General features: G+C 32.7%; 1 protein-coding gene and 2 long non-coding RNA genes across 3 annotated transcripts; 1 reads left to right on the forward strand and 2 right to left on the reverse strand.

Annotated features, from left to right (window-relative positions):
* Positions 1 to 29,552: 29,552 nt before the first annotated feature.
* LOC128132704 (uncharacterized) lies at positions 29,553 to 30,388 on the reverse strand. Its single transcript, XR_008231143.1, has 3 exons — positions 30,309 to 30,388; positions 29,954 to 30,107; positions 29,553 to 29,769 (listed from the first exon to the last, which is right to left on the reverse strand). It is a non-coding gene; the product is annotated as an uncharacterized LOC128132704 (long non-coding RNA).
* Positions 30,389 to 30,473: 85 nt separating this feature from the next.
* On the reverse strand, positions 30,474 to 37,303 carry LOC111893278 (uncharacterized). Its single transcript, XR_008231144.1, has 13 exons — positions 36,924 to 37,303; positions 36,701 to 36,850; positions 35,684 to 36,494; positions 35,552 to 35,590; positions 34,914 to 35,051; positions 34,574 to 34,833; positions 32,822 to 32,909; positions 32,584 to 32,615; positions 32,420 to 32,483; positions 32,119 to 32,281; positions 31,560 to 31,631; positions 30,611 to 31,091; positions 30,474 to 30,525 (listed from the first exon to the last, which is right to left on the reverse strand). It is a non-coding gene; the product is annotated as an uncharacterized LOC111893278 (long non-coding RNA).
* A 21,090-nt stretch (positions 37,304 to 58,393) lies between these two features.
* Positions 58,394 to 59,301, forward strand: LOC111893283 (ethylene-responsive transcription factor 1). Its single transcript, XM_023889342.3, has one exon. It carries the CDS (start codon positions 58,610 to 58,612, stop codon positions 59,201 to 59,203), a length of 594 nt encoding a protein of 197 aa, XP_023745110.1. The 5' UTR covers positions 58,394 to 58,609; the 3' UTR covers positions 59,204 to 59,301.
* The last annotated feature ends 12,788 nt before the right edge of the window (positions 59,302 to 72,089 follow it).

Below are 72,089 nucleotides of genomic sequence, written 5' to 3' on the forward strand. Positions count from 1 at the left end.
AACTTATGTGTTTTAAGTGTGTGTTAAAGAAAAGTGACCTTTGGAAATCCATAACTTGAGGAAAAATTATGGACTCCATTAAAACACATAAATGATCAAGAATTAATTCTAAACAATTCAGCAAATAATTCCTATCATTTTTCTAAATTCATAAGAACATGAACATGATCATCAAAAATTTCAAGAATTATATGAACACATAAAATCATGGAATTTTTGATATATGCTATTGTAAATGGATTAGAACAACCATTACACCAACTAAAAGAAGTTTTAAAACACCAAAACAGTTTAGGGTAATGTTTCTAGTCCATTTCCAGCAGCAAAAGTCGAAAATCTGCATTCTGATCATTCTACTCGCCGAGTGCACGAACGTACTCGGCAAGTAGGATGAATTTTGCCTTGTACTCGGCGAGTCCCCCCATGGACTCGGCGAGTCCATCAGCCAGACAGCAACAATTTCAACTTTTTTTTTCACTATTTTGCATCAAGTATCAAACAAGCAAGCCTAGGCTCTGATACCACTGTTGGGTTTTGAGCAATCTAACACTTCCTAAGTGTGCATGCAACCCTAATAAACCTTGGATCTATTTTTGTCTAAATACATGCAAAATAATAATTTTCCAAGGTTCATAACCTATCTAAATGGCATGGGGTACTTTTAAACATAAAAGAATTAGATGAGATTACATACCTTTTGATGATGAGTTTGATTCCTAAGGAGTTTGAGGGCCAAGCACCAATAGTGTGAATGCCTCAAATGGAATCACAAATCACCACAAACTCTTGGAATACTTTGAGAGAGTACAAACACTTGTAATTTTCGGCCACACACAAGCACACACACTAGTGGCTATTTCATGCAACATAAGCATGCTTATATAGTGTACATGGTTAGGGTGAAACCCTAATAACCCATGACCTTTCCTTTTCCAAGGATCCATGGGTTAAAAGCTCCATGGATCATCCATGGACTTCCATCCAAGCCTAGCCCATTAACAAATGAGTGTTAGCCCACACCATATAAAACCAATAGCCCATAATCTAATTAGTCTTCCTTTTAATCTCTAAATTAATTCATAATTAATTTAAGACTAAGACTAATTAAATAACATAACTTCATATTAATATATTATAACTTATAATATATTAATAAACATATGTGTATAACTCTCATAAAATTATCCATAAATAGTTCGGGTGAAGTGCAACCCAAATGGACCATGACGGGTCGAGTCAAGTATATACCAAATAAGTTATGGACTTAGACACCTTATCCAACAGGAGGGTCGTTAGTCGAACGGGTAGGATAGGACTCTAATTCTCCCTTCATTAAAAGTATAATGATAAATATAAAGTAACTAAACTTTTATTAAATTTCCAATCTTAGTTACATTAGTAAAATGTGAATTTAGTGCTAACCCATGAAATGGCACTTTGCACCTTGTTAAGTCGTTAGTGGAGCGTGTGTGGTTAACCATCACATGCATATTGGACTGGCAACGTGTGGCAAAGGGTAGCTTGATGTAGGAGTGACAATTTATGACACAACACAACAAAAATACACAAAACAAAACGAAATCGGGACGAAATCAAAATTCGAATTCGTGTTGTGTTCGTGTCAAGATTAAAAAACACAATGTCGTGTGGTGTCGTGTTCGTGTTCATAAATCGACACGAAATTGACACGATTAAGCATGTGGTTGTCGGATTTTTCATGTTTGTCATTTTTATCATGTTATATATCTTTAAGTAGGAATGAAATACAATAATGGTTATGTAATATTATCTTTGTCGTGTCGTGTCGTGTTGCCGTGTTTTAATTGGTTCGTTTTCGTGTTAATGAAAAAAAACATGACATCGTGTCGTGTTGTATTCGTGTTGTACAAAACATTATCGTGTTAGACAAAAACACGACATGCCTACCCGATTTGACAGCCCTAGCTTGATGTTACTCATAGATCAATGGAGCGTGGTTGGTTAACTGGCACATTGATTAGGTGGTTGTAACATTTGGTGTACCAAGCTAATTTGCATGGTTATTCACACCTTGTTTGTGATCCTTGGCATCCCAGTCACAAACTTGAAGGACACAATCTAGATTTAAACATGTCATTGAATTGTTCAATGAATCTCAAAGGATCTAGGAGTTTCAATACACTTAAGACCTAAAATTCTTTTTCGTTTTTCATGGTGGAAATTGGTAAATCGTCAATTATCTACCTTCAAATATTTTGTAGTTTGGATTACGGCATCCCTCTTCCAAATTGTAAAATATTGTGTGGGTCCTAGCCTTAATATTTCATTTGGGTGTTATATTAAGGACTAAAATCAACTAAACTTGAATTTCTCCCATTTTTTGATGTCTAGTATAGAAAACTATGGTCTTCCCAAATCTTTTAAGAACAAGCTTTCCTCTTAAAGATGATTTTACACAAGGAGATTAAGGTGAAAGATTAATCCCTTCTTGGAGATGAAGTTACATACTAACAAGCTAGGAGAGTTGGGTGTTTTGTTTCCAAGGAAGTTGGTTGGGTTCTTCAATCACTTCCCGAGTCATAGAGTGAGTTCATTAAGGACTACTATGTAACAGACTAGGACATGGCCCTTATTTATCTTACCTATTTGCTTGTTGTTACTGAATCAATAATGATTTGGCACACTGGAAAAGCAAATTTTATTGGAAGATCTGCACCTCAATCTTCCATGGATATTGGCAATGGCAACATTGGAAGTCCAGAAAAGCTTTCTCTTCCCAATGGAAAAGGATCGGCCATTGTCAACCCGGGTTAACCAAATGGTAAAGAGAAGGGCTAAGTCTAAAATTGTCCCATGTGCCATTCCCAACGAGTCCATGTGTTTCTGTTGCCAAGAGAAGAGGCATTGGTTGCGAATCTGCCATATTAACCTGAGAGACCACAAGGATGGTAAAGTCAAAGCTTGACTCTACTTCAGGTAAGTCTATTGTCTAACTCTATTAAGTTCTTATTTGGAGATTCTTAATACATGATGTGACTAGGTCGCATCTTGATGTTTTGAATCGAAAAATAGAGAGGGAGCTTAAGAGTAAGAGCATGTTGAGTCTGATTGCGAAGAAATGGATTTCGATCGCATGATTCGATGTGACATCCCCATTTTCACGACCAGAAAAGACCGATTTTGTTTATGCTTTATAAAAATCAGAGTACCTTTTTTAATAAAAATGTTGCGGAATTTGTTCCTAGTAAAACCTGATAAATACGTTATCAAAGAATTTCCGAAGAAAAGTATTTTTATTCATTTTAAAACATTTGGGACGTCATAGTCAATACATAAACATAAGCATAAACAGAACTTACATTCATTATCACTAGTGATTTATATCTCCTTAATCTCTCAGTGTAATGTGACTTCATATCAACACCTGTGATATAAATAAACTGAGTTGGTCAGGTTGGGAAACCTGGTAAGTACATAGGGTTTTCAACCCTCAATAAATAAGTTAATTAACTTTATCAAACCAAACAAACCCGATTACCCGTTCCCGTTATCCTTAATTTACGTACCTAAAACATCTAACACAAGGGACCTAGTCTAAGGACTTTCATCGGGGTGACAAGACATGCTTCGAGGGTTCCTCAGTAATTCATGTCAAATAAGGCAACCATGTGGGGGGTGGAGTACTACTGGTGAGCACACAGTTCAAATTAACACACAGTTCAAATAAACACCTACATGTTGCGAACCTGCTAGCGTTCCACTGGACTGTCTAGAATAGTCTGTGGTTGTCATCTATACTCCGCTAGATGACTAGATCATCAATAACATCTATATCGAGGCCTCTCATTATTTTTTTTGGTCACACAGCAACTATTACATCTACGCATGTTTTACCCAACACATTTTTTAGATATAAAATACATATACAGTTTAAATCATTTAAAACATGTATAAAATCGTTCATCCAGCATAGATAGCAAGTATACAGATAATATGCACGCACAGCATGTAATTTATATAAAATACTTCATATCTATGTGTAAGATGAAAGTAATTATGCACTCACCTGATAAGGTGGCGACTCTGAATTCAGACATCGCTTCGTTACTCTTAAAACAAGTTCCCTCGACAAAACCTAGTATCATTACCACTAGGGTTTAGTTTAATATTCACCTAGACTAATTAATAGTCTAGCTATTATTACTATTATATAAGCGTTAAACAATACTTATATAACCCTAATAATAGCCCAAGTATTTATCATAAGTTCCTAATAACGTTCCTATAATTTAATAAAAGCTATATTAAAAATAGTGTAGGCGTAGCTCACTTACAGCGGGTTTTTCTCAAAATCGGGCGCTGATGGAGCAGTTTTCCCGAGCCGAAACGCTCTTCTTCTCGGAGCCGTCGGGCACTCCGGGGCTTCCTCCTCGTGCTAGGGAGGTACCCTAGGTCTTTCGAGGGGTTTCGGGGATAAAGAGAAGTTCTAAAGAGAGGGGGAAGTGAGGGGAGATGTGAGGAATGAAGAGGGCTTCACCTCTTATTTATAGTAGGCTGGAGGGTCACTCACGTCGTCAGCCAGGCTAGCTACAGCCAGGCACAGCCTGGTTCTGACACGTGGCATTGCACATAGGGTGGAAATCAACCGATTTTCAAAAATTCATAACTTTCGCATACGAACTCCGTTTTTGACGTTCTTTATATCCACGCGTAGGTAAAAACAAGATCTACAACTTTCATTTAGACTCCGTCGGCTCATTCTCAACCGATCTTAAATTTAACAGTAAGAGGACTTTAAGCTGTTAAATGACCGTGAAGAATTCGTAACTCCTTCACACAGACTTCGTTTTCATCTTTCTGTTTACTGTTGAGTTCCTATTGATGAGATCTTCAACTCTCATTTAGGTCACGTAGGCCAAAAACCACTCAAACTAAAATTCGAGTTTTGGGCCGTACACCGCTAAGCTGAAACTTCGAAAAATCATAACTTCCACATACGAAGTCAGATTTGGGCGTTCCTTTTATGGATGCTCTCAGGTTAACATATTCTACGACTTTCATTTATATTACTAAGGCTAAAATTCGCTCTATCGTAAATTCACTTTTTACGTCTTCTCGGTGCCGTGTCGGTTCCGTCGCGAAACTTCGACGGGTCATAACTTCTTTGTTATAACTCGGATTTCGGCGTTCTTTATATGTATGGAACCCTTGAGACATATTATAATACTTTGTTAAGATTATTTATTCTAAATAATCTTTTGTCAAAAAGTCATTTTCGACCCCTATTATATCTAAATTGACTAGTCTGTATCTACGGGCGTTACAATTATTTCCCCCTTAGGATGATTACGTCCCAAAATCATCAATGAAATAGGACTCACATGATGACTCCATACGTTATCTCTTCATCCTAAGTAATAACCGTAACTTTCATGTTTCTTCGAACGAGTATCTAACTCTAAGACTTCCTGACTGCAGGCGATGTCTGATCTTGGACCCACTCTCTATCTCATGTTAGATTTCCAAATCATTATCTTCATGTCGCGATCTCGATCTTTATTGGAGACTCCTTCTTTAACAAACTTGAGATAAGTTTCTTCCTTCGATTATCATAATAGACCGATGGGTCATGTTCTAATGACCTCTCATCGTATGATGCACCGCTTGGACTCAGGTCTTTTAGAGTCAAATTCCAGAACAAACTATACCTTCCTTCATGTTCTAACCACATCTTAAAAGGTAGCATTTCTAGCTACAGGCAACTATCGCGATACCTCTACCGATCGCTTTGATTATCTTTTATTTCAATCTTCTGGCTTAAGTCAGATGCTACATCAAACTTGGTTCTCTGAACCATGTAACATACTCATCGTAGTCGGACTCAATTCGATATGACCACTAGGTTCGGAATAATAATCATATTCTTAGTCATTAACGAAATGATGGTAACTACATATTTGAATAAAAAGGTATCAATAACTAGCTTCTTTGTAACCTTGTGACTTTCCCTGATCCAAGTGTGAGTCCTGTGCTTCCGGTAGTATAGGCCTCTACTACCATTCACACCTACTCATACTTGTCCCAAGTATTGTCTCGTAGTTTTACAAGTCATTATTACATAAACAATTTTAACACATAAAAATGTGTCCGAACAATCATATAATTTTCCCTAGACTCTACTAGGACTTCTTCCATGCATGTCTTCAATCATCAATTCTACTACACTCGGTTGGTGATGAAACTGTCAGATGATGGGATAACTCCATGGATTATACCAAAATTCTTTCTTTCCGCCAATTAAAAGTGTACTTCATCCGTACCATACATATTACCTATTTAGATGCATTCTAAAGGCAAGATAGCACTCTTACGATATCTTCTGATAGGTATCATTCACTATCGTAAGCCTTCTCATTTCCTCCATTCAATAAATTCACTATGAGTCTTCACCATGATGTTCTTGCACACCAAAGCAGGCGTTGTTCAGTGTATCGAGACGAGAATATAGATAAAGGAAGATTTAGACGCGTATTCCTCTTTATTACTCTGAAAAGTTACATGCCTGTTCTAACACCGTAATTAAACATTTAGAAATTTGAACACATAAAATTTCCAGATCTGATCGGCAACGGACCATAGATTCGATCAAAAAATAACATAAAACATCACAAATCATTTAGCACATAAAAGCATGTTAGGTATTTTCCCTAAATAAGCTAGTGCTTCTGTCTATTCAGGTGTACTTCCTAAAATATATTAGACACACTCCTCACAATCATCGCTTAGCATTCTAAGTTTAAGTCTAGAAATAAATCCTTACTCCTAGTTCGCTTAAACTAATGCTCTCATACCAACTGTGACATCCCCATTTTCACGGCCAGAAAAGACCGATTTTGTTTATGCTTTATAAAAATTAGAGTACCTTTTTTAATAAAAATGTTGCGGAATTGTTCCTAGTAAAACCTGATAAATACGTTATCAAAGAATTTCCGAAGAAAAGTATTTTTATTCATTTAAAAACATTTGGGACGTCATCGTCAATACAGAAACATAAGCATAAACAGAACTTACATTCATTATCACTAGCATATCTCCTTAATCTCTCAGTGTAATGTGACTTCATATCAACACTTGTCATATAAATAAACTGAGTGGGTCAGGTTGGGAAACCTGGTAAGTACATAGGGTTTTCAACCCACAATAAATAAGTTTATTAACTTTATCAAACCAAACAAACCCGATTACCCGTTCCCGTTATCCTCACTTTACGTCCCTAAAACATCTAGCACAAGGGACCTAGTCTAAGGACTTTCATCGGGGTGACAAGACATGCTTTGAGGGTTCCTCAGCAATTCATGTCAAATAAGGCAACCATGTGGGGGATGGAGTACTGCTGGTGAGCACACAATTCAAATAAACACACAGTTCTAATAAACACCTACAAGTTGCGAACCAGCTAGCGTTCCACTGAACTGTCTAGAGTAGTCTGTGGTTGTGATCTATACTCCGCTAGATGACTGGATCATCAATAACATGTATATCGAGGCCTCTCATTATTTTATTTGGTCACACAGCAACTATTACATCTACCCATGTTTTACCCAACACATTTTGTAGATATAAAATGCATATATAGTTTAAAACATTTAAAACATGTATAAAATCATTCATCCAGCATAGATACCAAGTATACAGATAATATGCACATACAGCACGTAATTTATATAAAATACTTCATATCTATGTCTAAGATGAAAGTAACTATGCACTCACCTGATAAGGTGATGACTCTGAATTCAGACAGCGCTTCATTACTCTTAAAACAATTTCCTTCAACAAAACCTAGTATCATTACCACTAAGTTTTAGTTTAATATTCACCGAGACTAATTAATAGTCTGGATATTGTTACTATTATATAAGCGTTAAACGATATTTATATAACCCATAATAATAGCCCAAGTATTTATAATAAGTTCTTTATAACGTTACTATAATTAAATAAAAGCTATATTAAAAATAGCGTAGGCGTAGCTCACTTACAACGAGTTTTTCTCAAAAACAGGCGCTGTTGTAGCATCCTTCCCGAGCCGAAAGACTCTTCTTCTTGGATCCGTCGGGCACTCCGGGGCTTCCGCCTCGTGCTAGGGAGGTTCCCTAAGCTTTTCAGGGGGGGGGGGGGGGGGGTGTTTCGGGGGCTTGAGAGAAGTTCTAGAGAGAGGGGGAAGTGAGGGGAAGTGTGAAGAATGAAGAGAGTTTCACCTCTTAATTATAGGAGGCTGGAGGGTCACCCACGTCATGAGTTTTAAGGTGCTCACGTCGTGAGTCAAGCTAGCTACAGCCAGGCGCAACCTGGTGCTGACACGTGACATCGCACACAGGGTGGAGATTAGCCGATTTTCAAAAATTCATAACTTTCGCAAACGAACTCCATTTTCAACGTTCTTTATATCCACGTGTAGGTAAAAACAAGATCTACAACTTTCATTTAGACTCTGTCAGCTAATTCTCGACCGATCTTTAGGATGTTAAATGACTGCAAAAAATTTGTAACTCCTTCACACAGACTCCGTTTTCATCTGTCTTTTTACCGTTGAGATCCTATTAATGAGATCTTCAACTCTTATTTAGGTCACGGAGGCCAAAAACCACTCGAACTAAACTTCGAGTTTCGGGTCGTACACTGCTAAGCTGAAACTTCAAAAAATCATAACTTCCTCATACGAAGTCAGATTTGGGCGTTCTTTTTATGGATGCTCTCAGGTTAACATATTCTACGACTTTCATTTAGATTACTAAGGCTAAAATTTGCTCTATCATAAATTCACTATTTACGTCTTCCCGGTGTCGTGTTGGTTCCGTCGCGAAACTTCGACGTGTCATAACTTCTTCGTTATAACTCGGATTTCGACATTCTTTATATGTATGGAACCCTTGAGACATATTCTACAACTTGATTAAGATTATTTATTCTAAATAATATTTTGTCAAAAAGTCATTTTCGACCCTTATTATCTCTAAATTGATTAGCCCGGATCTACGGGCGTTACATTCGATGATCAGATTCTTGAGTTGTTGCTTAAGAGTTATGATAGATTGCTTAGGAATGGATAACAACATTTTTCCACTTGTATTTTCATTTTAAGGATAAGTTTTCCACAATTTTACAAATAAAGAAAATTTTTGAATTTATCTTATTTTAAATTTCCTTACAATGACATTTGTGAAAAAATGTTGCTTGTATATTTCCATTGATAGCAATATTGGAAACATGAATTTGATTCTTTCGTTTGTGGTAGTGTCAAATTTTACCAAATAAGGAAAGATTCTCAACTCCCAAGTTTCAATTGGACAGAAACTTGGAATCATGCAAGTTGTATTATATGATGGATGAGAATTTTCATCTTTGGTGAATTAAGACTAATTCCTTGTTCACATGTATATGTATTCAAGTGAAGGATTTGAGGATCAGGCACACTAGGTGTGCGTTGGTCAATATCCACCACAAATATCAATAAAACTATTCGTCATGATTTACTAAAGTCTAGTAAACATGGTTATGCTTACAAATTTAATTATAATTCTGAAACATTGGAAAAAGGTTTAATGTATGGCGGAGCGAATGAGAAGAATCAAATTAGGCAGAAAGATAAAAGAATCTCCAATTTGAAGAGACAGGAGAGTACTTTAGTATCGTGTTTTATGACCATCTTAATGATTATGAAATAACCATGTCACAATTGATCCTCTAAGGATATCTTAGTGCATTTGTATGGCTAAGAAAAGGAATCATGAATTGTTGATACGGTTAAATCAAGAAGTTGAGTCATACTTTGTTTCCAAAACAAGTCTTAGATTCATACTCCAAGATTGTGCCTTGAGTCACATTAAATTAAGAAAGGTTTAAAACACTTATCAAATGTAGAGTAAAAGTTTTCAACTCTTCTACATATGAAATTGGTATGTTGTGATTTTTTGGATAAAACAAAGACCAACTAAGGCCATTTGTGTGAAGTGTTTGTCTTGATAAGAATCTGCACTAACTCTTGAATATTTGATTTGTCAAAGAATGGTTCATGACAAGAGAATCTTATATGTCAAGAGGTCAGTGGGAGTCTTAAAGATCTTGAAAGTTTCAAGAACTAATCAAGAGTGAACTTATTGTTAAACACTAGCACACGACTTGAGGTTTGTAACCTATCGTGTTGACTTATTCTTGTTTCTGCGCCTATTCCAGTTAAAGTTGACTATTCATATGAGTTATGAGAGTTCTCAATTGGTTACATAACAACTTGGAAGAAATGGTAGGCCCTTGCGTTGCCAGGTGGCGAGAAATTAAGAATAAACAAGTTCAGTCCATATGACTTTGGATTTGTCACTAACCTTATCTTATGATTATAGTTATGACAAATTCACATGGATAGGAACACATACATCATAAAATCTAAGTGTCATAAGGTTTCTCTCCGATTCATGAAAATGATTGTGAGGAAATGCTTTCACTAAGTAGATTTTAAGGAGATAGGATTGTGATATTTGCATTCTCAAATTCAATTATGATTACGGAATCCCTCTTCATAATTCGAATTGTGAGAAATGGCAAAAAGGTCTAAACATTGGAGCCTTATTGTTGTAAGTTCTTAAATAGTTTAGACACATATGTGAGCTATCTAAGGAAAGGTGTATGCGTTTAAGAAACCTAGATAAAGTCTTATCAAATCATCTCATATCATAAATCTGAACTTCGATAAGGAAGTCAACAAAGTGTTGATTTCTAGAAATCCAGTTGATTTCTGAGTACATGTCAAAGCTAGTGGAAGCATAGTTATTATGGGAAGAGTTACAATTTAGCAATGTTAATTATAGAAAACAGAAGTTTCAATTTGCAAAGATGCATGGTTTGAAAAGTTGTTTTGCTATAATTAAGTGAGAGGAATTCATACTTCATTTCAAATCTAAAAGCTTAGATTGAGACTTTGATGAAATTTAGTCAAATATATATGAATGTTATGTTGGAATGGTGCAACATAAGGAAATTCTATATATGGAAAAGGTTAATTGCGTTCTCAAAATTTGGTTATGATTACAGCATCCCTCTTCATAATCTAAATTTTGAGAACATGGCAAATAGAAACATTAAAGCAAAAGAATGGTTAAGTATCACGTCTTTATGTTAGACATTATGATCATGTCTTTATGTTAGACATTATGAATCGTATCCCATATGCTTCAGGTATAGGATCGATTGCATATGCTATAATATTATTGTGTTCTAATTTTCAAAATGCCTAGGGCATTAAGAGGGAAAAAGGAATAGAATCGGATTTGACTAAAGTGGTTAAACAACTGTTAAGGACAATCTAAGATTCGCTAAAGATTGGTCGCTTAAGGACAGTTGGTAATATAAAAATGGTTGGACCATGTTGGCATATTTTGAAGAGAGGCAACTCTTGTTCAGAAGTGATAGTCAAAATGGGAATAAGGAATGTTTCCAAATTGGGAGTTGAAGAATAGATGAGAAAGTTAGAAACTTTTATGCAAGAAGAATGTTCAAAGGAATGTACTTTGAATTTGAGACTTCATTTCCATGGTATTGTCTTGTAACAATATCCAAAGTAATAATTTTGTAATATCATTGGCCAAGTCTCTGTGAATTTTGACACCTGGACATTACAATAGAATCATTGCATGATAGTTTAGTATCTAACACATTCTGGCAATGACAAGAATTTGGAATTCTTAAACTTGCAATAAGGATTTGAAATTTTGAAATAAGCATCATTGAAATGTTTTTCAATTGATCTATTTCACAAATTAAGGACCATAGACAAACATAGTGTGCATGCTTGGTGCATGACATAACTATTGTTTAGACAAACATAGTGTGCATGCTTGGAGCATGGCATAACTATTGTTTTAAGTCAAGTATTAAGTTGATTATTCGAAACATTATATAATGAATGATGAGTAATCAATATGGCTCAAAAGTTTTAGGGCCATATAGGATTAGTATTATTCTTGTGTTTCACTTTGCATGTTTTGACTTCCCAAATAACTAGGTTATTCAAACCATCCACATTCGATCATACTTTAGAAATAGGTATTGAGGCAAGACTGTCATGAATGGGTTTGTAGTTTGTCTAGGACAAAGTGGTTACAGTGTTCATGAGTGCTCCTGGAATAAGATTCAAGTATTGGATTCAACTCACGCTCATTTGAATCACTTCATGGATTTTATCACGAGTGATCATGAGATGATAATATATTATATTCTTCAAATGGAGACATGTGAGTTGTAGTTGCGAGTCGGTTGCACATTGACATATGTAAACGCACTAATAACTTGGTTGTTATAAAACATATCATTGTGTGTAATTCGATGAGTAAGTACAAGCAAGCATTTGGGTCGAAGTTTATCTGTTCATTTTACCCCTCGTGGATGGAAGCGATATCTATGGGCCCCTCGATGCTTTAGTGATGACACTCCTAAGTGCTTGGGTAAGCCTAGACTAATTTGATTTGTTTAATTAGTCAGTCATCATAAATCGGAAATTGAGAAACAACAGATGGACAGGGAGAATGATTATAATCCATGTCTCAGTCCATATGATATCTAGAGTGGAGGAATATATGATTCCTTATCTAATGGACACGTCATTGACTAGATCAAAGTTCGACAGCGACTTTTAAGAGCTACGATTGCTAGTCGGGTTGGAGTCATTCTTGCAATAATAGTTATTAGACTTATCCAAGTGAGAGAATATCGAATTAGGTGTCTAAGCCCATAGCTATTATTGGTATGTACTTAACCCGAGAGTAGCATGGTCCATTTGGGTTGCAAGGCATCGAAACAATTTGGATAAACTTCTGTGAGAAGAAAATATTTATGATTTATTAATATATTATAAGTTCTAATATATTAATATGAAATCATATTATTTAATTAGTATTGATCAAGAATTAGTTTTGAATTAATTTTGTGATCAATAGAGACGAATCAAATAAATGGGGATTGATGTGGTAAATCATTCATGCTTATATAATGGGCTTATGATCCATAGTTTTTCATGTTGGGATAAATCCATTTGGTGACCCATGGATACTCCATGGAGGTTAAAACCCATGGATCATGAGGAATATGGAAATTCATGAGTTACATGGTGTAACCCTAATGTGCACACTATATAAGAAGCCTCAGAGATCATGAACTTGGAACTAAGGGGTAACTAGTGTTAGATACATGAGGGCTAGCCGATTTTGAGTGTATATAATCTTCTCTCAAGTTATTCCAATTGGTGGTGGTGTTGTGTGAACCATTTGAGGTGCAACACTTAGGGCACTAAGCTCTTTAAGGTCAAAGGAATCAAACTACAACAAAAGGTATGTCATTCAACTATATTTCATATTATATATACTCCATAATATGCTAGTTAGGATGATAGCTTGGAAAATTGATATTTGCATGTATAATAGAGAAATCATAGATCCAAGGTATATAGGGTTGCATGTATACCATATGAGTGTTAGAATGCTCAAAACCCAACAATTGTCTCCCATGTAACAAAGCTATAATCCTCCCTATATCCATGTAACTTTCACGTCAAATATTACAAAAGTCAACTTCTTTCTCCCTACTCTCTCTTAGGATCGACCGACCCCCCCTTCCAACACACCTCAAAAACTTCATTTTCCCTCACTTAGTCTCAAGAACTCCTCCCACTTCTTCCTCTCAAAAACTCAAACTTCTCTCATTCTTCCTCTAAAATTTCGTGGGTGTGTGGGTGCCATCTTCAAAATAGTCTTCCTCAAAGGTTCATAAATTTGGTAAGACTTTCATGTAACTCTTGTAGCTCTAAACATTTTTATGATAACAACTCCTTGTTTACACACTTTTGTTGTGTGTTAAGCTCTTAGAAACACCACCGTTTTCGAGATCTCTCCAAGACACAAGGCTAGGCCCAAAAATTTCCTTCTTCTTCTTCCTAACACACGAAAATCCTCAAGGTGAGCTTCATACCCCCATATTTTTCATATTTTCATGTTTTCGGGGGAAGGATACAAGTCAAATCTCGTTTAACCGTTGGATAATTGCATGGGCCAATGTGTTATGTGTTTAACCTTTGGGAAATTGCATGAACATGGATTTCACCTTATACATCATCATAAAAATCATGAGAAATGTGTTTGTTAGTATATAAGTTGCATGAAATCTTGTGACTATGGGTTGTACATTTAAAAATGACAAAACTATGAGTTTTGTGCTCAAACATATAACTTTTGGACGTATATATTTTTAGACACTTATACTTACACAAATATTGGAATATAATAAATTTCAAGGTTTCTATATGCATTTTTGTGAAAACTGTGACATGTTAGAGTCACGAAAAAAATAGTATATTTGGTGTTACGAAACTCTTAAACTAAATTTTGGTGTATTCAACAAACTACAAAACTTGATTTTATTTATTTAAAAATGATTTTTACTAGTAAAATATTTGTAATATGATGTCACCATTTGAATGGTTTAAAATTTTAGAGTATTATGCTATTTACACAAGATATATAACAAATAGACGAGTGCATTAATGATTATTTATAAAAGGTGTTATAAATAATTTAACCTAAACGGTATACAAAATAGAATTATATGACGGAAAATTTTGTGTGTCATAACCTGTCCATCATAAAGCTTTTAAAAGTACAAGTTATAAGTTGTATGTCATAAAGCTGTAAAACGTGTGTTATAAACTTCAGTCATAAATTTACACTAGTAATGTCGTTTTCATTATTCAATGAGTGGAGTCAAAGTTCGCGTAAATTAGTTAATGCTCTTGTGATACTTTTTCTTTGTCGTACCTACCTAGCATACACTATAAGTCCTGCGTTATAACCAGAGTCTCCTGGAGGGAAAACGAGAGCGTTGTGTATAGATCTATACGGGATTGACAACCCCACACCTCAATTGTTCGCTACAGTTAGACCGTCGTGTCTAGGGTGACAAAGGTACCCCATCTCCGATGCTTGAAGAACGTTGTGGTCAGGCATATCAGTCACATTAGTATGGTTATAAGAACTCACACAGGGATTAACATACTATTTCGGTTTACAGGAAGCTTACACTTCATTAGTTTTATTAAACTATAAAACAGCAAATCAGTTACTTTTCAAGTATTCAATATCTTACACTTCTAGTCTTAGGGTTTAAGAATACAGTTTTTCATGCATCTGAAAATATGGGATTTTTTGGGATTGACAACCCCACACCTCAATTGTTTGCTACAGTTAGACCGGTGTGTCTAGGTTGACAAAGGTCCCCCCCGTCTTCGACGCTTGAAGAACGTCGTGGTTAGGCATATCAGTCACATTAGTATGGTTATAAGAACTCACACAAGGATTAACATACTATTTCGGTTTACGGGAAGCTTACACTTCATTAGTTTTATTAAACTATAAAGTAGCAAATCATTTTTTTTCAAGTATTCAGTATCTTACCAAATATACCGTTGTTCTATATTTTTCGTCCTCTTTCCATAGAGATCAATGTTGACATATAAAAAACGAACTTTTTTTCCAAAAAAAACCCACTTCATTTTGTTAGTTTTTTTCAATATTTAAGTTTATTTAAAAAAAACAATTATACCAAAAATATTAATTTTTTGTACTTTATTAATAAACATCAACACCGACTAAAAAAACCTCAATCAGTGTAGATTCACACTATGAATCTAAACTGTAAATATTTCAATTTTTAACATTCAAAATGTGAAAATGCTCGATCAGTTCATATTCACATTGTGAATCTGACTTACTATTATGCATATTGTGAATTTGATAAGGTTCACAATGTGAATCTGAACTGAAATATCGATTATTTTTAGCATCAATAAAAATCTATGTTTAAAGAGTACCAAAAACTATGAATCTTGATATATTTATTAACTTTTTATAATAAAAAATAGATCTACTTTTCAACAAACAAAGAAAATGAAGTGGGGTTTTGAAAAAAAAATCATTTTTTATATATCTGTATGGATCTCTATGGAAACAAGACGAAAAATCACAAATAATGATATATTCAGGTTTTTTTATAAACAACATGGTCTAAAAAAATTAAAGTAAAAAAAGGAAGTATGTTTTGTTATAAACCGGTGCATGTGTGTACATTGTACAAGTCTACAACCTTTCGTTTTGTCGTTGATCGCTTTAAATTTCGACATTTTGGATTAGTTCATTGGTTCCTTTATTAATAATGGTTATCTATTAAACTTTTTACTATATATATATATATATAGGGATAGTGAATATACATTACAGTCCCACCTAAGCTTAGATGTTAAACCTCTAAAATATGTCGTTTCACTTAGTAAATATACCATTTCGATTTTCATTTGCTAAATATACCATCCCCATCGCATTTATTTCCTCCATTCTCGGTTAACCATCCATGTTTTTTTTTTCTATTATCGTTTATTACTTCACACTAGTAAACACTATTGTTTTCCACCATCACAGGGGTCGAAGATAATCAATGTTTTTTATTTTCGTATCAACATTATTGCTTCAATCATGAATCTACAGCTTCAAGCGGTAAACGTGAATCCCCTAATCGCAATGTTTAGCTAATAAAATGACGTAGTTCTATAAAATTTAGTACCTATGTTTAAGTGAGGCTGTAATGTATGTTCTTTATCCCTATATATATATATATATATATATATATATATATATATATATATATATATCCCTACCTAATAAAAGAGTAGCAAATTTGCCACGTGTCAATCAATTAGAGCTTGAAATTAATTATTTGCCACTTGTCAGTCTTTGGTTTTTTCTCATTAATTACATTTCCACTAATTCAATCCTCCCTTTTGCACATATGAAACACGTCAACAAAATTTTTATTTATAATATTTGTTGCCTAATTTATTACAATAACCCTTAATCAATAAATGTAATTTCAAACAATCACGCCACATTTATGCAATCCCTTCAAATATACTAAATCCCTACATAACACCTATTCGTTTTTACAATGTAATTTTCAAATAAAACAATGTAAACAACTGTACAATATACTCAATACATATACAAATATTTACTTTATCTGCAGTGAATATTCACGAATTTAAAAAAGTCAAAAATAAATTGTACTAATCTACTAAATTGAGTGACTGAAAATCAACTTAATCTAAATTAAGCATAATATTATTCGTGAAGATTTCATATTTTTATTTAAAAGAACGATTATAATTTTCTATAAATACAAAAATATATATCTTAATTAATAATTTATTTACAATAATTGATTAGTAATTATAAGTTTTTTTATAAATATTTAATTTATTTTACAACCGTGGTTCCCACGGGTTATAACCTAATATATATATATATATATATATATATATATATATATATATATATATATATATATATATATATATATATATATATATATATATATATATATCCCTTCTTAATAAAACTTACCTGCCACTTGTCACTTACATCTTCAATTTTTTTTAATGTTAAATTCCATTTTTGCTTATACTCTTTTTCCTTCTTTTCCTGCTCAAGTTAACTTATGAAATCACCTTCCTATTGCTCTAAAATCGGAATTATTCTCTTCTTAAATCTCGCTAAACGGTCATCAATGTTATATCTTCAATGCTTTATCAACCTAATTACAATAAATCAGGAACAAAATCAGGAAGCAAGTATCTACCCCCCCCCCCCCCCCCCTCTTCAAAACCTTAGCCTGTACTTCTTCTCTTATAGTCGAGCATCAACGTAAACATTGAAGATGCACTTCTTGGGATACAAAGCCAACACTTTGCTAACTTTTGCTATTGCAAATTCTTCGTAATGTGCACATCTCTTCTGTCTCCGTCAATTTCAATTCTCACTCCCCCACCTCACAAGTCCAGGTCTTTCTATCCTTGTATTCATATGATATAAAAGTAACGATACATTATTTTTAGGTAATATGTTTTTGACCTTTTGGTTTTTGAGGATATTGATTGTTTTCAGTTGTTCGGATTTAGGTTTTGAACTTCAATTGGTTTGGGAATAATCCAGATGCCGATAATGAAGTAACTGATAACATATGACATATTGGTGAGTGTATCTTCTTTGTATTTACTGTTGCTAATTTGTTGGCTTTCTATATGCACTTGATTTCCCAGATCATTGTTTTTGTATGATAGGGTTTTATATTTTGCACCTATGGATTTAATTGCAGAACCTACTAAATCTATCTTATTCTTCTGAAGAGTTGTGTGGTCAACCATCATTGTAAGTAATAAACTTTATTGTGTGTTTTAAAAGAATATTAAATGGGTATAGTTTTAACAAATTTACCAAAAGGGGTGATTTGCAATTTATCAAAAATCTTTTACGTGCATAACTCATGTGCGACTTCTGCGACTTCATCTACCGACGAGACTTTTGGCCACACTTCCATCTTTTCAAACCTTGATCTACAATGATTATTCATTGTCAATTGCAAATATAGAAATTATGGAGCTGTACAGATCGTGGGTGAAATTCATTTTTGGAGAAGGGCTACGAATTTTGTTCAGGGAAACGTTGAAAACCTCATCAGATTTATAAGTGATGTTTGTGTTTTTATTCAGTTTTATCCGTCTCTATGAAGTTTCAACTCCATTAAGTTTATCTACACGATTTATGCTTTCAATATTTTCGTAGTTTTACACTGATGCACATGAAGTGTTTCACGAAATGCCTCAGTGAAACCTTTTGTTAGCCTTCAAATTGGATATATAGATGTGATGTCTAAAGTTTGAAATAACTGTAGGTTATATTAGTACTTAAGGTTCGTTGAAAAAAATCGAATATATGATGCCTAAATGAAAGGTCATTGCTATTACTTGCATTCCCGATGCAGTTACATGTTTTATATACAACTTATATGTTAATTTTAAATAATCAATATAAAAGTCTAAACAATGCTTATATCTTATTAATTTAATAAAATTTTATAAATCTTTTACCCGTATTTCCATGGGTTGTAACCTAGTATGTATGTGTTTGTGTATATATATATATATATATATATATATATATATATATATATATATATATATATGGGTAACATCAACATAAAACTAAATTTAATCAGAGAAACATAAAACCAATTTATTTACCTTTGGAGCAAATTAGATTCATTAAAGATATGATGGTAAAATGTAAAAAATTATTTAATTAAAAAGAAATATTAAATTTATTAAATCCGATGAAAATTGGTATTCATTAAATCTAATTAATTACTATCCAAAATAGTAAGAGATCTCCTAAAATACATGATATATATATATATATATATATATATATATATATATATATATATATATATATATATATATATATATATATATATATATATATATATATATATAAAACGTGTTGCTAGATTAATTTTCATAATTTAACATTTATATAAAAGCTTAGATATTAGTCATGCTCGTATACATTCATAAATGAACATATATGAATATTATGATCACAAGAAGATTGATTGTTCAAACATTGGCATTTAAATGAATATTTATACATATATCCTAAATTTAGTCATGTTAATAAATGAACATTTATACAAAAATCCAAAAATTGTTGGTGGTCATAAATGTTTATAACTTAACATGTATGGATGTAATGATAAGATATAAATATGAAATATTTTGATATGTTTATAGATTAACATAGTCTTTAAGAACTCATAAATTGGTTATGTTCATACATGTTCCGTAATAAACATATATGATTGTAAACCTTCAAAATATGAAACTAAAAAATTATACATTTCAAAGAGTAAGTCCATAAGAATCTGAAACTATAAAAATTAAACATTCCAAATAGTAATTCTATAATATTACATTAATGAATATAAAACATTATAAACATTGTATTTAAGCCAAAAAAAATAATGTGTTAAGTATCTAAAGCATTTTCTAAGCATTGACGCATTTTCCAAAAACTAAAAGAGTTCATAACCTCTTCCAAGATCCAATTATTTTCCAAAAATCAAAAAAAATTGACAAACATTCTTCGGCGCTTGATTCCACCTATTACTACACGTGCATGACCTTATTATTTTTGTTTGTATGCATGATTCGACAACTAAAAAGAAAATTATGTAATATCTCTTTGTCCTGTTTTGCCTTTTTATAGTGGTTTTTAATATAAATATATAATTATGTCATATATATATATATATATATATATATATATATATATATATATATATATATATATATATATATATATATATATATATATATATATATATATATATATATATATATATATATATATATATATATATAGGTTCATGTGAGACGGCCTAATTTTGTGAGACCGTGAGACGTAATTTTTAATTTTTTAAATATTTTTTACTTACGCGTCGTCTCACCTACGCGTGGATATAATGAACGTTGAAAACGGAGTTCGTATGAAGAAGATACGAATTTTTGAAGTTTATTAAATAATTAAAATATAAATTTAATTAATAAATCCGATAATATCCGAAGGGGAGTCACCGGACTTATCCGGGTTATGCCCAACGTACAGCGAAGCGTGACGACCCTCGCACTCGAGTACTCTGATGACGTAAGCGCTGACGACTTTCGAGGCGTACGCCGCGCGTACTCCGAAGTTACGCCCAGCGTAACCCCGAAGCTCAACACCTACAAAAGGGCATGCGAGGGCAGCCAATTTCCTTTACAAACTTCTTCCTTTTCTCTCTAGTTTTTGCCTCAATTTGCGTGCCATTTATACCCCAAAGCCCCGGTAATATTCCCGAGCCCCGAAGCAAGATCCGAAGCCCCGAGGATCCCGAGAAGTGAGATTTTCGAGCCGAAGCCCTGCCCGCGAGGAGCCCGGTTTTTGTGAAGATCTTCTAGATCTACGGAGAAACACTACTTCTGCAAGACGTAGTGCTGCCCGATCATCTTCTGATCAGGTGAGTGTGTAGTCATTTTCTTCTAACACATTATTATGAAGTATTTTATACGAAATACGTGTTACGTGTATACTTTGTTGATTATATGTGTGAATGTATATTCACTTCTCTATCTCATAGATCTGATTTATTCTCTATGAAATATGTGTTATGTGTGCATGCCCCATCTGTTATGTGGAAAAAATGTATTGATCGAGCATGCTATACAGGTTTTAAACTTTGTATAAAAATGTATATTTTTATCTACTAATATGTTGGGTAGAACATGGGTAGATAATTGGTGTGTAATAAACAGATGAGAGGCCTCGATGTTGTTGGTGTTATTCTAGTCATTCAGCAGAGTATGGATGACGACCACAGACTATTCTAGACAGTCCTGTGTTATTCTAGTCATTCAGCAGAGTATGGATGAGAGGCCATGTTTGAGCTAAGGACTTGAAAACCACCAAATACCAAACTTATGAGTTTAAGGTAGTAAAATCATGAGTTTAAGGTAGTAAACTCATGAGTTTAAGGTAGTAAACTCATGAGTTTAAGGTAGTAAACTAATGGAGAAATGGTTCTTAGACCGTAAACTCCATTTAGGAGTGTTTTGATGCCACACAACACTTCCTAAGGCTAAATCACGAAGTAGGAATGTTTGGAATAGCTTAGAAGACTTCAAAACAACAAATGGTCAAAAGTTTAGGAGTTTACGACCGTAAACTCAAGGGGTGTTGGTCCTTAGGGAGTAAAGTCATTTTAAGAGTGTTCCTTGAGCCCCAATCATACTAGCTTTCCCTACAACACTTAGATGCACTCCTTAATACTTGTAACACTTATACAAAGTGTTTGTCATGCCTTAGAGTGTCTTGACTTTGTCTATTAGTTGTTTAAAGACTAATTGTTTATATACATATATCCTTATATGTTATTAGGATCTTTGTGCGTGTCTAAGTCTTCACTTGACACCAAGCACTTATCCGACACTTCCTTCCGATCCACTTGTTACAGGTGAGTTCATACCCCTTAATCAATGTTTTAAATGTTTTTAAATGCTTTATGGGGGGATACAACTAGAATCATGCTACTTATTATATCAATCACATATGATTAATAAGCAGCATTCAAATGATTTACTATTCATTAGCCGTTTTACCAAACAGTTTCCTTCAAATGATTTTCATAAACACTTTATATGTTTAAAACTCCTTATTAAGCTGTAGAATTTACTTTGTATGTTTCATTTCAAACTCATTTATAATTGTTTTTCAAACAAATGTTTCTTTATACTTAAACTGTTTTATCAAACCCATGCTTTCAAACCGTTTTATAGATTGACATCAAATCGATCTTTTCTTAGATAATAATTATGTTCAAAGGTTTTATAAAACTTATTTTATGCTTTTATATTATCAATTGCATGCCTATATATGTATAGTTGTATAAGATATTTTTAAAAGACTTAGGAAGGCTATCCACCCTATTTCCTTTTCGCGCTTGAGATGTGGTCTGGTGGGATATCGGGTACCCGTCCGAAGGTCATTTAAATATCAGTTATATATCATGTGTACATATATAGTCATAAAGGTTCTTCCAGTCCATTCAGTACCCTTGGGTAGCAAGGGTATACTTCCATGTTCATACGTACCAGTTACATTACTAGTAAGCTACCATATGGGTAGTTTAGGAAGATACTAGAACTATTATTAGAACGCGATATCATACAACAAGTCAGTTCATTCATGAGTCAATACTTGCTAGATAGATAGAGAACACACATTATAGCTAGTGCACACAGTACATTACTATACTATTACATAGATACATCTACATAAGTACATTTACATGAATACGTTTACATATATACACTTACATGAGTACATATACATAGATACATCTACATGAGTACATCTACATGAATACGTTTACATATATACACTTACATGAGTACATATACATAGATACATCTACATGAGTACATTTACATGAATACGTTTACATATATACACTTACATGAGTACATATACATATATACATCTACATGAGTACATTTACATGAATACGCTTACATATATACACTTACATGAGTACATATACATAAATACATCTACATGAGTACATGAGTACACTTACATAAGTACGTTTACATAGATAACATATGATGAATTAATAGTACATTTTATATGTATAGATTCCGTTATATAATCCTCATTCCTATCTTCACTTTGTGATACAATCACATAATCGGCGAGATAGATTGGATTTAATATCCTAGTACCAAAGGATACTTGTGGGATTAACCATCCCTAGAATCTCTATTAGCTACAGAGGTAAAATCACATCTACGGATGTCAACGGTTGATACCATTACATGTATACTTTAAGGGACTGACTATTCTTATACCCAGCTGTTAGCAACAGAGGTAAATGTACATCTACGGATGTCTTCAGTTGGCACTGTTAATTATCCTAGTACAAAAGGATAACACTTAGGTTATTTATATTATTACCTCCATCTTGTGACTCGTTCACATAACCAATGAGGTGAATTATTTGAGTATTCTAGTACCAAAGGATACAAATTCTTGTTGGATTAGTGTCTAAGTCCATAATTATTTTGGTATGTACTTGACCCGATGGTGCATGGTCCTTTTGGGTTGCCTTCACCAAAGCAACTTGATAGGATGAATTATGGAGAGAAAGGATTAAATATGATTTATTAATATATTATGAGAATAATATATTAAAGGAGAAATCGTATTGTTTAATTAATATTAGTCAAGAATTAATAAGAATTAAGTTTGTGGCTAAAAGAGATTAGTTAAACTTAAGGGACTGGAATTGTAATTATAAGATAATTGCAATTGGGCTATGGATTACCTTATAATATAAGGTTGGACGAATTCTATGGGGAAGCCCATTAGAAATCGTCCAAGGATTGTTAAGGAAGGAGTCCATGGGTTGCTTAGGGCCTAAGCATCCAAATTAGGGTTTCCTTCTTAGATAACCCTAATAGCCTCACTATTTAAAGGACCTTAAAGCCCTAAAAACATGGTGAACTTGTTGTCTAGGGTTTCCACACGTTTTGGGCAGCCTCCTTCTCTTCTCCTCTTCATCCTCTTGCTCTTGGTGTTTGTGAACCATTAGAGGAGTGACATTTGTGACTTTAAGCTTTCTAAAGTCAATACAAGAAGGATTTGAGATTGTTATTGCTACATAACAATCAAGGTATGATCTAAACCCTTATTCATATGTTATCTTGATTATCATATACTAGATCTAGGGTTTAAAGTATTGGATGAATTGCATGTACAATAGAGAAACCTAGATCCAAGCATTAGGGTTTGCATGAGCACATAGGATGTTCTAATGGCTAAAACCCATCAATTCTTATAATAATAATAATAATAGTAGCACAGTTAAGTCTTGGTAGAAGACTACATTAGAACAGTTAAGTCTTGGTAGAAGACTACATTAGAACAGTTAGGTCTTGGTAAAAGACTGTCTTTTATACTAGTAGGAATCATAGGGATTCTAGGGTTTTTCAAACGTTTACAGTTGTTTTACAAAAATTTTCATACTTACACAAAATTTCTTTCAAAACATTTTCAATTCTTTTATTACATGTCATACAAATACTTACATTTCAAATACACACAAATACTTACATTTCATTCGTACAAATTCTTACATACAAATTAAGACACTAAAATACTTATGATCTCACCAGCTTTAAGCTGATACTCTCTTTCAAAATAACTTGTATCCTCATGTCAACAATAGACAGGTATCGATGCAAGGTTTAGAGAAGATGGAGCTCGTTCAAGACTCATCTTTCATTTTGTTTATACTTTAGTGTCTATTATAATTTGATAGAACACTTGTATTAAAGTTATATTATTAATGCAATGGATGTTGTTGTTGCTTGTTTACTACTTTTCATTGTTGTGATACTGTACATGACGTCCTCCGCCCCAGAACGTTTCCGCCGTTCTTGGTTTTGGGGTGTGACAGATTGGTATCAGAGCATTGTTTATAGTGAATTAAGTATATCAACCCATAAAAGATATACTAACTATAAATACATAGGGATTAAAAATACTCTGACCAAGAGTTTATACTTTAAATAATAAAATATTTAAGTAAGTATACATGCCTGCATTCATACTAAAATCAGTGTCATTAGGACAGTACAAAAGAATTATGATTGTTGGGCAACACAGGTGGACTTAGAGACATATGGTCAAAACTGGGAAGATATAGCCTGATCAACTATATTATCCGAGGGTTGGCTAGCATGTGCCTAAGTGTAGTTGTGTGGTTGCAACAAGTCTAAAATCTTACCAACAATACCACAATGAGAACAGTAGAACATAACATTAAACTTAAAATACTATAGGGGTATTTGGTGTTACTATAAGTACTTTATACTTGAGAACTAAAACGGGATCTTCATTACGAAGTTGATAGTTGCTAAGTGGATACACTAAGGCTATATGTAATTAGGATGTTATAGACTTAGAATCTGTGAAAATTTTACTTTACCCCTATTCTGTGTGAATTTGGAGTTAAGGTCACTTATTCGAAGGCCTATCCTGTTTTGATTACATATAACTGGTATGCACTTCACAAATGGCGATGTAACTAATGAAGATTTTCTAAGTAATTATCTAGATAGTTCATCTAATGATTATTTTCTTACCCCAATTCTCGCGTAGATAACATGGCTGGACTCCATCCCCAAGGCAACCAGTATCTTCCGAACGAAGTCATTGCTGGTTGGTTTGGATAAGAACCAGAGAATGATCATCCTATCCCTTTGAATGATCACCATGATGAAGACCTTTCGGCCTGCGCTAACTCCGAACCCGAGGTTGAGAACCTACCCCAGGCAGCCCCCGTTCCAATTCCTAGCCCTCGTCCGGCTTTTCATGGCCCGATGCCTAAGTGGGTAGAATGCTTGGAAACATGGAGCCAAGGACAAGATCAACCCATGCCATTTAATGGTGACCGAAGCTTCTATGACCTGAACAATGGGGGCTCAGCAGACAGAGTCTTGCCAATCTTGGTCCGCAGAGTGGCCCGAAATGAGATTCAAGGCAAGACAGCCCTACATCAAATCACAGAAGTTGTCGCCAATGCGAGAATGCATAGCCTCCGCACCATTCGTCTAGAAGATGCTCGCGAGAGATCTAAGAGAAACCATGAAACCCTGCTGCAAGCACTGGCTGAATCACGAGCCGAAGTCATAGAGCTCCGAGTACGCCAGAGGGTGTACGAAAGACACCTTCTTGATGTGGAACACCAGTTGGTTGAACTGAGAGTTCACCAGAGGCATGACCGTCGCCAATAGTAGATGCTTTACTTTATCTTCCTTGTTTGAAGGAATCGTTTTTCTGTCTTTGCCCGATGTGGCATTTTCTATAAAACTATCTTGTACTGTGAGTACTTTTGGTTAGGTCTTTATGCTGTCAAGGACTATCTTCGATGGATATGATGTAAGACCTCTTTACCAGGTCATTTCCCGAACTTTTACCTCATGAATATCAAAGATTTTGACAGTCGGCTAACTTCTGTTTCATTCTTTATTCAAGTACTCTTATCATACTTTCATTGGAGTATATCTGAAACCTGCTTTAGTCAAGTCATTGGACTATAGTAATTTAACTTCGGATACATTTCCAAGTCTCTTTTAGTGGTTGGATCATGTTATTCACCAACCATCGATACCTCGGCTTGAACGACAAACGTCTTGAGACCATTCTATGAACTTACGTCCACTCAGTACTAGGACTGCATCATAGGGATGTAGGTCAACCTTTCGAGAACATAGTCTTACTCTTTACTTGAACAATCGAAGTACATCTAGGGTCAACCAGAATCGCTCACAAAATCCTTACCTTTCGTATTACAGAATCATGTCGTCATTCGGAAACAATCAGCCGAGCAACGAAACCCCTGCCTTTACTATGGACGCCGCTACCTTTCAAACCGCAGTTACAACTGCCACGATGGCTGTCGTAATAGCTATCCTTTCGCACCGTAGCGCTATCAGCGAAAGCAATGTTGATGTTGTGGTTGAAGATTCCGATCGTAGTATCAATCCAGTAAGTCATCAAACAGTAACAGTCGCAGGCTCGCAAAGCCGAAAAACAAAGAACAAGAAACGAAAGCGTCAAGCCCAGAAAGAACGCAAGAAATCCCAAAGGCTGGTCATGCAACAGCAGCAAGTGGAAACCCCTGCCATCCCTGTACCGAGCAGACCATACGAGGGAAAACTCCCGAAGTGTGATAAGTGTAGTTTCCATCATCATGGGGCTTTCCATGAGATGCAATGTTGCAATTGCCTAAAAATAGGGCACCATGCTCATAGCTGTGGAGCACCGACACGACCCATCACTCAAGCCCCTGACATCAGAGTCAACCAGGCTTATGATGGTGGTGTTAAAACTAGACCCTATGAAATGAAAATTTCAAAGTGGATGAACAAGGAGAACACTCGTGTCCACGTCACTCTAGCTCGACACATCACTCCCGCCACCAATGCAAGTACTAGCCAGTCATGCCACCAATGCGGTGAGATAGGGCACTTCAAAAAGGATTGCCCTATAGCAAAGACCTCTGGTGTAGATGGGAAGATTCTCAGGATCACAGCTGCAGGAGAACCTGCTCTGGAACCAGGTTAATGTAACTTAGGTGTGTTGTTGTAACAGACTGATAAACTATCCAGAACTAGTGCAACTAGAGTCTTATCTTTTGTGGGATCCTGTCAGTATAAGGATGCTCGTGCTGCATATACTTGTCTTTTGTAGTATACCTTATTCACAGCAATAGTCTTGTAGTAAATCTAAAGTACTGTAACTCTGTTGATGGTTGCACAGTTGTGTTTTGTTTGTAAACGTCTTATGTTCAAATCTAATGTCTTTACGTTTCAGTATGATTCCGACATTATCATACGACTCGATTCAATTGGACCCTCACAAAAACAGCTTCATACGTACATCTCTTTATCAGTAAACGTCTTTTTAGCGAAACCGTCATTTCAGAACACCGCAGTACTCATGCCTGGAGTACTCCATAGTTCTTTTCTTTTCCGAAGAAATCCCCGAAGTACCACTCGTGCAGTACGTCAAGATCAATCAAAGGATTCATACGGTTGATCTATCACCGAGGAATGTATACATAAAGGTAATACATAATCAAGGTTCTACAGGTTTAGAATTGATGATTCCACTTTAACTTCTTTTTCCTCGATGGGATGTGAGCTTAAAGAAGAATCAGTTATTCGACTACCTTTTCAATCTTAATTATATACGACTCGTATACACAAGATTGTGATTGTGAAACCATGTATGAATTCTAATATGAACTTCAGGACGGAGAACTGCCCAAGCCTACGAGTAATCGCATCGTCATGTGAACAAACTTAGAACCCAGTATGACTCTTGTAAACAGATCGCCCTACAGTCTAAACACCTACGGAGATGCAAGAACAGTACGGACAACTTAGCGAATTGCACAGAAATAGAATTGGAAGACTAGGCTTTTCACCCTGGAGAGCCCCGGTCTTATTCTTCCAGAGGTCGACGGATTGCATCGTATGTACCTCAGATATCGAGGACTCTGTCAAGAATTCGTTGTCTCTGCCTCGCATAGATGAAGAGGTTGAGCAAACGCAAGGAAATAATTTCTTTCAGAAATGGACCTGAGATCCGAATATCACCAGTTTGAGTGTGAGGGAAGGATGTCTTGAAGACTACCCTCCGAACTTAATGCGGACACTTCGAGTCCATAGTGATACCCCTCGGATAGGACCAATACGCCCGAAGCATTCATGAGTTTAATGAATAGAGTCTGTCTTTCTTACTTGGATCAGTTCTTCATTCTCCCTGTAACGAATTACTTATCTACCCTCGTAGTAAGAAGGAACCCCCGGAAACATTACCCTCGGAGATACTTTTCGCAAAGTTCTCTGAACACGAGTTTTGGAATTGAAGAGTCAAAATTTCCTAAGACACACTATTAGTGATGCGGAAATTCTTGATTACTCTGTCAATTTATCAAAACCATTGAGAATTTTTCGACACCAGAGATGCCGACAGGAATTCGCCAAATTCTAGGTCTTACAGACCTACGGTCATAGATCATCAAGAACTCCTCACAAATTATAGAAACTCGTACGACTTTCACTACTAGAAAAACAGCCTTTTACGACGCTCATTGCGCATCGTAAAAGGCTCAGACGACGCGCAAATGCGCGTCAAGGAAGGCCTTGTCATAAAGAGAGACGACACACTTTTGCGCGTCATCTATAGACGACGCGCATTTACGACGCGCATTTACGACGCGCGTTTACGACACGCAATGCGTATCAAGGAAGGCCCTATCATAAAGGAAGACGACACGCATTCGCGTGTCATAACTTTACGACGCACGTGTTAATGACACACAATGCGTATCATTAAAACCCCTGTCAAGAAAGGTCATGTCATAAATGAAGATGCCACACATTTTTGCGTATCGTAAATTTAAATGTTTAAAAAAATTATATTTATATATTTATTAAATTTTAAATTAAATTTTCATTTACTGTCTCATAATAGAAATAAAATACCATATAAAAAAAATACAATCCATTGCATAAAATTTAGTGTCATACAATTCTATTTCTTACAATATATAAATTTACATTCATCTAATCTACTATGTGTTTCATACTAACAATTGAAATGAAGAATGCAACACTTGCATTTGCAGCATCTTATCTCTTTCAGCTTGAGCTTTCTTTTCCTCTTCTAACTCTAAAGCTATTCGCTTTCATCAACCCTATAAACACAACACAAAATCACTTGTCATTTTCATTCTACTTTTAAAATTAATTCTTATTAGGACATTCTACTTTTAAACCTACCAATCCAGCAATTTTTTCAAAGAATATAATTTATAATTTTTTTATGGAAAGTACATTGCTATTTCTTGAATATAAGATGTTACAAATCAAGAAACTTACATGGACTGCTGACCACCATGAACCTGCAAGACACGAGACATCAAATAAATCAAAATTAAATTTTGATTTTTTTTCCTTTCAGTTACGATTAACATTTAACAAAAAAACAAAAGGCCAACCCACTCCCTTTGCCTCATTCCAGCTAAACCACTCCCTGGAAACAAGAAAAAAATAAAAAAAAATATCAACCAACATTTTACTTATATTTGAGAGGTTTTCATATTGATGTATTTATTTGTTAATAAATAGTTTACATACTACACCTATGGTATGGATTTAGTATTCAGGGGAGGATTTACTATCAAGAAAAATGTCGAGGGTAAATTGTTCATTTCAATATTGGATGTACCGATACCTTTCCATGGGTGATTGATAGCCACTCTTCATCATATTCAATCTCATATGGACCGAGACCCGATTCAACTTCAATAATCTGTTGAAATCATAATTGGAAAATAAAAATCTTTTAAAAAAGTTAACGACTAGTCAACAAGCAAGAAACTTAGTGACTTGACCTCCATCTGGATGTTGAACTAAAGCAGCAAATTTGCAATGTAAATGAGCAGAAAACCCTGGAAAGAATTTAAGTATAATGTTACAATAAACAAAATAAAGAAAGTAAATTGCTATTTTAAACATGTGAAGCATTATAACAACCTGCTCTGTGACAATTCCTTTGACCTGTCTACCAAGAATTGCACGTGACTTCATGCCTCTTTCAGATTGTGGTGCTTTGTAATCAGCAGCCTCCTGACCCAAACAAAAATTATATAAAAAAAATGGAAGTCAGAAAAGATGACATCAGCGAGTGAGGTCTTATTATGTTATAAAAAAATGAAAGTCAGAAAAAACTGTAAGCATGGTGACATATTTAACATAAAATGTTAATTTAGTGACTTAATAGGCAATGAAAATAATTTTTTAGCCAAATTAATGAAAATGAGACACTTGGTTGCTATACTACCAGTCAAGTAATCCAAGATAAAAAGAGTTAACATCAATTTCACCTAGCAGCCTTGGCAACCAGGTGAAATTGATCATTAAACATTCCTAGAGAATAGAAGTAGCTTTCTCAATTGCTTAGAGCGTAACCCTGATTCACCTTCAAGATTTGCATTGTCACATGTAAGGTCATCACCTATGAAATTAATCATTAAACATTAGACATCGCTTGAATTCTAAACTGAACCATTAACAATTTAATATGATCCAAACTATGTGAAGTATCATGTGACTTGTGTTCAACCAAACCATTAATCAATCAATACATGACACTCTACAAGCACCACAAAATATAGAATTCAGGTGCATGTCGAGTGTCGACATTTAATCATTCATATGACCTGGAAAATAATTATAATAAACTTGTGCATGAAGTTTCCATATCCACACTCAGAAAGGAAAAAAGAAAAAATAATAATAACAAACTTATCTCCTCAAATGAGGGAAAAGTGAACATATGGAAAGGATCCTAACGGTTTGAACGGCTAATACCTGTACCGACGACTTGTCAAAAAATTAATATGCTAATATAATCTTGCCATTTTTTATTATTATGAATTATATAAATTAACATACAAAAATATTTTAACTTTGGTCAGCTTACCATTAGTTCATGCAAAGGTATATTCACCTTTGAAAGCATGATCTCACAGTTGTATGCTCGCCTATGATCAATCTATAACAAGGTCAAAAAAGTCAAAATTATATATAAAAAATATACATTAAACTGTGACAGATAGTATATTACTATATATTACCAGTTGAACTTTTTCTGGTTTATTAGCAATTTGAGCAGATTTTGATTTTGCAGCATTCTTGTCAAGGGGGATTGCAGCTGAGAAAAGATTCTCAAGTTCTGATATATCAATCTATGGTGTCCTAATTAGTAAATTAACAATTTAGATATTTTGTCAATTTGTGCTAGGAAACAAGCACAAAATTGACAACCCTAATAGCGAATTATGAAACTATATTGCGCCAAACTTTATACAATTTGTGACTTCAAGAATTTAACAATTTAGATATTTTGTCAACAAGGAAAAATAAAAAAGGAACATAAGTTTCCTTTTACTAATTGTTCAAACTTTTGTGTAAGAGTACGTTAATTGTAGCAAGTGTACGACCCATGGAAAATATGAAAGACACTGTTTTGAATATTTTACCTTCTCTGAATCTAACTGATCCTTGTAAATAGTTCCAAATCCACCATTCTCTTAACAAATCAGCAATCATGAAGTTCTACTTAGATGCATCAAGTTGACAAATTGTAAAGCTTCTGGCCACATTAGTTCTCTGGCTACACCACGCCTATGTTTTCCGATGTGTCTGCATAAGCAGGGGTGAAAATGTCTTTTGATCATGAAAAGAGAATGGGAATGACTTACATTCAATGCTAATAACTAAGAGTATAATGGTGGGAATTGTTTATCCAAAACTAAAGGATATTGAATCACGAACTTGGACCTTTAGTTGTGGGCCCACCCAAAACTGTCATTACTCTAGCCCCTGAACCAGGAACACATACTCCCTAACAAATGAGAAGCTATGGTTAAAGTAGTTCCAGTGAACCTTAATGCCTTTTGGTCTACAGGAACTGGCCATGTATATTTTTGAAACTCATCCAATACCTGATATGATATCAAGTTAATGACCTGAATACCTGCTAAAATGACAAAGAGCAAATAGAAGAGGAAAAAAGTAGAAAAGGAAAACATAATTAATGACCTGATTTCCTGCTAAAAAATGCAAACAATAAGATACATTTTATTGCTACTAACTAAATTTCAAAATCGCAACACCCTTGTTTCTATTTATGGATTATGGAATTAATCCAGAAATAGATACGAATGTGTTGCCATTTGTTACCTTATATGGGCAGTGTTTAATTATTGAACTGAAATTGGGAGCCTATCTGACTTTATAGCCCGAGTACATTCCTACTTCTTCCCTAGGCCTGAACCATATAATTTAGCACTATAGTTTAGAATATTCGTGCTTAATATTATCTAACAAACATATATAATGATTGAAATCACTTGTTGGAGCTAATGGCCATGCCTGGTATAAAAAAATCTCATGTAAAGCCAAAAATACATACAATATTATACTTTCTTATTGTTAGGGATTTTGATTTTGATTTCAACTATAGATACGGCCTCTAGTTTGATGCATCAAGATCTTGTTAAAAAACATAAAGGATTTGAGTATTAAAATGTGTTGTTGTCTAATATCTATTTAATCACAACAATATTACTTTACAACATGATAAATTGATTAGTCCACGAACGAGTATTTAGTCATATTTTCTTTTAATTGTCAAGTAATATGAACAAATAACTCACTTTGTATTCTTACATAGACTATCATACGGTGAATTTGGACATTAATTCAAGGTGCCTGCTAACTTCCCTACTGTACTTTAGACATGGCGAACATATTAGTTCAAAGAAAAAAAGGATGAAGTTAACCATATACAATGAACTCATTAAGAAAATTTTACACTTGATACAAACCAACGAAATGATTTCTTAAAGAGAATAGATAATATATAAGTTGTAAGTGCAGATGTGAACCAACAGATCAAAACATGGACATAGAAGAAAAAACATGAAAACAGGGGATAACAAGATTGATTGGAGCCTTAGCTTTATTAGGTAGAGAAACTAGTTCTGGAATTAAATTACAAAACAACGCATCTTCTAATTTATAATAACATAAAAAGAAATTGAATCAAACTAAAATATTGGAAGAAAAACTACTGAATAAAAAAACTTCCGAAAATTCCCCTTCCCCTTATTCTAAATTACTCCAACAAAAGGATCATACTCAATATTCAACGTAAATGGATTGTTGTTAACTTAATTAGGAGTTAATACAACTTACTATCACAACGGTTTATTCAATCCAGAAATTAAATAGACCTTATAAATTGATTAAAAAGTAAGGACTTCATAATGAAAGTTAGGGATTTCCCATTACGTATAACATTTTACAAATTTGCCATCATTTATTTTTTTCCCTCCATTTCCCAACTATTTTTTTATCCAGAAGAACAGTGGATGGGAAAATAGAAAGAAACAGAGGTTGTAATAGAAAGAAACAGAGGTTGTACACATAAAGTTTAAGTTAATTTATACTCCTTCTGTTAAATGATTGAGAGTGTGCTAAAGAGATATTACATAATGTTTTTCCAAAGAAAGTTGCAAACATTGACAGAAATCCTTATTTTAAATTTAATATTTGGTTGGTGGACAAATGTTTTAAATAACCTTTAATAATGATAAGAAACACAAAAAATATTAAACGTACTTCATAAGTGTGAGGATTGATGTGTAGTAAGCATAAATATTGAGTCGTACCCTTGTTTGTTTGACAAAATTTGAGTAAAACATCAAGTAATTAAAGATAACTTCAACTGAAAAATAATAAGAAAATAAATTAAACAATAGTAAGTTATTTATTATGTAGTTAAAGTTCAAGCTGTTTGATGCAAAAAAATTTAAAACTATAACAAACATAGAAAGAAAAAAAGAAACCAAAAACAAAACCAAATTTCAAATATTATAAACAAAGAAGTCAAAACTTTGAGGTTGGAAATCTGGATTGAGTTTCACATACCATTTGAGAACTTTCATGTTTTCAAGCTAGCTGGCCTTCGCCACGATTGTGTCGTCTACATCATGTTTCCATCTGTTGGTAAACTCCTTGGATGCATTATTAGTGGTTTCGTATCTGGATATGCATTATTAGTGATGTTATGATTAAATAATATCAAATTTATATCGTTATGTTATATTAAATATTTTTCAACAAACCATTCATGCATGAAAATTTTTGAAAATTTGGAATTGTATTCAGTATATTCAATGGGACAAAATCTGCAAAGATTAAACCCATATAGTGAAATAATTAAAAACAAAAATGAAGTCAAAATAAAAAGAAGAAAAAATCCCATTACCAGGTTGTATAGATAATATCTGACCATTTGGACTGTTATTTTTGGAAGTAATATTGCTCGATTCCAAGTCATAAGTCCGCTGCAAGTTGAATCCGCCATCACTAAAATTCGTACCTGGTGCAAACCTTACCACATATACTGCACCAGAAAATAAACAATTTTATTTTAGGTTATTGGAGATTTCAAATTTCAACCAACAAAAAAAATATTGTTACCAGATACACAAAGGAAGGGGGGTTAATAAGATTGATCGACATTTATATAGTTGATCAAATTATAAAAGAACTTTAGCAGAAAGATCAAGTACTTATAAATCAAATGGCAAAAAATTAACTTTAATGAAACATGAAAATCTATTAAGGAACATAAATAACAAGATGTCTTAAAAAGCCACAAAATTGAGAATGAACTATTATAGATTGGGGAATCGAATTAAAAATCAACTAATTTGATGTTTAGAAAAGAAACGTCAATTTCAATTTTCACATTGCACCCTGCACCCTGCACTGCACTCAATATCACTCTCATATTTTACAAATCAAGTAATCATAAAACGACAAAAAAGGACAGAGTTGACTCGCCTGAACTGTTAATGATACTCTAGTAAAAGAAGCAAGTTTTTTGTCCACCAGGCTTACCGCTAGAGACTCGCAAATTTTCTCAGCAATCTCTTCACCCTGTTCCAAAAGGGTACATTTGTCATTTTTAACTAACTACTTCATACTTTATCCAAGAAACTTTATATTGAGAATGAAAAATTTTCAACATACCACATTCTTGGTCATAAGCCTGTCGTTTAGACCCTTCAAAGCCACTTCAAGATCTGCCTTCTCCAAAATTTCCTTCCCAGCAATGTTGAATCAACAACTGTATTGTTAAAATGGCTGAATGGATAACAACATCTATATGGATAAAGTGTTGTATACATCAAACTGTGATTCCTTTTGTAGACTGAATGACCATTTAACCCTCACATTCAAAGAAAGAAAATCAAATTTCACAACATTCATCAATTTTTAATGTGATAGGAGTTGTGAGGAAAAAACAAGTTAGTGTATTAATACATTAAACCAGCTTAAGCTATTAAGTCATTATGTCCAGATTAAGAAAAAACAACAACCATAAATACATGTCTAGGTTAAGTGCTTAACCCATTAAGCCCAACAACTTGCAAATGCTAAAAATGAAAATAAATAAATAAATAAAATGAAAAACCAGAAATATTTGGAAAATGGAAAAGGTTTATAAAACTAGGAATAAGAAAAGCAAGATAATATACTCACAGTCTTATGAGCCTTGTCCAGATTCCAATAGGATTAGGGAGAGAGAGATGTGTGCGAAGACCATCGATTCAAGACAAAATACAATTTACAATCCAGAAATATTTGCAGAGGCCCTAATGTTCTTACACACTCTTCATATTATCAACAATAGTAAAAATATAAAACTTATTACCTGTTTGGGATTGGAGCTGTAAAATCTAGAATAGGAGGAACATGATGTAGAACACCAACCATAAACTCTCCTCTAATTTTAGACATTCCATGTCTTGAGGACCTATCAGATTCAATAAATTGTACCCTACAGGTTAATAAACGGATAGATTAAGAACCAAAAGATGCTTTTAGTGGGTCTAACAATATGAAGTGATTTCAAAGAGGTGATGTAAGTTTCATCTTCATACTAGATTATGCTCAAGCTAACTTAGTACTGTCTAGAAATTAACATATACATATATAAAATCAAAAACGAAAATCAAATAAATTGTGAAGAGATCGAAAAATTACCAACATAGGGTGCTTTTGGTTAGTGATGGAATTACTATGGTCGAAGGAAGGGACAACAGTGGCTGGTAGGATTCCGGTGACAAGTGAAGAGGTTCCTGTGGTGGTTATTTATGCAGTAATCCTCTCAAATCAAGGAGATTGTTTCAGTGACTGAGATTTTAAGCAAAGAAAATTAGGGTTTTTTTATCTTCAAAGAAAGGGAAATAGGAGGATGTTAGATTACCAAACGGAGGTTCTTGGTGGTGAAGTCGGAGACAGAGTGGGCGACGATGAGTAGATAATGGTTCCGTTGAAGATGAGGCACATGGCCAATGGTTCTGGTGAAGTCAGACTTAAACATTAAGGTTTTGTTGGTTGATAGAGATCATTCGATGATGGTGTAGCTGTGAGAGCTGCTGGTGTGGCAAATAAATTCATCGGAAGAAGAATTGATGAGTGGATAGGGCTTGAGGACGAGGAAATAAGGCAGCACCAGCAGGAAAATGTGAGAGGGGGAACACGAGTTTTTAAGAAAAAAATTATAGAACGATTATATGCGTTGTCGAGGTGTATAGCAGAGATAGTATTGTGATTAGGGTTTGCAGATAGAAGGGAAGAAGAGAATCAAGGGGGGTTTAAAGCAGGGTATTGAAAATTTTTAGAAACGCGCGTTTTGAGTAAAAATATAAAGCGACACTCACAGAGGACGCTCATTTTAGATAAAGTGCCCTCCGTGTTTTTATTTTTTTTTACATGAGACACAAATTTAAGGGCACGCGATAATGCGTGAGCTAAATCCTTAAATTTTTTGAAGAGACGACACTTTTCTAATGTCACTCTCTTTTGCGTAACATAAATCAATGAGTGTCGTGGTTTGCGCGTCGTAAAAGGTTCTTTTTCTTGTAGTGTTTGACCTAGCAAGGGGTGGCCCTTGACGGGGAAGATAAACAAGAGAAAGAACCTTTGGAATTCCAAGTGAGAGACCAAATTCTTTAGGAAGTCTCACTCTGGGAATGGCTTAATACGCTGCGTAAAGCGTGGAAAGCTAAATCCAAGATAGATAGGACCTCCGAGATTCTTACCAGAATCGGTCTTGTACCTCACAAACTAGACCTACTCCATAAACTCAGTAAAGTACATTTACTCTTCGCGTCTCGATCTTGAAACCATGCCTTTCCGTTAGGACCCTCGTAAGCCCACTCGACGAGATTGAGATTTATGAAATCCTCGCCTTCGTATTAGAACCGTAGTGACCCTAGACCGAGTGGTCAAGCGAACGAAGCAACGTCGTCGCCAGTTAGTGAAGGTTCGTTGGGATACCAACCGAGGACCCGAATTCACTTAGGAGCGCGAGAACCAATCGATTAGGAAGTTTCCACCTCATGACTCGATCATTCATACCTACTTCCTTACCTAAATTCTAATTTCGGGACGAAATTCCCTTTAATAGGAGGATGATGTGACAACTCGAAATTTTCATTCGGTCAAACCCTAAAAGTCAATCACTTTGATTTATAGGTCAATTACATTATTACTTATTTTAGCAAATTTAAAGTTCGTTTGATTATTTTAATATTATTCTTTAAACGAACGGGTGAAAGAAAGTGTCGTCTCGGGTTTTGAAATTTAAAAACCGCAAACACCTCGTGTCTTAGAAGTTCATGACCAAACTTTTATGTCTGGGTCGAAAAATCTTCCAAAAAACGTAAACTCATGCCTTAAGCATGAGTTTACTCCCCAAAAACTAGTCATTTGTGTTTACACCCCATTTACCAAAAGAGTAAACTCCAAAAATCCTCTCAAGTATCATCCTAGAAATTATTCAAGATCTTCAATCTAGTAAGTGTTTCTAGCCCTTTCAAGTTAGTATATCACTTAATCTAGTGATTGTACATCCTTTAATCCATCCATTTTTGTGTTTTGACTAGTTTTCCAAAAACACCAAGAACACACACTAGTGTTCTTGGACTTTAAGTTCATTTCAAGCTTCCACAATGTAAGTACTTCTATCCTAGAGTCATTTAAAGCTTGCTATACATGTTTATATCAAAGAAAAGTCCCAAGAACACCAATTTAAAGGTGTTCACGGTTTTGGGAGGTCCCAAAACCGTAAACACCAAGAATAGGGCCAAAGTGGTGTGTTAGAGTGCCTAGATGCTTCACAATGCCTTAGGGACTTGTCTAGATTCATCCTTGATGAGTTTATCACACAAAAAGCACCAAAATCATACATTTTTATGTGTTTACGGTTTGGGGATCTCCCAAAACTGTAAACACCCCAAATGATGTGTAAAAGTCCCATAAATGTCCCACGGTTGTTCCTTATGTCTAAATCTGACCTAGACTATTGCCATGTTTAAACTAAGGACTTGAAAACCGTCAAATACCAAACCTATGAGTTTAAAGTAGTAAACTCATGAGTTTAAGGTAGTAAACTCATGAGTTTAAGGTAGTAAACTCATGGAGAAATGGTCCTTAGACCGTAAACTCCATTTAGGAGTTTTTGATGCCACACAACACTTCCTAAGGCTAAATCATGAAGTAGGAATGTTTGGAATAGCTTAGAAGACTTCAAAACAACAAATGGTCAAAAGGTTAGGAGTTTACGACCGTAAACTCAAGAGTTTATGACCGTAAACTCAAGGGGTGTTGGTCCTTAGGGAGTAAACTCATTTTAAGAGTGTTCCTTGAGCCCCAATCATACTAGCTTTTCCCTACAACACTTAGATGCACTCCTTAATACTTGTAACACTTATACAAAGTGTTTGTCATGCCTTAGAGTGTCTTGACTTTGTCTATTAGTTGTTTAAAGACTAATTGTTTATATACATATATCCTTATATGTTATTAGGATCTTTGTGCGTGTCTAAGTCTTCACTTGACACCAAGCACTTATCCGACACTTCCTTCCGATCCACTTGTTACAGGTGAGTTCATACCCCTTAATCAATGTTTTAAATGTTTTTAAATGCTTTATGGGGGGGATACAACTAGAATCATGCTACTTATTATATCAATCACATATGATTAATAAGCAGCATTCAAATGATTTACTATTCATTAGCCGTTTTACCAAACAGTTTCCTTCAAATGATTTTCATAAACACTTTATATGTTTAAAACTCCTTATTAAGCTGTAGAATTTACTTTGTATGTTTCATTTCAAACTCATTTATAATTGTTTTTCAAACAAATGTTTCTTTATACTTAAACTGTTTTATCAAACCCATGCTTTCAAACCGTTTTATAGATTGACATCAAATCGATCTTTTCTTAGATAATAATTATGTTCAAAGGTTTTATAAAACTTATTTTATGCTTTTATATTATCAATTGCATGCCTATATATGTATAGTTGTATAAGATATTTTTAAAAGACTTAGGAAGGCTATCCACCCTATTTCCTTTTCGCGCTTGAGATGTGGTCTGGTGGGATATCGGGTACCCGTCCGAAGGTCATTTAAATATCAGTTATATATCATGTGTACATATATAGTCATAAAGGTTCTTCCAGTCCATTCAGTACCCTTGGGTAGCAAGGGTATACTTCCATGTTCATACGTACCAGTTACATTACTAGTAAGCTACCATATGGGTAGTTTAGGAAGATACTAGAACTATTATTAGAACGCGATATCATACAACAAGTCAGTTCATTCATGAGTCAATACTTGCTAGATAGATAGAGAACACACATTATAGCTAGTGCACACAGTACATTACTATACTATTACATAGATACATCTACATAAGTACATTTACATGAATACGTTTACATATATACACTTACATGAGTACATATACATAGATACATCTACATGAGTACATCTACATGAATACGTTTACATATATACACTTACATGAGTACATATACATAGATACATCTACATGAGTACATTTACATGAATACGTTTACATATATACACTTACATGAGTACATATACATATATACATCTACATGAGTACATTTACATGAATACGCTTACATATATACACTTACATGAGTACATATACATAAATACATCTACATGAGTACATGAGTACACTTACATAAGTACGTTTACATAGATAACATATGATGAATTAATAGTACATTTTATATGTATAGATTCCGTTATATAATCCTCATTCCTATCTTCACTTTGTGATACAATCACATAATCGGCGAGATAGATTGGATTTAATATCCTAGTACCAAAGGATACTTGTGGGATTAACCATCCCTAGAATCTCTATTAGCTACAGAGGTAAAATCACATCTACGGATGTCAACGGTTGATACCATTACATGTATACTTTAAGGGACTGACTATTCTTATACCCAGCTGTTAGCAACAGAGGTAAATGTACATCTACGGATGTCTTCAGTTGGCACTGTTAATTATCCTAGTACAAAAGGATAACACTTAGGTTATTTATATTATTACCTCCATCTTGTGACTCGTTCACATAACCAATGAGGTGAATTATTTGAGTATTCTAGTACCAAAGGATACAAATTCTTATAATAATAATAATAGTAGCACAGTTAAGTCTTGGTGGAAGACTACATTAGAATAGTTAAGCCTTGGTAGAAGACTACATTAGAACAGTTAAGTCTTAGTAGAAGACTACATTAGAACAGTTAGGTCATGGTAAAAGACTGCCTTTTATACTAGTAGGAATCATACAGATTCTAGGGTTTTTCAAACGTTTACAGTTGTTTTACAAACATTTTCATACTTACACAAACTTTCTTTCAAAACATTTTCAAGTCTTTCATTACATGTCACACAAATACTTACATTTCAAATACACACAAATACTTATATTTCATTCGTACAAATTCTTACATACAAATTAAGACACTAAAATACTTATGATCTCACCAGCTTTAAGCTGATACTCTCTTTCAAAATAACTTGTATCCTCAGGTCAACAATAGACAGGTACCGATGCAAGGTTTAGAGAAGATGGAGCTCGTTCAAGACTCATCTTTCATTTTGTTTATACTTTAGTGTCTATTATAATTTGATAGAACACTTGTATTAAAATTATATTATTAATGCAATGGATGATGTTGTTGCTTGTTTACTACTTTTCATTGTTGTGATATTGTACATGAAGTCCTCCGCCCCAGAACGTTTCCGCCGTTCTTGGTTTTGGGGTGTGACAACATTCCTGTGGACAACAACACTGGCTTACTTCCGTTCTAAAGGGAAAATAGCTCTTGCTGTTGCAACATCCAGTATAGCATCTCTACTCTTTCCATCAGGAAGAACAGCTCATTCCAGGTTCAAAATCCCAATTGACTTTACTCATAATGTTGCTTGTAACATTACAAAGAAGACAATGCTTGTTGAGTTGTTGAAGGTAACATCCATTATTGTATGGGATGAAGCACCCATGAGTGACAGAAATTGCTTTGAGTGTTTGGACCGTTCTTTAAGAGATATAATTGAATGTGTGAGTAAAGCTTTTGGTGGTATGTCAATGTTATTGGGAGGAGACTTTCGTCAAACTTTACCTGTCTCACCAAGAAGCACACCTTCTGAGATTATCTCTCTTACACTACCAAACTCATACTTATGGCAATATTTCAAGTTGTATAAATTGACAGATAACATGCGCCTTGGAAATTCCTCGACTTCATTTGACACATAGTTAAACATCTCACAGTTTGCATCTTGGTTGCTTCAGATTGGGGATGGGATGCTTGGTGAAATTGACAGGCATGATAAGGCAAATAGCAAATGGATTGAAATTCCTACACAACTTGTGATACCTCCAACAGAAAACGCATTAAACAATCTTATAGAGTTTGTTTATGGAGATGATATTCTGAAAAAACCTTCAGCTTTACTTCTGTCTGCTAGAGCAATTGTTTGTCCAAAAAACGAAACTATCCAAAAAATAAATGATATAGTTTTGCAGAAAAGCCATGGTCATTCTAAAATGTATGAAAGTGCTGACAGTATCGAATTTAATGGTAACCAAAGCACAAAGTTTAATAGCTTTTATCCGATAGAATATCTAAATGCCCTTAACTTCCCTTCCATACCTGTGCATTCACTGTTACTGAAAATTAACACTCTTGTTATGTTAATTCGGAATATAAACCAGAAAGAAGGTTTATGTAATGGTACGCGACTGATGGTTTCACAGCTACTATCAAATGTGATTGAGGCAACGATAATTACTGGTACTTCCATTGGAAACAAAGTTATCCTCCCCTATATTACATTTATTCATAAATCCCCTGACATGCCTTTTACCTTTGTTAGGAAACAATTCCCGTTAAAAGTCTGCTATGTTATGACTATTAACAAAAGTCAAGGACAATCTTTAAAAAAAGTAGGAATTTATCTGCCACAACCAGTTTTTACACATGGGCAGCTTTATGTTGCCTTATCTTGTGCTACATCTCCGGATTCGGTCAAAATACTTATACATTTTGATGACAACACTACAAATAACAAAACCAAAAACGTTGTATTCGGAGAGTTTCTACAAAAAGTTAATGACTCAGAGGTCAAACACATATTTATCATTTACATTTATATACAATATGCTAATCTATGTATCTTCCTTCTATTTTACTTTAATACCTCATAAAACATGGTGTGTGTTACTATATTGACAAATAAAATTTAAATCATTCCTTTAGTATCGCACCAGAGATGTCTGAAATAACAACAACAATCTCAGAACTACATTATGTCTGTCCTGGGACAGCAGTACAGGTATATGAATACATCTATTTTAATAAAAACAACATTATTTGAATGCCAATGAAACTATAATATTATAAACCACTGTAGGTCCGAATTGTTCGTATGTGGACACCACAGCTTAGAAATCAAGAGACATGGTTTTTAGCAGTTGACAAAAATGTAAGTTATTATTTTATATCTCAACTTTTAATTCCAATGTATAAAAATATTAACACGTATAAATTGTTTCTTTATAAATTGTCACTATTCTATAAGGGTGATGCCATTCAGATCCTTGGGCAACGAAAAGATCAAGGTTTTCTACAATCCGTACTCCTGCCTTCTAGATGCTATAGAATTGAGAAGTGTGGCTGTGGAATTGATGATCGTTACCAAAAGTGGGTGAATAATGAAATTTACATGGCTGTTGGAATAACATCCTCAATTACACCTCTTCCAGACACTGTCGTTATTCCCAGACATTGGTTTTATATAATAACCAAAAAGCAGATACCAGATTACAAAGATCAACATGCATGTCTTAACATTCATACACACAAAAACAAGTACCCAAAAACAAAAATAAGTATGTAATTAACTATCAAATTTGGTTGTTTACAAATTTTGTTGGAATCTTCAGTAAACTTATCAACTGCACAAAAAAAGACAGTGAACCATATCTATTGCTGATACTAAAAAATGAATGGTAAGTAATATTTTTATTATATTATTCTGCTATGTTATTAACATGTGTGAAACATATAAATATCAGTGGTGAAGATGTTGCAATAAGTTTATGGAAAGAATTCACCAGCGCATCTTCAAAATTCGATCGGATCGCTCTTGAAACTGCTACTGCACCTGTAATAGTTGCCATAACAAGTGTAAAGATCTCAACCTATGCAGGTAAGCAAATTTGCAAACAAAAAAATTACCATTGATAATTAGAAATTAAAATACAAATCTTCTACATCACCTTTTATACTGATTATATAGGAACATTACGACTTGGAACAAGTAGCGCCACTCATATATACATGAACCCACCAATCCCAAAGACAAAACTGCTAATGGACAGGTTTCATAATCAATGTGCATATATAAAAACATTACATTATGCATTAAATTCTATTTTTTATAATACAGTTACAATGCATTACCTGAATCACCAATTTTCTTGGATCCCCCAATACCATTATCAGAAATAATCCAGAAAAGCCATTCTGATCGTTCGGTATGTTATACCTTCATCTACGTATCTGCAAAGGCAAGTTAATTCATAACATTTTTTTTAGAATCACAATACAATTCGTGTTGTATAGGATAAAACTATTATCACAAAGGCTTCCATAGTTGACTATATCTTCTCAGACTCCTGCTATCATGTTCAATGCCTAAAATGTAAGATCATAACTTTTAAACAAGGCAACAACTGGTTCTGCCCGTTAGATGGCATACTTGACTCTCCATCCAACAGGTAAGTCTCAGTCTATAATACATGCTTCTTACAAAAAAAAACTAATTTTCCTAAAAATAAAACATTGACCTTGCCATTCACCTATTTTGACACAAATGCACCTTCAAACTTAATGCAATCATTAAAGATGAAAGTCATTCCATTACTGTTGTACTGTCTGATAGTGCAACACAAGATTTATTTGGCACAACATCAGATAACCTTAGATCAGAAAACAACATAAATGACAGAAAACAACTACAACCAATTGCTACCTCTTCACAGGGCACTCCTAAGAAAATGATGATTCGGATGACCAATACATCAACCGACAATAACATTCGCTTCATTGTTACAAATATAGAAAAAACTGATTCTGACGTACCATCTTCCATAACAACACCAGCTCCTGATCGTCCAACTTCTTCCCAAAATACTGAAAAGGAAAGTTGTTCTCTGCACCAACAAGGCAAGCTAAATGTTAGAAGATCTCTTCCTTTTGAAAATCCAGGTAAATTTTAATATGTACTATACACATATATATATATATAATATATAGACGTGATGGAACAGTAACTATAATTACTTATAAATACAGATACACCTGCCACTAAGAGGAAGATTGGCCGTAAAACAGAGTAGAAGTCACTTCTTTCTTCTTAACTAATAATATAAGTACTAATAATATATAATATGTCACAGTCTGTTCAAAATTAAATTTCGTTTTGATGTTGTATGTTAAACACCCCACAACGGAGTACCTGTTTACAAAGTAATATATACTATGTGTATTAGTAAATTTAATTGTCGTTACATACTCTCTTCGTTTGATGTTTAAAATATATTTTCAATACAATACAATACACTATAACTATTTACAAAAAAAAATAAAAAATAAAAAAAATAAAAAATAATAACACCTTTACACATAAGCAAAAAAAAAATTAAACCTAATTTCAACTGATTATCATTTTTTTCCCACTCTATTATAATTTACAAAAATTTTAAAATTATATGTTCGACTAAAAATGTAAACAACATAGAAAATGAAAAAAAAAATTAGCTGATATAAAATAAAATTTATAATAAAAGCACACAACTTAATAGCTTCTTAAAAGGTCATATATGGTATTTGCAATTACACCCTCCGCTGACAACAAAATTTAATTTTATCAATGATTTTGATAAATTTATTTCTTGCCACACGCTTTTCATTCAGCCTTTCCAATCTATTAAATGATAGTGAGTTTAAATAAAATATACTAAATATAACTCATTTTAAGAAACTTCAGAGGTTTGAACAATTATTCACGCAAAGGTTTACACGTTGACGCAGTAATAGGTTACTGATAAAATAAAATATATATTTATACAACATCACAATAAAACTTAGTTAAAAAAAAAATTACATTTTCATATAAACTGAAATAACACAACCTAAATGAAAAATTATTATTAGAAAACATTAAAGTAATATTCCAAATAAATTTCTGTTACGTACCTAATCACAATCACATTTATAAGTTTTTTATAAATTTTATTTACTATTATTCTTATTTACTTATTTAAAGTTTTCATCAAATGATAATAATCTTGAAGTGTAATCTATTACAACATTTGTTACCAACTCACTGCATAAGAAGCCGCGTACTACTCTAGATTTTTTTTTTTCCAAATCAATAAGCAATGCTACAAACAGGAAAACAATACACATGGAACTCTATAACTGGAGCTTACATTATCTACATGCAGAAAATGACAATATACTACACATATAAATTGTAACTTTGAAAATTCAATCTACACTACATCACATCATAAATATCAAAATGACGAGTACACATTTCAATAACACTTTGATGATCATGATCAACTTTCTTAGAGCGATTGCAGACATACTTGAAGCAACGCAGTCGAAATTAGAAGAATCTTTCACAATCGACGAAAATATCCGACTATACATAACAAATCACGATGACGACGTTGACGTTCAAACACTACGCAACATGTTTGAGAATGCAAAAAGAGAAGATCAATCCATGCAAGATAATATCTCTTTCATGCTGGGATCAATCCACAAAAGAATTGGAAAGTATAAACGTGGAATAAAAGACAAAACCACCTAAGAAGTGCTATCGTCCCTTACTAAGCAACTCGCATATGTATAATTAAGTAAGTTTGTGAGTCAATGTAAATATAACAATGTAATATAAGATGTAGTAGTTTCGATGTTTATAAATAAAGATACTTATTATATAAGATTACATGTCTACTATCGAAGTGACAAATAAACATAAACAGACTAAAAAAATATTTTAAAACACTAAAAAGGTAATAAATTAGCAACGTTTACCTTCTAACTACACGTCTGCACGTCAAAGACACGTATTAAGGAAAAAAAATATCTATCACACGCCAACTTCAACACATGTCAAACAATGTAACAAAATTAAATGCATGTACACTATAAATCGACTGTTGAACACCAAACAAATACATATTCAATACAAAACTTCCATACAAATCACCATGAAGGCTTGCGATGTTGAACACATGATCAACGTCATCGTCCGTCAAAAAATACAGACAACCAACACCATACGCACATTAAAATGCAAATTGAGATCGGCAAAAGCTATGCAACAGAATCTAGCAAGAACATTAACCCAGCAACCGCACTTTCTCAACTATGCAATCTCGGCACAAATACTGCAGACCGAAGACACTTTCAACACAAAAGTAACCAACATGATCACAACGTTAGAAGAAGAGATGGCTGAAAGCATCACAACACTCAACAAAGTTCCAGGCAGTATTCCAGCTAAGTAAGACCTGAGTTTAAATTATAATGTTAGTACATGAAAAAGTTTATGTAACATTCTATGTTTTTTATGAACTGTTTTAAATAGATATGTCGGTTCCACTTATTATAAGCTTATATTAAAACCCTCTTACAACATACACACGAAGTAATTATGAAAATAGCTGCAAAAAGTAAATAACTCTATGTATGAAATGACCGCCATAGCTTACATCATGCATGATCCTAACCTCGAAAACTAAGCTTACATTAAACATTCACCAACCATATTAATTACAAAATCTCTAATGTAAAACAATCGTCTCCTACAAAGAATTCCATACCACTATCACCCACAGTCCACATACAACCTACAGAAGAAAAATGAAACCCCAACAAATCGAAATGATCCTCAAAAATCTCATTGCCCACTATGTGACAACCCAAGTTGTCCCGTTACATTTTCCCTGTTACCGTTAACGGAATATTCCAGTTTATAAAAGTTCCGTTAATTAGAGGTCGTCAATTCAATAAACATTCCATTTGTTTACACCTATTATGCCGTTAAGTCGCGGTAAAAGAAAATAAAAGCACTTAACACACATATCCATTTATTTGGAAAATGTTGAGTTTTATTATTACGACCATTAAATCGGGTGCGACCAAAAGCCCCGTTTAACGGCAGTATCGGGTAAAATTCCACTGAGCCCCGACTCGGAACCCTATATAAGGGTGAGTGGAGTCCATTGGAGACTTTTTACACACTCTCTCTATACTCTCTCTCTCTCTAGACTCGTTTTCGCCCCGAATCCGCAACCAAACGCTTCCAAATTGTGAGTCCGCTTACCCTAGCTTAATCTAAACATATTGATTTGTGTTTATAGCTAAAAATCCGGACTTAGAAGCTGTTAGAATGGAGTTTACGGCCTAAGCCCCTCCTTACGGCCTAAGCCCCTCCTTAGGCCGTAAACCCCTTAAACAAGGCCAAAATGACCCAAACTTGTCTGTAATGGCTTGGAAATAAATAGAGGAATTAGCCTAGGAGTGTTTGCACATTTAAAACATTCATTTTGGGGCATAAAAGAGAGTTTACGGCCCAAGCACTTGCTTAGGCCGTAAACACCTCTAAACCTTGTCTAAATGTCCCAAATACACTCCAAAATCACCCTAGGGCTTAACACATAAATTAGGGGCTTATCCTTTTCGGTTTAGAACACTTAAACATAAAGAATGAGGGTGTAAAATGGAGTTTACGGCCCAGGCTCTTGCCAAGGCCGTAAACACCTCACTAGCATGCAAAAGTGCCCCTAACACACTCCTAAAACACCCTTAGACGTCATACATAATTTAGGGACTTAGTATTTGGGGTGTGGACCAATTAAACACAACAAAATGATGGGTCAAAAGGAGTTTACGGCCCAGGCATGTACCAGGGCCGTAAACACCCTTAAACATGCCCAAAACATTAATTTTGTCCCCCAAATGGCCTTAGACTATTACCAAAATGCTTAGGAAATTGCCCTCTACCACTTAAGCCTTTAAAAACATCAAAAGAAGGTATGTATAGGAGCTTACGGCCGTAAGCTCCCTTGCTTATGGACGTAAACTCCTCAAAGGGGCCATTCCATGCCTTAAACCCATTTGCACAATTGATATTTGAGCCTAGCATAAATCTACAATGGATATGAGACAATTTAGCACACTAGATACCCTCACCATGAGTTTACGGCCGTAAACTCATGGTGAGTAGTCCCTGGGCCGTAAACATGGTGTTAGGGGTTTACTCTTGGAGAGTAAACTCCATTCCTAAGCCATACGCACCCTTAAATGCTACCCGGGACACCTAAACACTTAACCAAAGTGTTTTCCGCTCCTGTGAGAGCGCATATTTGTTTAATTAGTATTAAATATACTAATTGTATGTGAACATATGTTATCATATGTTAAATAGGTCATTGTGTGTGTTCAAGTCCTTGCGTGACACCGAACGCCCAAACGGCACCTTCATCGGACCTACTTACACCAGGTGAGTTCATACCCCTGAATGAACCTTTTAATTTTTTTAACATGTTTTATAGGGGGGAATACAAGTTAAACATGCCAGTTATCATATCAATCACATGTGATTGATAACCCGCATGCACAAGATTTTACCACTATACACTGTTTTACCGAGTAGGACACTGTAAATGGCTTTCAAAAAGGGTTTTCACTTGTTCAAGTTCTTACTTTTATTGCTTTATCAAAGTTCCATTTTCAAATTGATTTATGAAAGATTCCCAAAGATTTCTAAAGGTTTTCACACTTATTTTACTAAAGAATACAAATGCGATTTTCCTGAATATAAAGGTTTTTCCAAGGTTTTCATTTAAACTTTTACTTGTTAGTTACTGCTGTTTCACTTATACTTATTTTTAAACTCCTACTCGATAACGCTTTCACGTTTTGATGCGTTTATACTTGGTATTGTCTCTATTTCGCTTATACTTGTAGTCGCTTATACTTGATAGACGCTCTTACTTCACTTATCGTCGTTTCCATGTCGTGATACACTTATACTTGGTACACTTAAACTTCACGATTCGATTATCCCACTCTGTACGCTTATACTTCACGACTCGGATGTTCCACTGTACGCTTATACTTCACGACTCGGATATTTCACTGTATGCTTATACTTCACCAGTCGGTTATTCCACACTGTACACTTATACTTCACGATATGATTCTACTTGATACACACTCAAGCGTAGTTAGATGTATGTCAGTGCTTGTATAGATGCATATAAATAATGATTGAAGGACTCAGGAAGGCTTGTCCGCCCTATTTCCTTTTCTTCGTTGAGATCGGATGTCCATCCGAAGGTCGTTGACTCATTAGTTATATATTATGTATACAAGCATAGACATACGGGTTTACGTCAGTCAATTCAGTTAAGAGTCTCTACCCCTAGTTCAGCACTTACATTAGAAACCCAATAGTTGGAAGTCTCTACCCACTATTTGGGATGCATCTTCAGGACACGGCCTTCTGCGTCGTCTAGTTGGTAACCAGAGTCTCCTGTAGGGAGAGCGGACATTGTGTGTATAGATCTATACGGGATTGACACCCCCGCACCCTTACTACTAGCTACAGTCCACGGCTCACCAAGCCAAGGGGTGACAAATGTCACATTATATAGACGCTTGTAGGGCGTTTGGTACTCTAGTGTCGGTTAGTATGGTTACGAGTATCCCGGGTTACCTTATAATTCATGGCCTTAAGGTAACGGTATTTCGCCAGCAATTTACACTGTATGCTGGTAATTCAATTTTAGAGTCACACTGTTTTGACCTTACAAGACGTATCTTTCATTTGATACTGTCTGGGGTCTGTCTCCTCTGTTTTGACCTTACAAGACGTATCTCTCATTTGATGTTGTCTGGGGTCTGTATCCACTGTATTCACTGTATTCATTATATTCACTGTTTTAGACCTTGTTAGACCTATCTTTCATTTGATATTGTTTGCGGTCTGTATTCACTGTTTTGGACCTTACCAGCTGTACCTTTCATTTGGTACCTACGGGGGTCTATGTCTCTATTTGTTAGACTGAACCAGGCGTGTCGTTCGTTCGATACTCTCCTGGAGTCTATGATTCCTTTGCCTTAGTCAGCAGTCCTCACTGCTGAGGCATATGTTATTTCCCTGTTGTCTCTTGCTTTCTTTAATAATCAAATTCAATATTTTGATAATGATAGCAATTAAGGGAAAACCACTTTTTATCACATAACACTGACCAGTCTTGGTAGAAGACTGCTTTGATAAAAGAAAATATAGGATTTTCTGGAAAGAACTCTAATACACAGTAAGCACTTAAACTACTACTTTATAAAGTTATTTGGATAAATGTCACTAAATACTTATGAACTCACCAGCATTTGTAAAAATGCTGATACTCGCTTTTCAAATAACTTGTATTCTCAGGTTAGCATTAGATTGGTACACCCCTGGAGCTGTTGAAGAAGACGGCTTAGTACCTTGCTGTACTTATTATATTTGTTTGTATACTATGATGTATTGTAATGTAACCATGTAAAATTATTACTATTAATGCAATGTTTAGTTGTACTTTGATTACTATAATGCATGTGTTGTGATACTTGACATGACGTCATCCACCCCAGAACGTTTCTGCCGTTCCGGTTTTGGGGTGTGACACACTACGAGGCAGAGAAATTGTTGCTAACAAACATGCGCGACGAAATCTAGAAGCACCAAAGCTACAAGACGGAAGTAATGGCGCAGATGGATTCAAAACCATCATATGAAAATTACCTGCAGATGCAACAGGTGCTGCTTGACAACCACAATGAGGCAGCAAAAATGATCTGCCCCATCCATGAAATGCAGGAAAAATACGATGCCCTTATCAACAAGCTCAAACAACAAATCAAGAATCTCCCTGAAGACAAGCATCCTTACAAGTAATGTTTATCTGTTTAGTGATGTTCTACTATAAATAAATAATATTCACGTATGCAGCTACTAAGAAAGTACTCTTTTGCTATGAATGTTATGTTGGTATGTATGCAACTATTAAGGAAGTAATCTTTTGCTATGTATGTTGGTATGTACTATGGAAGAAATGTGATGTTGTAAATATTTTGTTGTTATGTTATAATTCTACGTAAGTGTTATGCAAAATTGTAATGCACTTTAATTCCAAAACCACAGCGCCAAAGGCACACTGATTCTATTCTATTTCTAATAGAATATTACACTGTACATATTCTAAAAAATAATTTTGAAATGCAAAATAAATGAAAAAATCCAAAAATTCTTTTTTTATATATTATTTTCGGAACTTGAATTAACTAAAAAAAATAAAAAATAAAATAAAAAAATGCGTCTCACGGTCTCACAAAATTAGGCCGTCTCACATGAACCTAGCCTTATATATATATATATATATATATATATATATATATATATATATATATATATATATATATATATATATATATAGAGAGAGAGAGAGAGAGAGAGAGCTAGGTTCAAATGTTTCTAGCAAATATTGTGTGCCTAAATGCACCAATCAGAATTTAGGAAAAAAGAAATCATTAATTAAATTATAAAGGGTAATTTAGTCATTATGTATGTACAATTAATTATATTCCAAAATTATAATCCCTAAAATAATGGGTCAATTTCCCTTTAATAGCATTTAATCAAGATAATTAGTTTATAAACCCTTAAAAATCATCGTTCGTTTCATCATCGTCACCATAAAATGCCAACTTCCACCCAAGCAAAAAATCCTTCATCCTAGGGTATTGTGTTCTTCCCTTTTCGATCCTACTAAACACCCTCTTCACCGACGACCCTCCACCTGCAGCCACCAATCCCTTCGTTTTTCCGGTGTTGGTCCCTTGCACCGACGATGATGGTGTCGCAACATATGAGGTGAAATCGAATATGTAAACTCGATCTCTACAATCGACGGTAAATTTCCTCCTGCTAATTTCTGATTTTACAATCGACCATCTTTCATCTCCTTCTTCGATTAAAACAGTTCCTTTTTGAAATCAGAATCGACGGTAAAACAGTTTCCATGGGGCTTCATTCTTGCTCTATGGGCTTTTTATCCATCGCCACTGAAGACCCTCACTTCCGATGCACTGTTTCCACAGAGAAAGATCGAGTGGGAGAGAGGTAAAAAGTCAACACCGCCACCACCCTACTATGCACATCCAATTACCTTTACCACACTGGTCGATCATTGAAGCCTCGATAGCCTCTATTTCCCATTTGTTTATCCCATCTTTATGTTGTTTATGCAAATCTCAATTTACATGTTGTTTTAGTGGCTTACAAGTTGTCCAAGTGTTTGATAATAAAACATGCCTTCCAAGTGTTTGATAAAATGTCAAAAAGAGAAAAATTTTGTGTAAAAGATGCCAGTTTGATATGTTTTTTCATATCGATTATTCTGTTAGAATATTCAACAAAGAATGTTAAGAATATTATGCAACAAGTATATTATTCTGTTAGAATATTCAACAAAGAATATTTATATATCTTTATGTTGTTTATGGAAATCTCAATTTTCATGTTGTTTCAGTGGCTTACAAGTTGTCCAAGAGGAAAGTTGATGAGAAATTGCATTTACTGCATAGCTTCCTTTTAGGAAAACGAACAAAGGTATAAATCAACAAATTAATCAATCTTTTTATCTTTTTTATATATGAAATCTAAGCTTTTGTGGCTTCTGAATATTATGCAACAAGTATATTATTCTGTTAGAATATTCAACAAATAATGTTAAGAATATTATGCAACAAGTATATTATTCTGTTAGAATATTCAACAAAAGAATGTTATTTTTTTTAGTCACATTTTGTGTTAACATGATCTTTTCATGTATTTATATTTCAAATGTCTTGTTCGTTGGATATATTCTTGATAATACAAATTCTTTAAGAATATTCAAAACCATTCTGCAAGAATATTTATTCTGTAAAGAATATTATTGATGTATTTTGATATAATTGTAGTTAATTATTTATATGTTTAATGTGCAGTTGTTACAAGTGTATAACTACAAAATATTTGGCAATGAATTTGTGATAGAAATGACTTGAAGACCTGATGGAAAAGGCTTGAAGAATGAATTAAAGAATGATCACACTCATTGTTTAAGAATGTTGTTATTTTTTAAGAATTACTTGTTATTCTTTCAGAATGATGTTATTATCAAGAAAATGTTTATTCTTGATAATATGTTGTATAATTCTTTAAGTATGTTTAATATAAAAAGTATATTGAATAAAATAATATTCTGCAAGAATAAACCGCAAATATATTTACTAGTTTACTGTTGACTTTTTGTCATTCTGACAGAATAAAATCGGTTATTATTAAAAATAATATTAAAATTTAATTAGAATTAATTTAAAAAATTCAGATTTTTAAAAAATAAGGGAATTAATGATCCCTTAAAATCCGAAAATTTCCTTTTTTTAAAATAGGTTAATTGACCAACATACCCTTTTGCTGAAATTTGTGTGATTATATGATACATGCTACCCTATGGTAATATCATAGACCCTCAGATCATGACTGTTGATTCTATTCATCCAGTGGTCCAGATCTGTGCATTCTGGCACACAATAGTTACTAGAAACAATATAACCTAACCATATATATATATATATATATATATATATATATATATATATATATATATATATATATATATATAAACAAAAAACCGACACTACGAACGAATTAGTGAGAGGTGGTGATGAAAATCTAGAGGGTTTTATATGAGAGAGAGAGAGAGAGAGAGAGAATGCATTAAATTTAAAAGATAAAGGTCCTATTTTATATAATTAGGTTACTTTTTAGATGAATGATGGTAATTATCTATTCATCTAATAGTCTATTTTTTTTTGTTATCTAGTCTAATCATTTGATTTATTTTTATCATTACTATATTATATTACATTAACTTTTTATTTAATTATTACATAATTATTTTACTAAGTTCATTATAGCCAAAAAAAATTAATTATTTTACTAATAAAGTTATTATTTTATTTTTTTCAAACCTATAACATAAAATATGTTAAACAAAACGTTTTTATATATTTTTTTATATTTTTTGTATTATTAAAATCATTTTTATATAACGTTTTAAAATTTAAAAATATTGAAATAATTTGTTAATAATAAACTAAAAAAACTAATTTAAATAAATTTAATAAATAAAAACATTAAAAAAAAAGACTAATTTTGTTTAAATAAAAAGCCCATATTAGCTCATTATCAAAAAAAAAAAAAAAAAAAAAAAAAAAAAAAAAAAAAATTGAAAACCCTAATATCTTAATAGACCGTCAAACTTTCTCTCGTCACCTTACAATAAAAAACACTGGTTTATACCACCATTGTCGGTCGGCTAAGAACCATCGTCTCTCTCTCTCTCTCTCTCTCTCTCTCTCTCTTATTTTCGAATTGGTGGCCGAAGATAAGTTGTTGGAGTTGGTCACAATAGTGGTTAGTGGCGACGTTAAGTCGTCGATTGTAAATGATGACAGTGGTCGCTGGAAGTGGTAACATAGTCTTTAATGATTAAAGATTAAAGATATAAAAAAAAAAAAAAAACCGTTAATCACGACACATTTAAAAAAAAAAAAAAAAAAAAAAAAAAAAAAAAGTTGCCGGAGTTGGTCACGGCACATCTATGTATGTATGATATTATATAAAAAAATTAATACTACAAAGTCAACCATCACAATTTTCAATGTTAAGAAAATATATAAAAACTAAAATGTTAAATTTTTCTGGGAATAGCTATAAACCTAAAAAAAGACTAATAAAAATTAGTCAACTAAGATAGTGGATTGATATCAAGGGTTTATTAGGGTGGTGTCCTAGAAAAAAAAATCTTTTTTTCTTAATTGTTATTTAATACTGATTAGCTATAATTCCTAATATATATATTTTTTTATATTTTTATATGTGATACAATGTATAAGAATGTAAGATTTTATTGTTCTTCCTTTTAATGTCCAAGTTTCTCAAAGTTAACAAAAATAATCCTTCGTATTTAAACTCTTAATTAAACCCTAAGATATCATTTCTAAAAGTCTTAAAGCTTTTAAATCCACTAACACGTATTTATTTCATTTATTTATATAACTTACTAGGTGTGAGACCCGTATATTATACAGGTTAATTTAAAAAATGATTAAACTTAAAGTATAAAAATGAAATATTTTTTAATATACAATTTTAAAATAAAAAAGAAAAAAACGTATTTATTACAATTTAATATAATATATATGATATTTAATAATTTACATATATAAGTATATGACTTTAACTAAAAATGAAAACAAACCAAAAATTGACAAGTGGACAATATTTATTTCAAAATTACCACAAAATGACACGTATCAAATCTCATGAGAGAATGACAAGTGGCAAAAAAAACCTTCATTTATTATGGAAGATTTTATTTGTTTGTTTTTAATTTAGTTATTTGTTCAACAATTAAATTCTACTATAAAGGACAAAAAAATTAATCCCCAAATACAGACGTTACACTCTTCATATAGCAGGTAAGCCCAATGTAGATTGATAATTGTTTTGACATCAAGTAAAATCCAAGTCGAATACATAATGATCTCATAAACATTTGATTTACTATATACGAGCATATATCTGTTTCCCTTATGATCAATTTATTCTCAACATCAACATATAAAACTAGAAAGATATATTTATTCTTACTGAACTTGTGACAAACAAAATCATCTACCATATTTATCCCAAAACCAAATGAGATAATGATTTGAAGAACCTATGGTACCACAAACGAGATCTCGGATGTTAAGTTTATTCATTCTGAATAGGTTATTGAATAACATTTCCATTCCAGATTCTTAAATTACATCTTCATCAATATGTACATAAATATGCACAATATTAGAAGCAATAATATGAATCAAAATTGTTTTCTCATTAAGAACATAATTTTTTCCATATTTCTCTCTAAACTCGACGTCCTAAAAAACATTACGCTTAATGATCACCAAACTCATGCAATTTGAGCGATCATATTTCGCATGACTCTCTTATCCTCAAATTAACTTCATGAAGTAAGGAGGGGGTTACTCTATCAGAAGTGCAATGTGAAAATCTATGCAACCGAGAACTCACATGATGTTTACTTTCCATTTCTTAAAGTCAATCTCATTAGTCATTACCACACCATTTCACCCTTTAGTGCAACTCAACACCTTAGGAATGCAAATATTTAACACTAATCGCATTTATGTACACTTGGATAAAAGAAAGTCATCAGTAGAAAAAAAAAAGGTTTAACAATACTACTTCATCACTGAATGTTTGTATGTTCTGGAAAGCTTTGAAGCCTTTAAGAACATGAATCATTACTAGATATCTTTTAAGAAAGAGTATGGTTATTTATTACAAATTCTATCTTTCTTCACTCATTGATCATCAAATGATGTTAATATGCAATTTTTTTTATTATTCATGGCTTTTGATGATGATACCGTTGACGAAGACTCAATTTTGAATATATACATGAGATTTTTTAATATGTGCCCTTAGGGCACATATGAGAACTATTAATTATGAAAAATATTACCATAATTAAATTTAAAATACATTTATTATGGAGATTATTAATATTTTTCACATTTAATTATGGTAATGTTTCTTATAATTAATATATTTTACATTTAATTATGGTAATATTTATCATTAATTAATGTTTCTTATATGTGTCTTTAATGCACATATTAGAAAATTAATCTTAATTGTCTAATTTATCCACCCAAATTAAAAAGGAGATGATTTGTACACAACAAAATTTCTCCATACACAATAATTTATGTTTTAAAATGTTGTATTATACAACCTTATTAAGCATAAAATGTTTTGTGCGGATAAAAACTGTTGTGTACGAATCACTTTCCAAATTAAAATGATATTGATATATGCAAACTTTTACTTTTTTATTTTTTGAAATTTTTTCTTTCAAAGAACACGTTTGTTTTGTTTGCTAGATCGCAATTTCTCAAATGATATCGACACTCTCTTAGATGGCTATTTTTTTTTATTATTTGACTATTTTTTTTAGAAAGTAATTGATGGAATTAAAAATATATATATATCTCGTTTGTCCTTTTTATAATAAATTTGACAACAACATTTTTTTTAAATGCCCGCACCCAATTTAAACAAATTTTAACGTAAAAGTTGAAATCAATTTACAAGAAAATCACCCTTTCGTCTTTCTTCAGTCTTCACCGATAAAATGCACAAACCCAGGAACCTTCTTTGAGTCGTGTCCACCTTCAATTAAAAACCCAGGAACATATTCTTGACGATTTTTTGGGCAATGTTCTTGATACCTTTTAAAACCCTCACATTGTTGATCTATTAAGAAAACCCCAAATAATAATCAATGAATACCGATCAAGAAAACCTGAAGAATGTGGAAAAATCGGGTACCGATGAACTCGACTGGTCGCTAAATCTTAACGATTTCGAACTGAATCTAATTCGTGAGATTATCAGCAGCGGCGACATCGCCACAGTACTACAACTGCAACACCATCAATCAAAATCGCCAGAAAATTCAACAAATTTTCCGGCAACGGGTACGACTGCAACTCCTCCCGTAGACGAGGCAATGAACATGGAATTCACAGCAAGGCAATGCAATGAGATGGTGGTTTCCGGTTTAAAGGATCGCCGACCTCCGCCACAATCACTGCAAAAGAAGAGGTACAGAGGCGTTTGTCTACGGCGGTCAGGAAAATTCTCGGCTGAGATATGTGCACGAGGTAGGAGGCGGTGGCTGGGGACGTACGATACGGCGGAGGAAGCTGCTATGGCGTTCGATCGAGCAGCTTTTAAGGAACGTGGATCACATACTGTTCTTAACTTCCCGGATTTGATCGGAAACCTAAATGTAAGCCCTGAAAAAGATACCAACAAGAAACTATCGCTGTGGTCGGAGGGTTCACCGGAATCATCAACAAACAACCACACCTGAAGCGGAAAAGCGCCGCCGTTTAAATCATTATTTTTATCTGAAACACAAGTGGGGAGTTCATGAATATCTAGTGTCTAGTGAACCGTTTTTTTCTTTTTTTCTTTTTTCTTTTTTAGCTTAACCATTTTTATGGGGTTAAAGTATGTTATCAACATTAACAGATAGCTATGGTTATCGTTTTTATTTGATTGAAAAAATTAGCTCATATAATTGAAAAATATAAAATAGAGTAAATTACATGAATCACACCAGCATAGAAGGGAAGTTTACATTCTATTTTAAAAAATGACGATTTACATTCTATTTTAAAAAATTAATCCAAAGCGTTTCTGTTTAGTTTAAAACATAAAAAGATCATTTTGCATTTATTAGTATTATTTATTTTAAAAAATTAATTAGAACCTCGTTGTATGTCGAAAATTGTCATTTTGGTTTAACAAAAGTTTGGACTAGCACTAGTAGTCCAAAACTTTTATTTTATTACGTTTTTTGTTCAATTTGTTTTGGTTTTTTTTTTTTCAAATAATGGATTTGCCCTTATTAATATGATTTTCTCTTTGTTTCTTATTTGATTTTCTAATTTTATTACTTTCATTAAATAAAATATATATTAATTTTAAATAATCAATATAAAAGTCTAAACAATGCTTATATCTTATTAATTTAATTAAATTTTATAAATCTTTTACAGGTATTTCCATGAGTTGTAACATATCATATATATATATATATATATATATATATATATATATATATATATATATATATATATATATATATATATATATATATATATATATATATATATATATATATATATATATATAACTTGTTGCTAGATTAATTTTCATAATTTAACATTTATATAAAAGCTTAGAAATTGGTCATTCTCATATACATTCATAACTGAACATGTATGAATATTTTGATCAGACAAGAAGATTGATTGTTCATAGATTGGCGGTTAAATGAATATTTTATACATATATCCTAAATTTAGTCATGTTCATAAATGAACATTTATACAAAAATCCAAATGTTCATAACTAAACACTTATACAAAAATCCAAAATTTGTTGGTGTTCATAAATGTTTATAACTTAACATGTATGAATGTAATGATAATATATGAATGTGAAATATTTTCATATGTTATAGATGAACATTGTCTTTTAAGAACTCATAAATTGGTTATGTTCATACATGTTCGGTAATAAACATATATGATTATAAACCTTCGAAATATGAAACTAAAAAATTATACATTTCAAAGAGTAATTCAATAAAAATATGAAGCTATAAAAATTAAACATTCCAAATAGTAATTCTATAATATTACATTAATGAATATAAAACATTATAAACATTGTATTTAAGCCAAAAATAAAGCATTTTCTAAGCATTTACGCATTTTCCAAAAACTAAAAGAGTTCATAACCTCTTCTAAGATCCAAATATTTTCCAAAAAAAAAAAAAAAATTGTCAAACATTCTTCGGCGCTTGATTCCACCTATTACTACACGTGCATGACCTTATTATTTCTTTTTGTATGCATGATTCGACAACTAAAAAGAAAATAGCTGCTATTAATTTGTATATATTTATATGTAATATCTCTTTGTCCTGTTTTGCCCTTTTATAGTGGTTTTTAATATAATTCTGCCATATATATATATATATATATATATATATATATATATATATATATATATATATATATATATATATATATATAAACAAAAACCAGCACTACGAATGAATTAGTAAGAGGTGGCGATGAAAATCTCAAGGGTTTTGTGTATGTGTGTGTGTGAGAGAGAGAACATTAAATTTAAAAGATAAATGTCCTATTTTGAACATACCAATTTATATCATTAGGTTACTTTTTAGATGAATGATGATAATTATCTATCATATCGGATATATGACGGTGGATTCTTGTGGTCTTGGTCGCGTCAACCATCTCTTACTCTAGTCGCGCATCTCATACGGAGGTTTTGATTCCAATGGTACTTTCACTGTGGAAGCTTGTCGCAGATGTTTGAGGCAGAAAGATGAGGTCACAACTGTGGAATCATTTACATGGCTCAATGAAATCCCTATAAAAGTTGTATGCTTTGTATGGCAGACAATTCAAAACAAAATAACCTTAGCAGGTGCACTCAAATATAGAGGCGTATACCTTGACTTGGTGATATGTGGGGAATGCAACAATGAAGAAGAAACAACTAATCCTCTGTTATGGAAATGTTCATTTGCAAAGGTCACATGAGAATGGATTTTTAGATGGTGTGGTCTAGGAATACCACAATTTGATAATTTTAGAAAGTTGTTGAAATATGCTACAGCTTGGGGAAACTGCCCTAAAAAAAGGAAAATACTTATGTGAATTTGATATGGTTCGTGTTGGAGTTTGTGGAAAGCGCGAAATGAACGAACTTTCAATAAAAATAGGCTCACACCTACAATTGTGACCGATATCATCAAAGCGTCTGTGTTCTTGTGGTTCAAAATAGGAGCAAAGAAGGAGCATTCAACTCGACACAATGGTGTATTAACCCATTGGCGTAGTATATTGTCTTTGTATTAATAGATTAGGGCCTATGGTCTATTGTTTCATTAGGAGATTCTAGCTCACGATTGAGTCTAAAAACATTGGAGTCTAAAACGGGTGTATTTGTACATTTCTCCCTCTTACTTCCTGGCTATATGATGGGGGTTTGAGTTATTCTTTCCCTTCTTTTAATAATATTTGTTGGTTCAAAAAAAATCTATCCATCTAATAGTCTATCTTTTTTATTAGGCTTTTTATTTTTACGCTCTATCCTATTACATTCCATTCTATTTTGACCTAGACTAATCATCCTTTGACTGAATTTTATTGGCTACCTTCTACTACATTTAAAGACTTAAACTCATCTTTTTGTTTTTATTACTTTACATCTTTTTTTATTTTATTTCTTTTTATTTATTTATTACAATAAGATAGTTTACAACAATAAAGATTAAAGTCATATTTTACTATTTTATTTTGTTTCCATATATATAACTTTTTACTGAGTTTTCAAACAATTTTATTTATGCACGTTTTTTGACAAAATTTTGAAAACTAAACTTTTTTTTATTAATAATAAAATGCATACATTAAAAAAAATAATAGACTTAAATTATATAATAGAAATATATTTATTATAGGTTATATACTATGTCAAAGAACAGAAAAAGGTTTATATGATTTTTAATAATAGTTTTAGTGTTTTCTTTTTGAAATGATATATTCAGATTTTTTTTATTTTGTAGTATTATTATTTTATTTTGCAAATATGTCTCTTAAATTTATTTTTATAATATTTGTATTAATATACATGTTTATTAGCATTATAATTACGGGCTTCTAAAAATACAACTAACTTTTCTTAAAACACATTAAATGACAAACGCGTTTTAATATGTTTTTTTATTTCATGTTATGTGTTTTTTTTATTTAATGTTATGGTGAAGTTTTCTACTGCATTGTTTGCCGTTACCAAAAAAAGAATAGTTTTTTTCTTAGTTTTAATTTTAATGTTTTTTTTTTTAATTTTGGTAATTATAATCATTGATATTTAAGTTAGTAAAATTTAGAAAATAATAAAGTTAGTAAAATTTAATTGAATATAACAACATAACAAAGTTTGAAAAAAAATTATTGATTTGAACAAAAAAAATTTCAGAAATTTAGTTTATGGATACCTTTTTTTCAGTTTTAGATATGTCAACTGTTTTATACTTTTTTTAGTTTTAGAATATATATATATATATATATATATATATATATATATATATATATATATATATATATATATATATATATATATAGAGAGAGAGAGAGAGAGAGAGTTAGATTCAAATGTTTTTAGCAAGTATTGTGTGCCTAAATGCACCAATGAGAATTCAAGAAATAATAAATCATTAAAGGGTAGTTTAGTCATTATGTATGTACAATTAATTATATTCCCTAAAATAATGGGTCAAATTCCCTTAAATACACTTGCCTCTGAATAACCCTAACATTGCATCTCAATAATCCCATCATATGCCATCTTCTTCCCATCTTTACTGGCGGTTTCCGTCCACGACAACAACCCTACATTGATGCATCGTTTTCGTCGCTCATCCACCGGTCGCCGCTTGAAGTTCACCACCACTCTTGATGCCCTCTAAAAACCCTATCACACAAACATTCATCCTTTATTGAGAGTTTGTCAACCGAGTTTTCTTAAATTACAGGTAATGGATTTATCTAACTGTTTACATAAACATATCTATAAAGAAACCATGGATTTCTGTTTTCGATTAATTCAATTCGTGGGTTTCTGTTTCCGATTTTTACTTATTAATATTTCTTTTGAATTTATCAAATGTTCAAATAAACGTATCTTTAAGTAACATTCTTTATTAATGTGTTCAAGTTGATGAATTTCAATTTCTCTTATGTGGATTCTCTTATTTTTTACAAAACAATGTTTTCAAATCTTATATGAAAACCATGTTTCTATGTTTTATTGGGTGTGACATATATTTTTTTTTTCTTTCGGTTATGGAATACAATTCTAGGTTGTTTGTGCCTTTTTATTTTTTATCAACACAAATTAATTTACTTTTTGAACTTTGTGGTATGCATTATAAATCAAATATGTTGCTGGAAATTATGTATTCTACCAGAATAAAATCGATGTATTCTGCCAGAATGTTTTATATGTATTCTGTCATATTCTATTTATTCTACCAGAATATATTAAGTGATAGTCAATTGCAAGTAACATGTTTTTAACAATTATTAGTTTTTGTTGTATTTGTGATAGGAATGGCTGGAAGAAGGCGTTGAAGACCTTGATATTCTTTTAGAATATGTATAATTATATTAAAATGTATAAGAATTTTAGTCTGTAAGAATATGTAGTAATTTGTATTTAAGTTCGGATGTATAAGAATATATTAGAATGTTTGTTATTTTTCAACATCTGATTCAACAATTTTGTTTTTCTTCAATGATATTCTATTAAAATAAAATTATGAAAGAGCATTATTCTAACAAAATAATATTCTATTAGAATAAAATTTTGAAAGAGCATCATTCTAACAAAAAATATTCTGACATAATATAATCAGTAAAAATTGAAATTGAATTAATTAAAAAATTCAGATTTTTTTAAATTAGGAGAATTAATCATCCCTAAAAATCCGAAAATTTCCTTTTATAAATGTAGTTAATTGTCCAAAATACCCTTTTGCTAAAAATTGTGTGATTATATGGTACATGTTACCCCATTGTAATATCATACACTCTCAAATCATGACTATTGATTAATTTCATCTGTTGGTCCAGATCTGTGCATTCTGGAACACAATACTTAGTAAAAATAAAATAACCTAAGCCTATATATATATATATATATAGAGAGAGAGAGAGAGAGGACAGAAAAGTAAAAGAGAGAAAATTATTTTTTTCAAACACAATATAACTAAAACCTTTTATTAATATCTATGATGCGTTAATTATGTCTTTAAATAGACATAATAATAAATTTTTAATAGAGTGGAGTGTCTACAATATCACCCTTTTTATTATCTAGCCTAATCATTTGATTTATTTTTATCATTACTATATTATATTACGTTAACTTTTTATTTAATTATTACATTATTATTTTACTAACTTTATTATAACCAAAAAAATAACTATTTTACTAATAAAGTTATTATTTTATTTTTTTCAAACCAATAACATAAAATATGTTAAACAAAACATGCTTATATATTTTTTATATTTTTTGTATGTAATTTATTAAAATCATTTTTATATAACGGTTTAAAATTACAAATATAGAAAATAATTTTTTAATACTAAACTAAAAAAATAATAATAATAAATTTAATAAATAAAAACATTAAAAAAAGACTAATTTTGTTTAAATAAAAAGCCCATATTTTGTTAGATCCTAACCCCCTCCCCCTCCCCCCCCCAAAAAAAAAAAAAATAAATAAATAAATAAATAAATAATAATAATAATAATAATAATATCTTAACAGACTGTCAAACTTTCTCTCGTCACCTTACAATAAAAAATATTGGTTTATACCACCATTGTCGGTCGGCTAAGAACCATCGTCTCGACCTTTTCTCTCTCTCTCTCTCTCTCTCTCTCTCTCTCACACACACACACACACATACTCTCTCTCTCTCTCTCTCTCTGTTATTTTCGACCTGGTGGCCGAAGATAAGTTGTTGGAGTTGGTCATGGTAGTGGTTAGTGGCGACATTAAGTTGCCGATAGTAAATGATGGCGGTGGTCGTCGGAGGTGGTAACATAGTCTTTAATGATTAAAGATTAAAGATATAAAAAAAAAAGTGATGGAGTTAGTCATGACAGATTTATAAAAATAAGTTGTCGGAGTTGGTCAGGACACATCTATGTATGTATGATATTATATAAAAAAAAAAAAATTAAAATTATAGAGTCAACTATCACATTTCCAATATTAAGAAAAGGGAAATCTTCGGAAAAGTCTTAAAATTTTATCCTAATTTACAAAAAAGTCTCAAACTAAAATTGGTTTATGAAAAAGTCCTGATTACCGGAAAAAATGACGATTTGACCATTTTTTTCCGATTTATCGGTTTCAATACTTACTCGGTTTCATTAAAGTCCCATTATTTTTCCATAATTTTCATTAAAGTCTTATTATTTTACCATAATTTGGGACTTATTCGTAAATTATGGTAAAATAATGGGACTTTATTAAAATCCGGTAAATAATGAAACCGGTAAACCAGAAAAATAGGGCAAAATCATCATTTTTACCGGTAATTAGGACTTTTTCGTAAACAAATTTAAGTTTGGGACTTTTTCGTAAATTAATGTAAAATATTGGAATTTTTCCGGAGATTTCCCTTAAGAAAATATGTAAAAACTGGAATTTTAAGCTTTTTTGGAAATAACTATAAACCTAAAAAAGAGACCGATAAAAATTAGTCAACTAGGATAGTAGATTGGTATCACATGTTTATTAGGGTGGTGTGTAGAAAAAAAAAATTCTCTTTTCTTAATTGTTATTTAATACTGATTATCTATAATTCCTAATATATTATTTTTGTATTTTTTTTATGTGATTCAATATATAAGAGGGTATGATTTTATTGTGTACCCTTTTAATGTCCAAGTTTCTCAAACTTAACAAAAATAATCCTTCATATTTAAAATCTTAATTTAACCCTAAGATATCATTTCTAATAGTATTAAAGCTTTTAAATCCACTAACACGTATTTATTTCACTTATTTATATAATTTATTTTACTTGTTTGTTTTTAATTTAGTTATTTATTCAACAATTAAATTTTACTATAAAGGACAAAAAAATTAATCCTCAAATGCAGGTGTTACACTCTTCATATAGCAGGTAAGCCAATATAGATTGATAATTGTTTTGACATCAAGTAAAATCCAAGTGGATACATAATGATCTCATAAACATTTGATTTCCTATATATGAGCATATAGCTTTTTCCCATATGATCAATTTTATTCTCAACATCAACATATAAAACTAGAAAGATATATTTATTCTTACTGAACTTGTGATAAACAAAATCATCTACCATATTTATCCCAAAACCAAATGAGATAATGATTTGAAGAACTTATGGTATCACAAACGAGATCTCGTATGTTGAGTTTATTCATTCTGAATAGGTTATTTAATAACATTTCCGGTCCAGGTTCTTAAATTACATCTTCATTAATATGTACATAAATGAATCAAAATTGTTTTCTCATTAAGAATGTAATTTTTCTCATTAAGAACGTAATTTTTGTCATATTTCTCTCTAAACTCGACGTCCTCACCAAACTCATGCAATTTGAGCAATCATATTTCCCATGACTCTTTTATCCTCAAATTAACTTCATCAGGTAAGGAGGGGGTTACTCTATCTGAAGTGCAACGTGAAAATCTGTGCAACCGAGAATTCACATGGTGCTTACTTTCCATTTCTTAAAATCAATCTCATTAGTCGATACCACAGCATTTCACCCTTTAGTGCATCTTAGCATCTTGGGAATGCAAATATTTAACACTAATCGCATTTATGTACACTTGGATAAAAGAAAATCATCACTAGAAAAAAAAGGTTTAACAATACTACTTCATCACTATATGTTTGTATATTCGAAAGCTTTGAAGCCTTTAAGAACATGAAACATTACTAGATATCGTTTAAGAAAAAGTATGATTATTTATTACAAATTTTATCTTTCTTCACTCATTTATCATCAAATGAGGTTAATATGCAATTTTTTTTATTATTATTCATGGCTTTTGATGATGATACGGTTGATGAAGACTCAATTTTGAATATATACATTTCCTACATTGCAAAATTAATCTTAATTGTCTAATTTATCCACCCAAATTAAAATGTTATTGATATATGCAAACTTTTACTTTTTTATTTTTTGAAAATTAAGAACACGTTGTTTTGGTTGCTAGATCGCAATTTATCAAATGATATCGACACTCTCTTAGATGGCTATTTTTATTTTTTTTTTTATTATTATTTGACTATTTTTTAAATTAAAAATATATATATCTCGTTTGTCCTTTTTATAATACATTTGACAACAACATTTTTTTTTAAATGCCCGCACCCAATTTAAACAAATTTTAACGTAAAAGTTGAAATCAATTCACAAGAAAGTCGTCCCTTCTTCTTTCTTCACCGATAAACTGCACAAACCCAGGAACCCTCTTTGAGTCGTGTCCACTTTCTCTTAAAAACCCTAATGCACCCGGGAACATATTCTTGACGATTTTTTGGGCAATGTTCTTGATAAATTTCAAAACCCTCATGATTTTCTTTTCGAGATTTGATACCCATTGTTGATCTATTCAGAAAATCCGAAATAATAATCTATGAATACCGATCAAGGAAATCTTAAAGAATTTGGAAAAATCGGGTAACGATGAACTCGACTGGTCGCTAAATCTTAACGATTTCGAACTGAATCTAATTCGTGAGATTATCAGCAATGGCGACATCGCCACAGTACTACAACTGCAACACCACCAATCAAAATCGCCAGAAAATTCAGCAAATTTTCCGGCAACGGGTACGACTGCAACTCCTCCCGTAGACGAGGCAATGAACATGGAATTCACAGCAAGGCAATGCAATGAGATGGTGGTTTCCGGTTTAAAGGATCGCCGACCTCCGCCACAATCACTGCAAAAGAAGAGGTACAGTCGTACAGAGGCGTTAGTCTACGGCGGTCAGGAAAATTCTCGGCTGATATATGTGCACGAAGTAGGAGGCTGTGGCTGGGGACGTACGATACGGCGGAGGAAGCTGCTATGGCGTTCGATCGATGGATCACATACCGTTCTTAACTTCCCGGATTTGATCGGAACCCTAAATGTAAGCCCTGAAAAAGATACCAACAAGAAACTATCGCTGTGGTCGGAGGGTTCACCGGAATCATCAACAAACAACCACACCTGAAGCGGAAAAGCGCCGCCGTTTAAATCATTATTTTTATCTGAAACACAAGTGGGGACATTTAAAACAGGGTTTTGGTCGAATTAATTTTGGATCAGGAACCTAAATTGAAAGATCAATATCTAGTGAACCGTTTTTTTTTTTGTTAGCTTAACCATTTTTATGGGGGAATATGACTTAGGAAGGTAATTAACTTTTCGATATGTTCACATCTGGGTAACTATCTTTTTTTTGTACAAATCTAGGTAACAAACTTGTTGGAAGTGTTCACATATGACCATTATGACCTGCTATAGCAGGTTAAATCCTAAATGTGAACGGTTTCAACAAGTTCGTTACCTAGATGTGTACAAAAAAAAATAGTTACCCAAATATGAACAAAACGAAAAGTAAAAATTAAATTACACGAATGGTCCCTGTGGTTTAGGGGAATTTGTGTTTTTGGTCCCTAACTTATTTTTTTTAACTTGGATGGTCCCTATTGTTTATTTTTGTTGCGCGTTTGGTTCCTGTCTTACCTAATGAGACTATTGTGCCTTATTAATTTATTTTTTAATTAATTTTCTTATTTATGTATTTATTTTTTGTATATTTAAAAAAATTAATAGACCACCCTATTGTTTATTTTTTAATTAATTTATTTTTTTAACTCGAATGGTCCCTACTGTTTATTTTTGTAACGCGTTTGGTTCATGTCTTACCTAAAAAGACTATTTTACCCTTATTAATTGTTTTTAATTAATTTTCTTATTTATATATTTATTTTTTATATATTTACAAAAATTAATATACCCCACATATCTGTATCTCCTCACCGTAATCCTGAAACCACATTTGAGAAATTTAATTTGAGTCTTACCGGTCACCATCTCATCTCTCATCCTCCCAAACTTCTATTTCTTTTCCATCTTTAGTAACATCGTTGTCTTCACCATCCTTTTTTTTTTGGTACTTCAACTCTAGCGAACCAACACCATAACCTACAGTCTCTTCATCTTTAGTGGGTTGCGGTATTGATTCGACAGAGTTGAAAGACCGAAAAAAGAAGTGATGATGAAGACGTTGATATCACTAAAAATGGAAAATAAATAGAAGTTGAGAAGGATGAGAGACGGGATGGTGAGGAGATACATATATGCGGGGTCTACTAATTTTTCTTAAATACATAAAGCATAAGTACATAAACAAGAAAATTATTTAAAAAAATAAATTAATAAGGGCACAATAGTCTTTTTAGGTAAGACAGAGACCAAGCTCATAACAAAATTAAACAGTATGGACCATCCGAGTTAAAAAAATAAATTAATTAAAAAATAAATATTAGGGATCATCCGAGGAGATACAAATATGTGTGGTCTATTAATTTTTTTAAATATGTAAAAAATAAATACGTAAATAAAAAATTAATTAAAAAATAAATTAATAAGGGCACAATAGTCTTTTTAGGTAAGATAGGGACCAAACGCGCAACAAAAATAAACAGTAGGGACCATCCAAGTTAAAAAAATAAGTTAGAGACCAAAAATACAAATTCCCCCAAACCACAGGGACCATTCGTGTAATTTAATTTTTACTTTTCGTTTTGTTCATATTTGGGTAACTATTTTTTTTGTACACATCTAGATAACGAACTTATTGAAAGCGTTTACATCTAGGATTTAACCTGCTATAGCAGGTCATAATGGTTATATGTGAACACTTCCAACAAGTTTGTTACCTAAATGTGTACAAAAAAAATATAGATACCCAGATGTAAACATACCGAAAAGTTAGTTACCTTCATAAGTCATATTCCCATTTTTATGGGGATAAAAGTATGTTTAAGGTACCTTATCAACATTAACAGATAGCTATGGTTATCGTTTTTATTTGATTGAAAAAATTAGCTCTTCTAATTGAAAAATATAAAATAGAGTAAATTACATTAATCACACCGGAAGGGACGTTTACTTTCTATTTTAAAAAATTAACCTAGACCCTTTCTGGTTGGGAACTGATTTTTCCAAGGTTTATTTTGATTATTGCGTTGAATAATTAATGGATAGACTATTTTACCCCTAAACACATTTAGTTTCATAACTATATGAATAATTAATATATGAATGTGAATTTCACAATAAATTAAGGCCATAAAACACGCACACTATGCAACTTGGAACTCCACCAAATTTGAGATTTACTTTACTTTGATAATCATATCTAATTTTTTTTTTTTCAAATTAATTACACCAACACCATGAAGGTGGACTGCGTTTGAAAGGGTACAATTGTACACGTCCTCCATGACACCAACCCTGTATGTTTTAGAGCCAACGATGATTGGATTTCTCTGTTTATCATCTTACTTGAGGAGGTAAGAAACCTATCTTGTCGCGTGATATGTCAAAAGCATTTTCGACACCATCCATGGGGGTAACGATTCTTCCAAAGTGGTATGCAATGGTGGCATGGATAACTACATCAAGTGCTTGAAGTAGCAGACAAAAAAATTTTAACCATGCAATTCTTACAAAATGTAACTCACATTGGTCACCTGGCTTGACCCATTTGATCCATTTTTTCCAAATGTTATGGTTATGTAGGAATCCTTTTGCATCGAGGGAGTGATCGTACGTATAAACCACCAGGGTAAGATAACTCCACATCTTAAAATCTTGTGGCAGTGGGGAAGATAAGGTTGCCTAGAGGGTCAATGATTAGGGCTTCACCAATGATAGTTGATGTCTGCAGTACTCATGAGACCCTAGCAGGTATCGTCTTGAGACAAATTAATTGGCTCAAAGTTGTAGATGGCGGGTTGTTGGTAAAGCCTTTGACGGTGTCGACATAAGACTTGTGATCCATGTGACCTGCGACATAGCCAATCGGGAAACCGATGCGAGGAGGTAGGCATAGGAGGAGCTAGGTTCTTACGCATCAAAGGTTGATGTTAGTATATGGAAATATTGACTTTCGACGTTGCTTCACAACATTTGATTTAGTTTTAGCTTTTTCTCCATCTCATTGATGTCTTTAACTCTCATGAATCTGATAAACTTCAAATTTGAACCTTTACAATCCTTCATGGCGTAATATACTTCAGTCACCGTCGCGAACTCCTGGAAGGTGTTTCTCAATTTGTGTCTGCGGATGTATCCATGGAAATTAGATACGTAGCTAGAAGGTGGTTATCGGCTAATTTGTTAGGCCATACACCGGTGTTTTTTTTTCCCTCCGACTTCTGTCGATCCTTGCTCATTTGTACTACCGTGACTTTTCATATTCTCCACAGCCTCCATTATTTAGTATAGATTTTGGTATGTATGTTAATTTATGGATATATTCACGTGAAAGACTAAATATTATCATTT

This window comes from Lactuca sativa, chromosome 3 (genome assembly GCF_002870075.4).
Source record: "Lactuca sativa cultivar Salinas chromosome 3, Lsat_Salinas_v11, whole genome shotgun sequence".
NCBI classification, from domain to species: Eukaryota; Viridiplantae; Streptophyta; class Magnoliopsida; order Asterales; family Asteraceae; genus Lactuca; species Lactuca sativa.

Bases quoted from the DNA above. Each gene is read 5' to 3' on its own strand.
- LOC111893283 (XM_023889342.3), top strand. From the start codon at position 58,610: ATGAATACCGATCAAGAAAACCTGAAGAATGTGGAAAAATCGGGTACC.